Source organism: Chroicocephalus ridibundus, chromosome 1, assembly GCF_963924245.1.
Source record: "Chroicocephalus ridibundus chromosome 1, bChrRid1.1, whole genome shotgun sequence".
In the NCBI taxonomy this organism is placed as follows: domain Eukaryota; kingdom Metazoa; phylum Chordata; class Aves; order Charadriiformes; family Laridae; genus Chroicocephalus; species Chroicocephalus ridibundus.
Window position 1 is genome coordinate 172,848,180 of NC_086284.1, and position 72,089 is coordinate 172,920,268.

General features: G+C 41.3%; 1 long non-coding RNA gene across 1 annotated transcript; it reads right to left on the bottom strand.

The window, feature by feature from the left end:
• Window positions 1-36,972: 36,972 nt before the first annotated feature.
• Window positions 36,973-41,481, bottom strand: LOC134510675 (uncharacterized). Its single transcript, XR_010069685.1, has 3 exons — window positions 41,230-41,481; window positions 38,606-39,118; window positions 36,973-38,247 (listed from the first exon to the last, which is right to left on the bottom strand). It is a non-coding gene; the product is annotated as an uncharacterized LOC134510675 (long non-coding RNA).
• Window positions 41,482-72,089: the final 30,608 nt, after the last annotated feature.

Here is a 72,089-nt window from a genome sequence, read left to right on the forward strand (position 1 = left end):
ACAAAGAGGCTATACTGAGAAATAAAAGCCTCAACCCACTAATGGCCGCATCACTGACAATGACAGGACATAAATATATCAAATGAATGCTTTAGAGATCCAGCATTATCATCAACACTTGAGATCAAGTTGGTCTTTTTGGAAAAAAAAAAAAGTTGATTTAGGTACTCTGGACACTGGAATTTGCACACACTTCCCCCCCCCCCCCCCCCCCCCCCCCCCCAAATCAGCCAACTCTTCAGGTCTTCAAGTGCATGGGACCAATTGTTGTCACTCTGAATAAATTTGGACTTAAAGCAGGAGTGGATTCCTCCTGCCCATCTGTCCATCTGCAGTAGGCAGGATATTACACAGGTGATCACAACTGTCCCTTCTAGACTTAAAATCCACCAATCTATCTTCAAAACATCTTCAAAACTGTATATGCTTGCATCCCTGACTACCTAGTTGTTTGAATATATTTTTCGGTTCCCCACATTTTTAGAGTCTTGTAAAAGTATGTTTTAAGAAGAATATTTATAATGTATGTGTTTTCCGTTTAGTCTCCATTTTCAGTCTCCTAGGAGTCACTAAGGCCAGACTTTTCTTCTTGCTTTACATATGGTTGGCAGCAAATGAAGCAGTTTTCATTTTGATGAAAAATCTCTGTATAACCTGTCACCCTGAGGAAGAGGCACATCCTGTTTAATAAGAATTTCCTCCAAGCGATCCAAGAAAAGTCCATTCAGAATCTGCATGTGACCAAATGAAAAGAGTGGGGGAATGATTTGCTTATATTATGTTGTAATGATAATGTGAAAAGCAACAAATACGGTATGTATGTAAGCTTAGACGGCTCGTAGCCTTTGCTTCTCTGTACTGCCCTATGGAGAAAATGCAGATACAGAAGAATTCTTTATTTATTAAAGCAAAAATGGAATGTAACAAATTTTGCTGGTACTGAATTTTTGTCCTTGATATTACGGGTGACATAAGATGCCAATTAACAGTAAACTGAAAAAGTTTCACAACTTCTGAATTCAAGAAACTAATGAAGATTATCTAATTTGCTAAGTTTTACCCCCATATGCACTGTCAGACTTCCTTGCCACTTGTGAATTTTAGGGAGGTTCAAGAAGGGATTGGATACATTCAGTACATTAAATAAAAATCCAGTGCGACTGAGTTGTTAGTAAATATGGAGACCAGTGTTTCTGGTTAAAGAAGTCCCTGCATGGTACTTTTCTGCAGGCTGGGGAAGTGTTGTGGGGTAATACCTCTACACGCGCTTAGTCCGTTCTGGTATTCTCACCTACTTGGGAGAACCTACAAGACCTACTTGTCTTGTATCCTCATCCACTGTGGGCCACTGCTGGGAACACGTTACTGGGCTTTCATCCGGTCCTGCTTTCACCTGATTTAACACAGCACTCCCCATTCCTAGGAAAGCATTAGTCAGATCAAATGCCTTAGCTCTCAAAGCCCAGCCAAACAAACCAACCTACTAGATTTGCCATTGTCTGAAGATACAAGAAATCGATGTCACCAGTGCTGAAAAAAGGGTATCATTTTAAAAATGCCCAGATCATAACAGTTAGTTAACCATGCTACATAAAAAGCCAAATTAATTTACTCCCCTCTTAAACTCCCAAAGAAACTGAAGCAAGAAGTAACTCCTTTCTTGACTCCAAATTTGGGGAGCTGTATGTCCCTGGGCCTGTGAGCAATACATGCAGGTGGGGCATCAGAGAAAGTTCATTCTTTCCCCTCCCCTTTTTGTGTCCATTTTCAGATGCATGTTGGGAGGAGAGAATCCTTCCCCACCATTGGAGGGACTGTGTCTGAGGAAAGATGGAAATGTATTCAGAGCCACAGGACAAAATTCATCCTCTGCTCTCCCAGGATGAAAAATCAACCTCGAAGGAACATCTGGTTGATCCGTCTAAATCATCTTTTCAAAACACAGCAAAGGTTCACATAGCAACTGGAAACTAGATGGGAAAATATAGAAAAACAGAGCCGATGTCTACTATAAACATTCACACAACGGGAAAGTTAAGAAGGGTAAGGTTAGCCCAGGCACCATAAAATACTGAGTTTAGCAATTATTCTTTAAAATGCTTTTTTAACTTCTGTCTAGGAAGACAGCCATTAATAATTTCTCAAAGTTGAGTGGAGTTGGTTGTCTGCAGGGAGTAGGGAGATTTACGTTGCTTTTTTGCTTATGCTTTCTCATATCCAGAGCTATGATTTCCGAGTTTTATGCCAACTCTGCAAAGATGTGGTGAGTTGCTGATTCTGTTCCATTTTAGTTCTCATCTGTAACATGAGTATGAGTCATCAGATAGTGCCTCTACAGACAGACTTTGGAGGCCTATTGGACTGATTTTATAAACATTTAGATTTCAGGGGAAGAGTACAGTGACCAAACCCTTTTTCTGGAGGTAATCAGTGATTGGGAAGAGATTTTTCCGTTGCTGTAGAGATACAGCAGAGATACAGTTAGACAGGGAACTAGAACAAACCCTTCTGGTGTGCACCTGATGGAACTGGCAGGTTTGGAGCAGAGGAGAAAAGGTCTTTTTTAACTATACAGGGACATACCACCACGTAGCTCTTCTGTTCTGAGTTACCTTTCAGAAACAAGTGAACAGCTGCGAAAAAAGGTTGGGTACCAGGGATCTGATAAATCAAGGAAGAGAATCCTGATTTTTGTTCCAAAAGTTTATCAGAAAATACTCAAACCAGAGTTGAAATAAGGGTTGTACCTGATGAGAACATAAACTTTTGCATCCAGTAAGGTTACAGGATATACTACTTTTTCTAGTTAGCAGGTGAAATATTCTTGTCTATTCTGTGTTCTCTGAAAGATTCTCAGACATTTGAAACATTTCTTCAATTCCCCTTCTCTGCACTCAGAAACGAACCCTATACATATTGCTCAAAAACACTCAATGGGACAAGTACCACATTAATAGAAGACAAACACTTTGCAGGGAATGGCTTTCCAGTGCTCTTTGCTGTCTGTGCCCACTTTTCTAATTCAATGACCCACTTATCAAAAAACTTAGTCAGAAATGGAAGGATAAGAAACAGTACATTTAGATTCATCTATATGTAGCAAGATGGCCCTTGGGATTCTGATTCATGACTGAGTTCCTATGTGTAATGGTATTGCAAGTAATAAATAATCATTGGCCTGCTTGAGTCTGCCAAGGGGAGTCTTATTTTTATTTAGGCAGAGAATGTTTTGCAATTAAAAACAATTATTCTACAACAGGGAAAGTACTTCTCCCTGGAGAACAGTAAGGCTGCAGGCTAATGTATGCCTCTCTTGAGAGACTCCTTCTTGCTGACGGCTGCTGAGAGTACTTAGGTGAAGGTGAAGAGACAAAAAGAGGGACAGGAGACTAAACCCTAAATGCCTCCCAAGAAATTGATTTTTTGTGTCATTGCAACAACGGTTCTGCAGTTAATTTGGTTCTTCTTATAACATTTGAATAGAGTTGTTTGGAGAAAGGTAAAGCCATTCAACAAAAGATTTCAGCACTTCGACGTTTGGTTCTGATCTGCCTGGAATGGGAACCACAAGTGCCACAATTATCTCTGAAGGCAAGAGGAGCTCTGAACTCAGAGCAGACTGGTGGATCTTGGGAGCCTTTTGCTGTCAAGGAGCTGCAAGGCTGGGAGGAGTGGGAAGAGATGAGTTTGACAGCAATTCATATACATGTTTTTGACAGAAACCTATGGGTTTTGAAACTCATCCCTGGTCTGTTCCAAACTCTGGTGAAACTGGAGGGCTTCTCTAAAATGTTTCAATTTGACAGAGGCTGCTAATGCTGACAAAGTGGGACATCTTTTGGATCAGCAGAAGTTATGAGCTATTTGAAATACAAATAAAGGTTTTGAGTCTAATTTTTTACAGATATGTAATCAAATTACTTTGCTTTTAGGTCACTGTGCAAAAAAAATTGGTTTTTTCTTTGAATAATCTGGTAAGATACAAGGAACTGCTTGGCTAAATTTTTGGTCACTGATTTTTCACCAGATATGCGTCTAGTTTTATTTCTCTTCCCACCCCTCTCCCTGCACCCACGGGCTGTATCCCATTATGTCATGTCATGTTGGGTTATCTCCTACTTTAGCAACAACTGCCATGATGTGACACCCCCTAATTCACAGAGACAGGAACAAAGTTCTCTAAACAGTAGACTGATTGTGCTGCTGTAATATCTGGGGCATCTGCAGAGTGCTTGATGATGGCACAGGTTTTTAGCTTTCTGAATAAAAGTTGGCTAGCTCAGCAGATATGCAGTGCTTAATGGGCTAAAATGCAAGGGTAATCAGTACCATAAAGAACCCAGTGCCTGGAGTCTCAGCAGCCCATGAAGCAGAAAGTAATCAGCTCAGCCTTCTCCGGCGAGTGTCACTGCAGCTTCTACATGTGGCTTCAAGGTGCCTGAATGAATTGCAAGTGAAAGAGAAAAGTAGAGCAGAAATGCCATTCAACCCATAATATGCTGGTTCTTAGAGGAGTTGCTATTTGGAAATGCCTTGATGAACGGCGCGTTGATGACTGAGCTGTTTGTGCTTCTAGGGGGGTTGGCGTATGAAACGTGCTCATTCTGTAGACTCATACTGGTGATTATTCATTCTCTTTGTTGTGGTCAGGCTTCCAAAGAGCATATGATGCCCCCTGTGCTGTCCAGAGTAATAATCCTAAAACAACATCTGCTCCACAAGATTTGCAACCTGAGATTTCGATAGCATGCAGCAAATTAATAAAGGGACATGCATTGCAATACAAAGATAAACAAGTCAGAATGGTTTCAATAGTCAGTGGTCCTCATCAGCAAAATCCTGCTAAAGACTCCTATCTTGTACAAGAGTTTGGTGTTTCCAGGACTCACCTTCATGGAAAGCAGAGATTTTCTTTCAGATTTGAAGTTAGTGTAGACAGTCTAATTTGCCTTAGAAAGAAGAAGAGCAGGTCCTTTGTGAGGAAGGAAATACTGGTTGTTTATATGTTTCAGTCATGGCAGGCTCCTTCTCTCTTGTGTAAAAAAGCAGCAGATTTGCATTCAGCTAACTCGGCCGCAACTTCTCCTCAGCCATCCACACTACAAAGAGCACAAGGTCAGAACAGAAGGAGTGAGCCACTGCTGAGGTTTCAGAAAGGTGAACAAAGGCAATTAAAAATGAAGCAGAAAAAGAAAATGGTAATGGCAGGAGTTACTGCATTGGCCTACATAAGTGCCAAACAGCAATTTAGTGAAATCACAGGATCTGGGTTCAGTTCCTAGAGCTGATGCAGACTTTATGTTTATTTGCCTCATTTCCTCATCTGAAAAATCCAGATAATTATAAAATCTCCAAATCTTTGCCTTTTATAGCTCTGAGGTCTTTTAGGAGGACCTAAATCTTGTCCAGTTGTTTCTATGCCAGAGTGATCCAGCCTCACTTGAGGGCAGATTATGCTGCTTTATACTAACAATAGTAATTGTGATTAAGTGTTAAGTAACATCAGGAAAGACGCTAGGAGTTGATTGTGCTTCCACTGCTCTTTCCATGGTTCTGCCTCAAGCTTGGAGAGAACATTAGCCTCTCTCACCTGGTAGGTATGTAAAATCAGTACACCCAAACTCTGTCAGGTTAATATTTATTTTACAAATATTTTTTAATCAGGAAGAAGTTACATTCCATGCTGCAACTGTAGCTCTGTACCCAGCTGTGTACAGAAGTGGCTAGGCTGGGTGCAAAGTATTGGCCAGAAAAGGCGCTACTGCATTTACTGTAGCACTTATCACTTTATATAACATAATAGTATTACTGAATTAAACATACCACTGCTGTGCATCAAGGTTTTGCCCTGTGTCCTGGACAATCAGTTATGGTCAAGTATAGTGGATTTTAATGCTTGTCCATATAAGCAATCAGAATCCAGAGAAATTTGTAGAAAGTACGTGGGGTCATAGCTCTTGAGTCCAAATGAGCCCAGCAGAATCCCATGTTCATGGCTACACTAAAAGGCTCGTCTTTCCCTTACCCCATCCACAGCTTTCTGGTTTTGATCTGCTCTTTGATTTGTTTCATTGCGTATCAGTTTGTGATACGATCTTTCAGAGGGTTGGGTGCCATATATGCATAGCAATGGAGGGCTGCTGCTCTCGTTTCTTATGCGCACAAAGTCAGGCTGAAATCCTTTAAAGCAAAAATGAAACATTTACAGCTCTAGCATGCATATTTCATTTAATTACTTGAAATCTGACTCAAAACTACAAGTACTACAACCAAACAAAGCATTTCAGATTTTGGGGTGTTTGATTCTTTTGACAAACAATCAACATTTTCTGCATTAGCCAGCCACTCTATAGAATTTGTGGCTTAGTGGAAAATTCATTTTTCCTTTAAAAATTATTCTCAGCCAGACACTTCAGTAAATCCATAACACAGAAATGCCTGTATTCTCTGCAAATGCGTTTTTCTTTCTTATAAACTGTTACGATCAGCAATAGACTGCTAGCTGGAATAATGGCCATACAGTATCCCAAATACAGGAAATTCTTAATTTTTTTCAGAACTTAAAAGACAGCAGAAAAATGAGGATAAATATTACTGTTTTTCTGGTGCAATACGTTAGATACATCAAAAAGTAAAGAAACAAAAATTCAAAGAAAAATAATTAAATTTCCTTGAAAATCTGATTAAAAAGAAAGGTGAATAATCTAAACAGGCATTTTTAAAGCCGTGTTGTTACCAAGGATTTCAAAAGCCAGCAGAGTGTTTCAAAACATTATTCTTTAACATGAATATGTACCTTTTCATAAGGGTGTCCTTTGATGAGCTATAAAAGAGAACAATAATGGAAGATAAACTGAAGTTCCTTTTTTAAGAACCAAAATTAAAAAAGCAAAACAGAAAAATAAAATCATCTGCCAACTTCAAAAGAGTTTCAAAGCATGAAATTCCTTAAGCTTGAAACATAATTTAATGATTTATGTTTAAGGATACAGTGTAGAGCTTTGAAATCTTGAGAAAACAGGAAAAAATGAGTTGTCTTTTTTGTGACTAATGAAAATATGTCCACAAAGGGTTTCTAATTGTGATACCCCAGATGTTTGGGATGTATGAACATGTCACACCCAGAAATCTTTTTAACTTTCAGTTCCTTTTTTCCTTTGTATTCACACAAAATAAAACATTGTTTAAGGTCAGCTTTCCCAACTGGAACACGTTCAGCTCAGATGAAAATGAGGAAAAAAAAATGATAAAAAAAATCTCTTCCTCTCCCAAAACAGGGAGGAGGCACCCATACTGCCTAACCCTTTTGCTTCACTGGAAGTATGTCTGCACTCTGGATTTTGTTAGTTGTGATGGTTGCCATGAGCTCTGTATTTGTTGATATTTACTTGCATTGATCTTGTAATTTCACTATAAACAGAAATTAGCTGGTGCCAGAAGACTCGACGATCATATAGGCAGTGTCACATAGTGCTTTCATTCCATGTAAACTCACTCTCTTTCCAGCTCCTAAGTGGGGAGGGTACTAAAATAATTAGCTTAGACTAAGTGCCTCACTTTTGTTTGTGTAAAGCTGAATGAGGCAAACCCCTACTCTATGATTTTCAAAAAATCAAGCACATGCTATTGCCCAATCTGCAGCTCTGGCCAGATCTTCATTCTTCATGGCTCCTTGAAAATGCACAGGTCAAAAGCTCTTCCTTGGTCTGTGGTTTTCTGTATTTTTTTTTTTTATTTCCTGTTAGTTGCTGAAATTAGCAAGAAATTGCTGATAATGGAAAATCTAATCCTGGTGCTCCCGGTTTTATTCCATGAGGCTAGGGTGAGCTACCAGTCCTCTTCGAGGAGTCCTGGTGAATGTTAAAATGGGTCTGTTTCTATAGGCCTACTTGTGGCAAGGCATGAGTGTAAAAGCAGCTGAAATCTGGCTTATAAGTAAGCACAAGCCTCTTTTCTCAGGTGCCAAGTAAAGACAATATTTTGGGAGGGATACGATGGGCTGCAGCCATTTCTTACCAACATTTCTGCTCGGTTGTCTGTACAGCATCCTGTATGCGTGCATTTGGATAACACTGTGTCTTTAAAAATAAGGGTAAGGCTTGAAATAGGAACTCTCTAGCCCGGCGTGTTTGCTGAACAAACACTGAAAGGCAGCGGGGAGGTAAATCATTGTTGCATGCTGAAGGGAAGCGTGGCATTACTTATGAATGACTGCATGCATGGCTGCCTGACTCAATGAATGAATCACCCAGAAGAAGACTATGCAGCTCGAACGAGCACAGAAACTGCTCTGATTTTCATTTACAAAGCTTAATCATAAATATTGTATATTCTACGAGGCAAGGAAGGAAGCACAGTCAGACCTGGTTAACGTGTTTTATTTCCAGGGCTGGGAGCGTTGGATGGCTCTGGCGCTCGCCCCTCCGAGATCACCTGTGGGCATACAGTCCTTTCTGTTCCAGCAGCACAAACACTGCAAGCCAGGCTGGGGTTCATGGCCTGGCGGGTTGCATCACATACACATTCACTAAAAAGAACAGTGCCATCGGGGAAAAATTATACTATGAACTATGTCTTATACCACAGACTTTTAAAATCCAGGGATATTTTCTAATAACTTAAATATTTCCATGCTGGCTTCCACTATTAGATAAATCTAGGCAGAGCATAACAAACCAACAATTATAAGGTGTCTATAGTGTGGCAAATGCCTCGTGTCAGACTATCTAAAATGTCGCCGACATTGAGAGTTTCAGCTGATGTACCACATTTTGGAGCCTTGGAAGCTTTCATAGGAAACAGATTTCAAATGATGAAATATTGTCGGCACTGAGGGATAGTGTCTGTGCCACGACTAGTTTAACTCCTTATGTGGAAGTCACATATTGTAGAATCAAAATTTTTACAATTTTATTTTGATTTTGAAAAAGAATGAACAAAACGGTATCATATTTTGCACTCTTCAGCTTCTGCTTGAAAAATAGTTTTTCTACTTTTTGAAATTAGCAAGGTTTACTATACAATGATGATCAGAAGTCACTCTATTTCTCCAGTAAAAATAAACCTTCATTAATAACAAGTGATGCTGGAAATGCATTCAAATGCTTTGGATATTTTAAGTGCTCCAAAATCTTTTAGGACTTTGGGTCCGATTTCAAGCTTTGTGACGAGAAATTGATTTGTACTGATGAGCTATGATATATAGACAAATGATGACATTTCATTTCATGATACCACTTAAAAAAACAAACATAGAGAGCAAAATTTTAAAAAGACACTACAAAAATATCTCTGCTGGGTAAGCCAGATGATTTTTAACTAAAAGACACTGTGATTCTTTAGGCTTTGAGCCTCGGCAGACTTAGATATAATACAGCTGTGTTTTGTGAATGTGTCACAGAAAAAAATGTGTCCTGAAATTAAATGATAGGACAGAGTAGAGCATCTAACATTAATTGCAGAAAAGACAGCATGCAGACAATGGCAAACAAATTTAGAGTAAAATTTTAAGGTTAATATCAAAAGTTACATCTACAGAAACAATCCAGCTAACATGAAGGGGGTTTTCTCTTTGGTTTTTCAAAAAGTGTGTAAGATGGAAGTAGGCTGCTCCAAGTGAAATGAACAGAGGCTTAAGGTGAGAGGAAAAAAATGTATGGGTAGCAAGGAACGCAGGCAGTTAGACTGTGTGTCCTATGGTGCAAATACTTAACCTGCTCCGAACAAACTGCCATTGAAGAGCTTTGCAGCAGGATCAGCAGTAGCTCGCATGCAGCTGTATATATCAAGCCCAGGGACATTTAAACATACGTGGACAAGCTTGGCAGGAGATCACTGCTGAGACCATGAGCGGTGTTGTCATGCACCAGTGATGCTCCGATGGACACCAACTTGGTCACAGCCTCACAGATACTTGCAGAAAATCTCCAGTGCCGCTGGGAACATGCCCCAGGCAGGTCAGAGGGAGCATTCGTGGCAAAGGAGTCCCTCTCCTTTAGTGTCAACTCTGCCGTTAACTGACCCTGGCTACCAGCAGAGCTGCTTTCTGTAAACCAGCTAGGGCCTGTGCTCCAGAGGTAAGATACTCATATACTAGGATACTCTCTTCTGCATGATCCTGGTTACATGTGGGATAGAAAGGTCAGTCGCTAAACACACGGATGCTCACCACATGATTTTCTGTGAACGCAGCCATGGCCTTAGCTCCTCACTGCTCCTCTGGGAACACAGCTGTTAACATCTGGCATGGATTTGGAGTAACTTGTTGGTAATGCAGACTGGCATTTCCCAGGACATAACATGGAACATTTCCTTCTTGTAATCAGGCGGGACTGCTCTTGCAGAACATGGAGGCTGCAAGCCACATGCTGCTTATTTCAGAGACCCAAAGGACAGGAAAGTGCTCACAGATGGGAGGTGACCATGGCTTCCCAAAGTGCCTTTGTGCATGCATTGCATTGAGTATGCTGGGATCAGTAGCTCTTACTAATTATTTTCTCCTGCAAAGGGGGAATCATGGTGCCAACAGCACCAGTACAGTCACTGCCAGTCACCCCGTGCAGCCCCACCACAGGGACCACGCTACAACAATTCCAGAGTTGATGCAGCTTACAAGCTGTAGAGATCCCTGTTATTTCTGGGTCTTCTCTGCTTCTCTTAGATCTAGGTCTAGAAATCTCACTTTGTTACAACCCTTCCTACTGCATCTGATTGTCCTACAAGGTGCACACTCCACCTTCCTATAGGTGTGAGCCTGTCATCATAGGAGAGATGCTCCAGCCCTCTGATCATTTTTGTGGCCCTACTCTGGACTCGTTCCAACAGGTCCATGTCCTTCTTATGTTGGAGGCCCCAGAGCTGGATGCAGTACTCCAGGTGGGGTCTCACAAGAGCAGAGTAGAGGGTCAGAATCAGCTCCTTAGCCTGCTGTCCACGCTTCTTTTGATGCAGCCCAAGATGAGGTTGGCTTTCTGGGCTGTGAGCACACATTGCTGGCTCATGTTGAACTTCTCACTCACCAACACCCCCAAGTCCTTCTCAGCGCTGCTCTCAATCCATTCTCTGCCCAGCCTGTATTTGTGCTTGGTATTGTCCCGACTCACATGCAGGACCTTGCACTTGGCCTGGTTGAACTTCATGAGGTTTGCACAGGCCCACTTCTTAAGCCTGTCCAGGTCCCTCTGGATGGCGTCCCTTCCCTCCAACATGTTGACCGCACAACACAGCAGCTTGGTGTCATCGGCAAACTTGCTGAGGGTGCACTCACTGTTAAACAGCACCAATCCCAGTACTGACCCCTGATCTGTGGAAATGCTCGTATGAAAAGTAATGTCTCAGCCAGACACAATACCTACTGTATGCACATGAAAATACCTTTGTAAAGGGATACCCCAACGCATGAACCCCTCCTCCTTGATCACATGCACGCACAGCTACGACTTGATGGTTGACTGCCCTTGCAAACCTCCTCTTGGGGCAACATCTGACCTGCCAGCAGCTCCTGCTTCCCAGCGGTTCACTGCCTGGGCTTCCCCGCAGAGCAGCTGCTTCTGCTCACACACAGCTTTTAGGGCTTTGCTGAACCGTGTCTCCTCTGAAGGCAAGATGTGTTTCCTCCTCCGGTTTGGTTGGCAGCATGGCGTCTGCCAGTGGGGTGCAGAGTGGGGTGACAGTGCTGTCACCTCCATGCTGAGCTGGGGGGCTGGAGGAAGATAACTGAGGTAGAGAACTAAGGTTAAGTACCCTGAAATGCATCAGAAAGATTTGTTATGATTATTTAATTTGCAGTGTTACTCTCATCTAAAGCTACTCTCGCTCTCCTGTTCTTCCCTGGGGTTAGAAGCCTGTACAAAACGCAAATAAGAGGTCCAGATTTGGAGCCTGTACTCTTCCAGGTTTCTGCTTGCCTGGTCTGAGATTTAGGTTTGATCCAGTTCAAAGCTGGGGGAGCACTAGGAAACACGGGTTTGCACCAGGAGGCAGGACTCTCCCCCTTTCCCCTCCAAACCAGCGCAGTAAAGCGAACGGCAGCTTCTGCTCAGATGCTCCCCATCTTAAGTGGGGAGATGTTTCTGGCCTCAGCTATATTAGAAACCAAGTTTCCAGGTCAGGTGTTGAATGTTCATTCTTGCATTTACTGTGTTTCTCCTGGCTTTCTCTGACAGACCGTACCATGCAATACTGAATGCCTAAAAATAGCAGTACAGGAATCAGCTTTTATACTTTCCTTTTTGTTTCATCCCCCCAGTTCAATTTCTTGGATCGGTTTTACTGAGATTGTACCTAAGCAAAGAGTCCTTTCAGTGAGGAAGTCAGTCCTTTTAAAAAATATTCACTTCTAAACAACTGAATGGGGTGAGTCATGTAACAGGAAAAAGTTAAGACTCACAAACACTGACTCCGGTAATACATTGCTTCTATTAGTAGCAATTTCTTTATGACCTTAAGACTTCCGTGGCAGCATAAATATTTTACATGGTTGAAGCAATTCGAATAATCTTAGCTCAGGCATTAAAAATGCAGCAGTGAAGGAAGGGAAGCTTCCTAACAGCATTCAGGCTTAGAATTATAGTCACAGTCATGACTGTGTCACTGCATAGTCATAACTTTCCAGGTCGATTTACAACGCAGCAGTCTCCCGTTGGCCAAAACGCAGAGAACTGAAGCTGGAACCTCCAGAACTAAAAATCACGAGCTTCAGTTTGTGCTGAAGCGCTGTAAATACTCAAGAGGGAATCTTGCCTCCGTGGGTGAAGTGCTACATGCAGGGCGTTGCAGTAGCATGCAGATATTCCTCAAAGAATGAGTAGGCAATAATGTTATAAATCATGCAGATTTAGTCTTTATTACTGTGGTAGTCACCGTTTGGTAGGCACTCCACGTCAAAAGAGGGGGTAGAGAAATTTTGGCTACATCTGTAATGCTAAATAAAATAGGGCTGCTCTGGTGGAGATGCTGTGGGGGGCAAATAATTGCAAAATAATTTCAAAGAAAAATAATTGAAAAGCAAAATAATTGCTCTGTTTGGGGGCTTTTTTTCCGTTGAAAATAATGCCGGGACTGGCCTGCAGGCTATCAGAGTGTTGTTTTCATAATGTGAAACTGGAGCTATATGTTGCATGTGTGCGTAGGAGACAGAAAGAGTTGAGACTTTCATGTACCAAACTTTAAAATTCAAAAATAAACATTCCCCTACCGAAGACCATGCAAGCTTTCTTCCTGATTGCTTTGCTTTGCTTTCTGGTTTTATATATTTCTTCACTATCTTATTTGAATTTGATGCTTTGAGGGTAAGAGCACCTGGCAGCTGTGGTTATTATTGTGAATTCAGTAACAAACAGTGCTAAGGGTGATGAGTTTGTTTGCAGGTTGTGCATGGAAAAAACACTTCAGATCTCAGTCTAATGTGGATCTGCTACATGGCCTAGACCTTGCTGGTCTAGCTAGTCTCATGTCTTGGCCCAAGCACTGGTTTGGACGTGGCCTTTCAGAGAAAGGTGGAAACATGTTTCAGATATCATGTGTGCCACGTCTTTGTGACGTGTATGCCATGACTTCATGAGAAATGTCATTTCTTAACTGTTGTGGTGGTTGCCATGGCCCTTGGACCCATATCGTGTTCAATATTTGCTGAATGACACTCATTCGTTTAAGCTCTATGGGTACAGTTTTCCACAAAGATCTTCTTGCATGAGCACTAGTGGCAGATCAGGAAACACTTTCATGAAAGAAAAGTACATTTTACTATACATACGCTAGTGTATTTCTTTCTAATCTTTTCCTGTTCCACAGAGAAAAGGTGCTTGAGGAACGGAGAAGGTGCTGTAGTTCACTCTCATTGCAGAAGGACTCCAATGTTATTACTTTCTTATTTACTCTAGTTTTCTAAATACTTAGATTATTTTCATAATTTATCCATCCTTTGTTTCAAGCTATTGCTACGTAAACTTCTGCTAGGATCACCCTGAAACATTTTATTTTCCACAGGAAGAACCCCCGTTGACTCTTTCTCATATCCTAGTTTAATTAAATATAATTGTTTTTTTCTTTTGGCTAATGTTACATTATTTCCAATGTAAGGACATTGCTGCCTAGATTATTTCAGTTGTATTCCCAGCCAATGTCCTTGGTAGACTGAGGCCTGCCCAGAATAGAGGCTAAGACATAAGCTGTTCCTTTTTTTCTTTCACACGCAGTATGATCTGAACTTTATGTAGGACTGTTCTCAGGAATAAATAGCTGGCAAGGTGAATCAGGGTTGAAAAATCTGGCCCTGAAGCTTAACCAAGAGACATATCAGATCAGTTCTCTAAAGATAAATGAACAATGTTATCATTTTATTAAGACAAATACTACTTTGGTCTATAGAATAAACAAGCTTCCTCTCAGCCCTGTCATATGATATTCATGCTGGAATTCACTTGAACAAGAGTGCATTCATTTCATAATAAATAGCTGGTGGTTATACAACACCTTTGACCACAAAGCCTTCTAAAGGCTGCGTTGTGTTCCTTCCACAGTTACAAAAAAAGAAGTGAGGCATAAGTTTAATAGCGTGAGTAAACTGCAAACAGATGACAGATATTTCACAGGTAAAAGGCCAGCTTTATCAGCGAAGTTATTTTTTGCCCATTATTTGCTTGAAGGAAACAAACACTCTCAGTACATTGACAGGGAAACTGAGTCACAACACATAGTTGACCAACAGTCACGGAAACTCTTGTTGGAGCTGGCTTTACAACTCAGGAGCTCCTGTCCTCCAGCTCTTTCTTCACAAACTTCCATTCCTGTGTGGACTGCATAAAAACAAACAATAGTTTTAATTGAGTTTGGTGTGGGGTTTTTTTGTTTTGTTTTTGGGTTTTTTTGCCAGGGAGGGGAAAAAAAGCGGGGGGGATGCCCTTATCAGGGTTTGAAAATGCTGAAATTCACTTCAGTATTTGAAAAAGGCTTAGAGCTCAGGGAACTCTTGACCTGGATCTGTTTCTAGGAATCTGCAGAACAAGTTTGTTCTTCTGGTTATTAAATTTATTGTTTGGATGACCATAAGCACATTCATGGAAAATATAAGTAAATCATGAAAGTCTTATGGCAGTTACCATGAATAGTCATTCGTCTGAAACTTCATCTGGGAAGTATGTTCACCACTCATTACTTCAGCACTGCAGTTGCACAACCAAATAGTACAAACAAAACTGTATAGCCTAAATGACATGTTGCTTACCACTAACAGTACACAGTGAATAATGCTGAAGTGGTCTCCTGGCAGACTATCTGCAGAGCGGGATGTGTTCATATAAATCATGCGGTGAACCCCCAGAACTGCAGACAGACAGACAGGGAGTGCTCCCGAATGACAGGCAAACAGGAAAAAAACAACTTACAGTCATTGAGGGAATGATTCGTGATACGTTACGTGATAACACTTGCTCTTTCATCTGCATGTTTTTTTCTAGATATGACCAAACTCAGCCCACATTTCTCATAAAACAGTCACATTTTTTAAGCATGAAAGTCGTCAGGCTAATACAGGTGTAACAGCTCCGTAGCAGTCTACGGACAGGGTTGGATCAAACAGAATTTTAAAAGAGTTTGGATTTAGCATGTTTGAAGCCGAATCTTTCAAGGTACATTTAAAGTTATCTAGAAAGCCATAGACACCATTAAAATCTGTATATTTGTAGGCTGTGTTCTATATATGTGTACTTAAGAAGGTTAGAGCTTGGGTGGTAACACATTCAGCTCACTAACACTAAGCTCAGTATGAATTCCCTACACAGGTGGCTTTTTCGTACATCTGTTCAGCTTTATCTTACCTCAGCCATGCTTGCCACCGCTTTAGTCCTCTTACAGTCATTTACAGCACTGCAAAGTATGATTGAAATATCATCTCATCATACCCTAACAGTTCTGTACATTATCTCTGCTCCAAAAATGGGGGCTCATAGGCCTAATCTCAGAGATGTGTTCTGCATGTGAAGCGTCCATGGATCATTAGGAACTTGAAGCGCAGAGGCATTTACAATCCTAGCAGATTCAGTCTATGCCTTAACATATCTAATCCAAAATTCTACCTTCTAATTGAAGAGATTTCTAAAAATGTGTTTTCTTTTTTCTGCAGACAGTGTTTGACAAGTGTCTATTTTTTGCCTTTATCAACAGTATAATTCCCATATTGGTTTGCAAATCCATAGCAGCAATATTTCCGGAGAAAAAAAAATACACGGCTTTATTTCACACTATTTAAAACCGAAGGGAGCTGTGATGATGCTAGCGATGGTGGTTATTTCAGGCATATCTACAGAGAGAAACTGCCCAGCTGGACCTGTACATTCCCTTCTACAACAGAGATTTTTGCTGCCATGCTTCAAGACTGGTTCTTTCCTCTCTTTACCTCATCTACAGCTTTGGTACTTGCTTGTCCCTAAAACAATTAGTGGGAAAAGGTTTCTCCTTACCTGGATCTTTTTGTAGAGGTCCCTATCACTGATAGTTTCCTATGAGAAGGTCCTAGAAATTGACCTTTGTCAGGACACACTGCGATCACTGAGAATCAGGATATTTTGCAGTCAGTTTTAACATAGCAACCGCACAAGACCCAGCCACCTGAGTAAATTGTACTGGTCACTGGTGAGCTTTTCTCCTTAGCTGACCCTGCTCTGCTGGACTGTCGCTGCTCTATTGTCCTTCCCAGGAAAAAAATCAGACTGTTTGATTTCTCTTTTAGTTTTGGAAAATTTCTACATCTCGAGTCTTATTAAACCAGACTTACTTTTTTTTTTTTTTCCTAAAAATGGAGCTTGTTCTGTACTCTGAAGTCTTGATCGAGTGCTTTTTAGTCAATGGTCATTTCACAAAACTTGTCATTTACTGCAGTGGCCTTTGATTTATTCTCCATCTCCCTTCAACTCCAGTGCTATTGGAGCTGGTCAATTTTAGCCCTTTTTGGAGGAAAAGGTTTTTTTTTTAATGCCAATCACCTCACCCCTAACGTATCTCCATCCCTCCCATTGGAAAAAAGCCAGCCTAGATCCTTGACTAGCCATTCAAAATTAATACCAGATTCTATCTTACAACCTTTACATACAGCATGTGGGCTTTGGGACATTGAGTTTGGGGGAGGAGGTGTGACAAACAGTGCTTAAAAACAGGTGGGTTTGTGTTTTGCTGAGGCATATGCTGTTATTCACCCCGAGGAGAAAGGGAAGGCAGCAGAGAAGGAGGGGAAGTTTGGCCCATATGGGAGGTTAAGGGGAAGTGGGAGAACTGAAGTAAATGTAATCAGTAGCATTGTATGGCAGTTTATAACCTGAATCCAAGAAACACAGCAAGCATTCAGTCACTTGTTTTGGCTGAGAGTCAGTGAAAGGGATGTTACTTAGAGTTTTGAAGAATTTGGCAACAGAACAACTACATGTGAATGATGTTGCAAGGGAGGATGTAGTACTGAGACAAAGATTTCATACAGATAATACTTGGCTCCAGACTTGCAAGATTTGGATATCTCCAATACAAACACCAAAACACTAACAGGAAAGATCAAACACACCCAATGAATTTTTATTACCTTATAAACATCAAGAAAAGCCGTCTAGCCAGTTGTGCTGCTCATCTGCTCCTAGGTACAAGAGAAGTTGGAAACCAAATTCTGAATTTTGTCCTCTTGAGAAAATCCACCTTAAGGTACCTCTTTTCTGAAAAGCTAGTATTTACAGTATTTTTCTCCAGTTTCCAGTTTGCAGCTGCTGCAGATCATTTACCACATCCCTGCACGGTGCTGCACGCTCTTTGCCTGCTGACCCTGGTTTCCCGTTCAGCTGTGACTGAGCTGTCCCCCCAAGGCCTGGTTCCAGCAGCATGAGCGGACACGAACCCTTGCTGGGACCCCATAATTTTAGTGAAGTCAGTCTGCTGCAGTATTAACCTCCAGAAGTTGGGATTTTGGTGTCAGAGCCCCCAAGGCACGTTTATGCCTTCTACCTCCTCAATAATGCACATGGCATATGCCAAACTAATATAATCTATCTATGCAGATGTAATGAAACCGTTGCATTCATCTTACTGTTTAAGGAAAATATTGTCAGGCTTCAACTCCACTTTGGTCAAGTCAATTTTCTCACACCTCAATTCCCCAGCCGGAAAATGGAACCTACTTTCTTCCTCTTATACATTGACAGCTTCATCAGTTCATATTATAAATGCTTAATTTTTATATACTGCCAGGAGACAACATGGTGGTACCTTGCTCCACATGAGTGAGGGCAGTGGGAACCTCCTCAAAAAAAAAGAGTAAGGGTCAATAATCATGCAGATCACATTTTCAAAGCAAAATACCATAATAACCATGGCAAAGATGGAAACACATTTGCAGAGTCTACCAAACCCAAGTATTATATGTTTGGGTTTTTGCAAGCTGATGAAGGCATGGGATAAGAAAAAGCAATGTGCTATGGGTAAGAAATCTTGAAATTTAGGTATTGACAAAGTATTTTCAGCAGCTGTCTGTAGTGATCCTGACGTGTTTGGTTATGGTACTGTGGTGGAGGTGTCATATTTGTCAGACAGACAATGACATCATGGTGAGATATGATACAGTGGCTGCCGCTATTGCCTCAGGCTCTTCTTGTCTGAGCCTTACTTTGCCTCCAACAACTCCTACTCTTTTTCCTTCGTCCTCCCACAGTTGGAGAAAGAAGAGGGGAGTAACTTCTGAAACAAAGTGTTCTGTAAATGTTGATTGCCTCTTGTTGGAGATGGGAGACTTGGAAAAGATGATTAGGACACCATGTTGTTCATGTTTTGCAAGCTAAAGAAGAAAAAAAAAAGAATTAAAGTGTCAGAATAGTCTAAAGAATAGTTTGCAAAACAGAAAGATATGATCCAGAGAGATCCGTTACAAGAACCAGCACTCCATTCCTACATACTTGCATGTCAGGTACACTTTTTGCTGCTACATCAGCAGGAAGAAGCTGGCATCCCCTAGAAGTGCCATACTTTCTTGGGTAATTTATTAATGGTATTCAAAATTACATGCTAGCATTTTTCAAGTTGTTTTGTTCATGATTCCTTGTGTTCTGGGTGAGGTGCAAGCAGGTGTAGCTCAGAGAGATTGGCCACATGGGGTGGGTGCTCTGAAGTCTGCTTTCATTCAGGAGCAAAAGACAGGCTGAAGTTAGGAGGGAGGAAATCTATGTCACAGCTGTGCCAAATATCTAATGCATAACATTAACACTGGCAAAAGAGGAAAGGAAATTTAAATGTGGGGAGGGGAGGCATCTCTAGGGAAAAGGTGCATTAAAAAGAATAACAGGAACCCAAGACAAATCTGTTCTTGATTTGAAGGCCCATAGCGTAGCAGCCTGCTGAGAGGAACTGAAAAAGTCTCTTTTGTAACAACAGGGGCTTTGAGTGTTGCACAACCAGCTGAGATGCGTCCTGGGACATCCACGAGACTTCTGTGGATAAATATAGAGGAGGAGGAGGCGGCTGCTGAGCACTGTCTCGCGGCACTTCACAGACAGAACCCAAAGGTAGCTTTTGGTGCTCGGGTGCTCGGACTACTAACCTGGTGAAACCAGCAATATTTTCTGGAGTCTGGGAACTGATGCTATGAGAGCGCTGGGGATGGGAGACTAAATCCCTCTCTGCTCCTGGGTTTTACCTTGTCGACAGGGTAAAACTGTTCCTCCCGTTGCCTCACAAGCCTGGGAAACAGAAGGCACTTGGGGCTGGATCTGCAGGTATGATTCCTGTGTAGGGAACTTGCCTGCTCTGGGAACTGCTGTCTGCTGTGAAGACAGAAGTGAAATGTTCCTTCATTTCACTGTGCCCATTTATCTTAGTCCAAAAGTTATCCTGTTCCATGTGCTTTATGCTCTTGTTTTGTTCCTGTAAGTTGTTTGCATTAGGAAAAATAAAATAAAACAGGAAAGAAGAAAAGCCAGCAAATCTGAAATGAAAAATCCATGTCCATACGCACACAATTTCCTATGTCCTTTCCTTTATAACAGAATCGATGCCCAAGTTTTCAGAAGCCTGATACAGCACAAGTTTGACTGAAGACCTACTTTCAACATAAGCTGAGCAGCAAGGGCTTACACTGAGCAGAACAGGAGGTACAATCACCTAACACTTCTGAAAGTCAGGCCCAGAACCCACAAAGTATTGTAAAAAGATAAAACCAATGACTATCAGGCTTTGGACTTCTCCAGTTTTTCTGGAGAAGTCTCCACTTTCTCAAGAAGTGGGAAAAGTAAAAAACGCACCATTGCATAGTTCAGAATATTTGCTTTTGTGAGTTGTTATATGAAGGCATCTGTATTACCTTAGCAATGAATTGTAATTGCTTTGTCCCTTAGTGGCTGGATGTCTTGAATGAGGGTAGCAATATTAATAGTACTGGTCGTAATTGGAGCTTCTGCTTCAGCTTAGGGGATAGAATTACAAGGCCAAGTTCTGCCCTCATTTAATTTTATAAAGCCTGACTGAGATGTAGAGTGGTCTAACTGAGAAATTAGTGTCACTGATGCCTCGCAGTACTGATTCCACATATCATCATCTAAGGCAAGCTTATTCTGCGATAATTCATAGGCTACAGACATATTGCAAAGGTTCCTGCTGGGGGTTACCTCCTGCATTCCCAAGGAGTTTCCAAGGATCACAGCCCAGGAAGAATTTTGAGATTACTTTATCGAATGCTTTCCCTAATCGTTCCCGGGGAGATACGTGGGTTGCTGTCTATGTGGGGAGCTGGCATTATAGACCGTTACAATTAGGGCTGTCTTGGTAGGGAAGTACTGGTTTTCTATCCTGATGTTCGAGAAGGTGCATCTCTTATTCTCAGAAGATGAAAACTGTATACAAGCCAACACCAGTACACTCACTAGAATCTTGTAACTGGTGCAAATTTATATTTCACTGTGGATTTACTGGAATACTATAACGTGAGACTTGGGAGGGGTGGCAGCAAGTTATTTATGCCGGTTTGTGACAATGAGGAATTGTTAATGTCAGTGGGAGCAGAGCAAAATTCAGAAATAGTGAAAGTTGTTGGGCAGAGCACAGCCCTGGAGTGTTCAGCCCACAAAGCTCATTGATTAGATTTGGTTCATATAGAAACAGAACAAATTACTGCATGATGATATTTTCTATTTTGAGAAGAAAAGACGGCTCTATAACCTTTCAGGCTATGTCTAATTGGCCTCAGGGCTGATTCCTGGTCCTGAGACAAAGTCACATGGACTGGCTCATGTCCTGCCCCTTCTATAGCAGATTTGTCTCCAAGAAAACTAGCTGCAGGGACCGAACAATAAAACAGTGTGGACAATCAGAGCTCCAGTGTTCAAGCTTCCTCCTTGGCTCTCTGTTCCTTAGCACTGAAGACATATCCTCAAAATTCATAGCAGACCTCTTTTCTGTGATTTTATGAAAGTGATCGGTTGTTATAATGAGTTGCTAAAAGAAACCAGACAAGCTTATTAGAGTAAATCTCTTTCTATGAATGTGTGGTAAGGGGAGTCAAGCATTTTGTTATTAAGGGATCTCCACTGAGAGAAAAATAATTCCAAACTTTTGGTTAACAAGGTTTTAAGGGCTTCCAACTCCTCTATTCTACTGTCTCAGGCCAAGCCCATGTCACCAATGAATGAAAGTTTTAAAACAGTCCATGTGCAATAGTGCTGTTGTTTTTATTACAGACTGGTGCACATACACCAGAAGGTGCACATACACCAGAGTCCAGAAGCACAATCCCAGAAAATCATAACTAAAGCTTTGCTCACTTGGGAAGGTTCCAAACCCCAAATGGATCTGTACCCCAAGGACCCTGAAAGTGTTGATTGAAGAATGATAATTGAGCAACTTGTAATGCGGATGTCTACCTATCTCCCAAGTGCGTATCACAAGAGCTGTGTTCTGTATTTGACGACGAGTATGAAGCCAGGTAGTTAAGTTGAAAATCGTCACCCACTTTCTTCGAAGTATTGGCATAATGGCAGAGTGGAAAAGAAAAACAGACATATAAACACTATGCACATTTCCTTTGCACAGACAGACTTTTCTCTACGAATTACAAGCAGCGTGTAACGACTGAGCCATGGAGGGAAGAAACATGGTCTAGTTGCATAAACGCCAGAGGCTTCTCTAGATTAAGCATTGTGGAATGCTGGGATCATTTAAAAGAAATAAAGAACATGAAAGAGCTCCCCTGTACTTACTCTAAATCTATCCTGGTGAAAAGACAAGGAAAGAAAATTAAAAACTGCTCATTAAGAATATTTTTTTTTCTGTAGCATTTTTCTCCTGCTCCAGAGGAAAAAAAATAAACGAGGCTACTGTTTGACTTTTGGAAGGCTTGTTGTAGAGCATATTACTTGCCATAAGACTAGATATTTTTGATTTCTGTCCAAAGGTATTGTGCGCTTTTATGGAATGGAACGTTCAATCCTTCCTCATGCTAAAACCCCTTCAGTTTGATATAAATGATCTTCTTGCTTATATGATGTACTGAAATCTTAATATCAGGCAGTTTTCTGAAGTAATTAGGTAGTACTTTATCTTTCTGTCAATTCTCTTCTTACCCACAGAAAACCTTGCTTTTAAAACTCACTATCTAAAAGCGACATGCTGCTACTGAGATCCTTATACCTTTACTTACAGAGCAGTGTTACTTTGTTCTTCGAAATGGTTCCCCACCTAACCTGGAAAAAAATGCATTGATGATCAATTATTACTCATTGACTATTAACTCATGAGTAATTAATCATGACAGAACACATTTGACTTAATCATGTCTTATAATCTGATGAACTGAATACATACACTTGCGTTTTCCGAGAGAAGCAGCATAAGAACAGCCCAGCGTTTGCAACATGGTGTCAGGACAACACAGATTCTCACACAGAGCACCAAGTCAAGCCCCTAGTGCCAGACCGTGCTTGCTTTGGGATCGCAGTGACAGCAGATTATTTTGGCGAATATGGAGCCTAGCACAAAATCAGCCCTTGACTTCCTCACTGGGAAGTTTTTCTCCTCATTGCTGTGAGACGAAGACAAAAAGGGGTGAAAGATGTGGCAAAGCTTTTTCAGCTCCGCACAAGCATAAAGCTATAATTTGAAAAGTTAAATTTGCCAATTATTTTGAGGTTTAGTGGATCTTAGTCAGCAAATGGTTTGAGAGATCAGGACTGGAATTAATTTTGGAAGCCATATCAAAAGACAAAGTGAGGACTCTGTACAGGAAGATCTTTTAAAACATGTGGGTGTTACTCATTTCACCTCTGAATATTTTTTATCTCCTTTGAGACCAAAATGTTTTTTATGCATTTGGCAATTAAAGTGATGGGGTTGTGAAATAGCACTGATAATGTACTTTGAGAAAGTCAGTGAAGTAACTTTTCATGAGCAAAGGAGGAAAGAAAGAGACGGCAGATCTGATAAGATTGCAGCACATACCAGTGACAACCAGAGCTGCGCTGTATCAAGATGAGAGAGAAATAGCTGCACTGATAAAAAGGAAATATTTGGTCACCGTCAGCTTCCCCAGAGCATCTACTAGCACAACAGACCTAATGAGTAAATCCACATTGGCAGTATGAGTCATTCCTCTCAGCTGCATGAACAGAGCTTAAAGACTATGAGCTAGGCACCCCAGCCTCTCCTGTTTCAAAGCAGCAGAGAATATTTTAGAGGAGCTGAATGGAATAATTATCTGATTGGGAAATAATACTCAAGGGACTGGTGTCTAGTAGGGTAAATTATAAATCGACGCCAGATAATCCGCAGAGAGATGCTGTTTGAATCAGAGCAGTGCAGCCTTTGGAAAAGAAGCTTGGAGATCAGCTGGCCTCTGCTCAGGCTACGGCTCAGCTACTGAAATGTCTTGTGCAGTCGCAACCATCATTGTGGCTGTGACACTTTTGCTGGAACAGATATAAAAAAGAACCCTGAATTATAATGGCAAGGGGTGGTTGGCCTGCTCATGGAAAACATAGCAGGCCTCCAACTAAATACAGAATTTGCATAAGCAGATACTTAAATTTAAGCAGAGAAGTAGCCATACAGAATTAAGTTACCTTTTGGATGATTTACAAGGATGGCACCAGCAAGGTAGCAAGAACCACCTGTTTCTTTTTCCCACTCTCTCATTCGATTTGTTTCAGAGCTATTGTTTGACAGCTTGGTTGAATCCACCAGCAAAACCAACTACCCAGCACTGGGAGCAATCACAGAACCATATCTTAACATCTTTCAGGAAGGTAGAAATGCTGAAAAAGCACTAGAATAGGAATGGAAGCAGTCTGACTTCATGGTATCCTGGGCCTGGCCTGGCCTTGCTCAGAAATGACACTGAAGCTGCTATTTATTTTTTTGTTATGGGTTTGCTTGTTGAAGTAAATGTAATATTTGGAGTAGTTTGCAAGGAATCTGGAAAACTCTAGTATAAACCCATACAGGAGATGGCTCAGAAAAGCGCAAATTATTCTGAGAAGGCTGCATGCAAGTGAAAGCAGAGAACCTGAGATTGTTCATATTTTTTCAAGCATTTGCTTAACCATGTTACAGGGTACTTGTAGTAAATGGGTCTTGCACTTAATGTCTAAGTCATTGTTTTCATATCTTACACAGTACTAACTTTATAGAAACTGGTCCAGGTACCAGGTGCAACCTGCAGCAAACTGTTTTGCTCCAACGGAGGATGATCTTTTTGAGATTTGCAACCATCTTTATACTTTTACGTATTTTCAAAATACCCCAGTCAGTCCTGCTCCTCACCATAATTAAGAATAGAAGGGTCCTGGAGAGAGGATGCATGCTTAATTCTGCCTACCAGTAGGAAATCCTATGATATGAGATAAAGAAAGAGAGTTTTGGAGGTCAGAACAAAAAACTAAAACTATCTTTTGCAAGCTTAGTTCACAGTGTGAACATTTGGGTTTTTTTCTCACATGTGTACTTAGAATCACAGAATCTTCATGGTTGGAAAGGACCGTTGAGATCGTCGAGTTCAACGAAACAACCTACAGTCTCTGCCACTAGAGCATGCCCTGAAGTGCCACATCTAGACGTTTCTTAAACACCTCTAGGGATGGTGACTCAACCGCCTCCCTGGGCAGGCTGTTCCAGTGCCTGACCACTCTTTCAGGAAAGTAATTCTTCCTGATATCTAATCTAAACCTCCCCTGCCACAACTTCAGACCATACTTGGACCCATCCAGGCCAGACTCTTATGAATGCCTGGGCAGCTCCTTTAACTTCACCAAAGCACAAACCCAGCTTGGCATGAGCTTTCACAAAATATTGTTAAGGAGATTTGTATGGGAAGTGCTAGCTTTACTTTAATAACTCATAAGACCAGAACTATAGCCTTTTCTCTAACAGCTTCTTTACTACTGTATAAACTCATTCAGAAACTTAAATTACTTTGAGTGACAATGATTAAAGAACATTTTACAAAAGCCCCATGTGGCACACACTAGCCTTCTATAAAGTAATGCAAAAATAATTAGCAGGAAGCAACTGAATACTTAAGAGAATTGTAGGAAATAGATCGGTAAAGTTATGAGGCTAAATTCTTCCCCAGTGTAATCCCACTGACTTCATTCTGTACGTAGATTTGGCATAAGCACCTCAACGCGCTGTGCACACGCTGGGAAGTGTCACTTCTAAGCTGACCTGTTCTGCCGTGCCCCACTCCTGGGCTCTGTGCTGAGCTAGATCCTGCTGCCGTCCGCCAGCTTTATTCACATTAGCAGCGTTGCGGGTATGCGTGCCGTCCCCAGAAAAAAAGAAAAGATGTTGTTGTTCTGTTGTCAGAAAATGGAGGAAATTTTACCAGGCTGTTATGCAGCCTCTTTGGTTTTCTAGGAGGCTTTACTAAGCGATAGCAGTGTGTGTGTATGTCTGCATGTACATGATGGTATATAGAGACACCAGCTGTGAAAGTACTTCCTCCCATTGATTAATTTATTGACTCTAGAGGTCTACTCAACTTCAGGTACATGCTTCAGTTAGGCAAATGCACTGCCTGAAAAGAGAGCATTTTCCTGGCAAAAAAAAAAAAAGACTTGAAATTAAAACAAATGTGTAAATCTCTAATTTAATAATTTGTTTTAATCTGTCTTGAGGAAAGACTAGCAATTTAATTTTTGTATCATTCTGTTAGGACATGTTAAGACTGGGTGTTGCTCAGCACATCATGGAGCTTGTGATCAGGTTCTGAAATACTCCATTGCAAAACAGACATAGAAAACACATTTGTTGAGAGCCTGAGAGGGAGTGAGGGGAATGCTGCGCTATGGGAAAAGCGCAAATTTATAGAAAAGCAATAAATCATCATCTTTTTTTTATAACTACATTTCAGCCCAAACGTTTTTCTCATTCACTGAAATGAGCTTTTCTCTCAGTTACCATGCCAGGCAGTGAGCAGTAGGGAGCAGTGAGCCTGAGTCACGGGGGCTGATGCAGAAGAGATGAGCTGTGAGTCCTTCTGCCCCCTTTTCTACTTGACCTGCCACCATTCAATCCAAGCCAATTTTCCAGATTTCTGCTGGGGTTATTAATGTCATATCATAATTGCTGCTGATAATTGAACAGAGAGGGAAAAAAAAAAAAAAGAATTGGTTATGTTGATGCTTTAACCACCTACCTTGAGACTCCCATCCCTGGCTTCTGGCTTCCACCCCCCATTTCCATCCTCCACAGCGCGCGCTGCCGCGGTGCCCCTGCTCTTCCAGCCAACCTGCCACTGTCCACGCTGGTCTTAGATGCACCATGGTCCAGCCCCAACCTGGGACTGATTATAGGGAATCATAAAGATGCCTCACTTAAGTATGACTACACATATACAGTCAACATGTGTATTATGTCCTAAAATGCATCCTAACTAGCACATTCATTATGCATATCAACATCACCCAAAACATTTCCATGTTTGTTTATGGATTTACTTGCAAATCATTATGGTAATGCTTTACTTCTTTCCCCGTCCCCCCTCCCCCCGCCCCCCATATATTCGAACGTGGTATATACTGTGAACGTGAGGATACTTTTGTGCAGTGAGGTAGTTGTGCTCCAAGATTACAAGCACATTCCTATGACACACAGACCCTTCCTTTAATTTGCCCCTGTATGACTCTTCTCTCTTCCCTCCCCTACAGAAAACAAACCCCCAAATTTCCCTCCCACTCCCTTAGCTGAGAGAAGACTTGAGAATAAAAGGGCCTGTGTTGCACGTGAAGATCTGTGTATGTATGTTTGGGCAGGAAAAAAGATATCTTTCACAAGCAGCCATAACTGTGTCTCTGACATTTGATAAGGGAGAGATCTGTTTGTGTGCAGAATTCTAAAGCCATTTAATGATCAAAGAGCAATCCTGATTTTATCTTCCAGTACTTCCTCAGTAGTGATAAGATTAATTCTTTTAATGTTACGTTAGGCTGCTCTAACCATAAATAGATGTGTAAAAATACAAACATGCAAGACTTGGGAAGGAACAAGGAGAATGACTTTGTTGGCCAGAGACAGAAGACATTTAAAATACATATTTATACATACTTTTTTTTTCTTGTTTTGATTTTGAATCTTCCTTAATTTTTTTAATAAAAATGTATAAAACTACAAAATTATTGTTTACATACAAACCAAGAGCTGCTTGCTTTTTTTTCTTCTTCTTTTCATATCTTCCTTCTCTGTCATCAATAGAATGCCATGCTGATTTCAAGATTTTCTGACATCTATTCTCTATCCTACTGCTAATTCTGTCTGCCTTCTGCTTGATAGATGGGATGTTGGATGCGGGCCCTTCCCTGCAGGAACTCAGTTGGCACTTGCAAAAACGGCTGTCCCCAGCAGACATCAATTCTGGAATGTGGCAGGGGATCCCCTTCCAGAAGTCAAGTGTGATGCCGGAAATGCTAGTAGCTATTAATATTGCCTGTATTTTTACGATGAAAAATTGGCAAGTGTGATGCTTTAAGACCCATTCCTACCCAAAGTGTTGTTGTGGCTGCTGGCATGAGACCAAGTGGGTGACCTGAGTCTAGTAAAACTAACCTTGTTCTCTCTTTCCCTCCCCCCTCATAAGTATACTCATCAGAAAAATTGAAGCACTGCCATAACTCAAAGAACAAAAATTGTATTTTGGGAGCCCGATGACACAGTAAAACATGAAACTCAAGTCTGATATATTAAACCCTTGAGGAAAATGAACTTTCTTCACAGTGTATGGTGTAAAATAGCAAACTTTTATTCTGTCTTATACAGGCAAAAATTAAAATCCTTAACCTTTATGACCTTTGTGACCTTCCTATAGGTTGGATTATTTAAAAAGTAGTTTTAAGTTTGAAATAAATACAAATTTTGCATTCATAATAATGCAATTGCATAAGTGAGAAAGAATTTACAAATGCATTGGTATGCACAATGTAAGATCTGAAAATCTGAAAATTGGTATGCTAGTCTGCTTTTCAGCAGAGCTATTTCAGCAGCTGCATGAAGTGCCTGTTCTAGAAAGCATGACATTTAACTTACACTGTAATGATTCTTACATTCCTGCCATTTTTGTCCCCACAGTAGCACATCAAAGAAGCTGGTGGCATTTTAGATGTCAGGGTGAATGCAATATTTACTAACTAGAGCTATTCCTAGAGACATGTAGCCAGAGGATAAGGAATTATGGGTCTGTCCTATACTTGGATGTGAAACCAGGAGGAAATCTGGATATAGGACAAACATTTACCCACAGGAATTAGACAGAAACGTTGCACCTAATTCCATTGTCACTGCTGAGCCAAGAGAATAGGAAAGAGGTGAAAGTAATCCCTAGGGATTACAAGTGGGTTCAGGGTTCTTTATTAAAAGATGTGATGCCTCTAAGTCCTGGCTTTACACGCTTAGATAAAAGCCAGGGGAAGGATACTTGGGAAACTGAAATATATTATGATTAAGTTACTTTTGGAAGCAGAAGAACAGTCAGAGCTGGGATTATAGTCAAAATGTTCACATGCCTGAGTGAACAACAATTTCATTAGCCTGTGCTGCCACTTCATCAAGTACATCAAATACACTTCATCAGCTAACTCCCTGTTAGCAGCCGTAGCATGGGGGCTGATAATGGCAATACCACTCTGCAATCCTCCTCGCTCTTTATTTTGAAACCAGAGGAACAAGGAGGCAGAGCTGTATCAGAAACCATTCAGTTCAACCAGCTCTTAAAATTATAGTCAGCTCTGGAACAAACTATTTGCTTGTTTTTGCTGCATGACCTTCTGGACTCCAGCCCCAAAGTGCCCACCACTGCCAGACCTTTTTGTTCCTTTTCCTAAGAGCCACGTCGACCAGCCTCACATAGAAGAGGGCTTCTCTTTCCTTTCTCCTCTCTCCTGTCTTAGGCTCAGAAGTGCCCACTCCTAGGCAAGGGAACAGGTGCCAGAGAGGCAAAAAGAGCAACAAACTACTCCAGATGAGCTCCCTGTGCAACACTCCGGCTAATGTCTAATGTATAAATGATCTATCATGATTTAACCTTTTCATACACCCTTGGTGAGAACAGATGCAAGTCTGATGATTACAGTTCAAAAATGAGTTAAGAACATTGGAAGAGGGCTCAGAAGCCATTCAGAGGTAGGAAGGCTGAGTTGCAATAAGTATTGAGAAAGGACAAATCAGTTTACCAAAAAAGCAGACTAAGAGATATCTCAATTATGGCTATTAGAACAAGCATGGAAAAATTGGTTGCTAAAAGGTTACTGAATCTACTAGACAGAAACTTAACAAGAACTGATGTTTCAAAGCTCAAGCTGAACAAAATAAAACAAAAAAAGAGAGCACATATTTCTTAACAATAGTAGAGTATGATGTTAACCTTCGAAAGAGGCTTTCAGGAGAAGCTATAAGTTATCTGCTCTGGATTTCTTTCTGGAAGGATAAGTTCCAATCAAGCCCAAATTATTGGCCTTGGTACAGGTAAAATATAATGTGACACGTGCAGACCCTGATGTCATGCCTAACAGTAAAATACATGAATAAAGACATTGTATGAGTCTGTGATTATGTGACGGATTCATGGCATCAAAAAGTGAATAACTGAGACAGGAACTTGTCTGTGTAACCTGCTGGTTGGGACCTCTAGCCAGCTTTCGGAGATGGACCTGGGCCCGTGTCTTTTACTTTAGAAAGTCCTGGGGAAATAAAAATCCATGAGACAGATCCTACGCAGCCATGGTTGCAAGACCTCACAGGCAGGTTCCTTTTTACACATTTTCTTACTATTTCCCCCAGCTGCACGGGGCTCTTCAGCCTAAAGGGAGGGAGATGTCAGTCCTGCCCTTGGGGTAGTATATAGCATAGTAGTTTGGATACACTCTTAAGATACAGAGGCTATGAGTCTGTCTCCTGGGTTTAGATAAAGCTTTGCATCAAGTCTCCAATTCCCTGAATGACTGTACTGACCAATAATTAATTATGTACAAGTGGATATTGCCATCGGCACTTGGTTTTGTTAATGAAGTGGTGGGTTCGGTTTGAGATTTAAGTAGCTGCATCTACAGTCCCATTACAGTCAGGGTAGATCTAATCAGTCCAGTCTCACTGGAGCTGAGAGAGATATTCAGCTAACCAGCCATTAGCGCTGCAATTCAGTTGCCCACACAAAGCCACTTGGGATCCTCAGAGCATCGGAAGTGTCTGCAGAGGGCTGGCAGAAACAACCTATGATTTACAGGAGATCCTCATATCCTGGAGCGGCAGCTAAAGGCCGAGGAGGATATCCCACAGCAACCAAAATAGCACTGGACTTCTGCATCTGGGTAGCTCAGTCCATCCATGAGTGTCAAATTTTGGTTAGCTAAATCACTCTCCTGCACCTATTGCCTATATGACTGAATATCTGCTGAGTATGATGGGACACACAAGTAGGCACCCACATTCAGGGGTCTTAATCTGAAGCTGAATGCTACTCAGATTAACTGTAGCTCTGGGGTTCTGTGTCGTGGTCACCGGCTTAAGTCTACACAGAACGTACCTCCTCAGGAATCACGGTTTTTGCCTAAATGCTAGACTGAGTGCCAGGCTCATCACGTGTGGGTAATTGCACCCAAGTGGCTAAACCTTGTGTCCTCCCGAGAGCTCCAAGGCTCAGTCTGGAGTTCCCCTATGAGTTGTAAACATGACTGATGTAAAGCAGTGCCAGTGGGAAGGCTTTCCACATCTGCTGTTTAGGATCAATAGGCCTAAACGGTGATGCAATCCCAGCTTGGATGATCTGAATGTTGTCCTAAATGCCTTATTTATCAGTTTGACGTAACATAAAAATATGTGTATGCTTTTGTTTAACTAGGAATGTATATACAATAGGCAACAAAACAATGTTAAGACCATCATCTATGACGGGGAGAAATCCATTTCTAATTTTAATGTAGACGAGAGATTTTTAAAAGCCTGTAAAGTGAAGCAAAGTTTCTTAATCACTGTCCTATTCTTAAGAATGGTTAACAGTATCTTTAATGAGATCTACCTTTGAATGTCTGTAACAGCCATGGAGTCCTTTTCAGCACATGATACTAAGGTGAAGGAATAGAAATGAAAGTTTATAACAAAAGTTTTCACTTCAGTCAAGGAAAGATCACTGAGGCAGATAAACTGGGCAATGAACCATTACTGACACTAACTTCCTAACAACAATAAAAACAGGAGAATCTGGGTCTTCAACTGCAGACAATTTTATTTGATATAATACCTACTACACAGTGAGTGATGAGGTGAATAGAGAAAGCAATTATCACAGAGCCAGCTGGGAAGAGAGCTAGCAGTAAGCAAGGCAAAAAAAAACCCAATGGCCATCATTTGAAGCCAGAAAATTTGTATTTCTTTTGTCTTACTATCTTACTCCTTTCTTTTCTGTCTGCACTGGCACAGCTGATCCTCTCTGCTAAAACGCTTTGTACAACGCATATCCCAGCCCTATGTGTTCTACCAGTATTCTTCAGCCATCTCCAAAAGCCCCACTGAAGCCCAACATTGTTTAAAAAAATGTAACACAAGTAGAATTATTTGGATCATGTTACAACGAGGAAGATGAGCCCTTGGTTTGCTGCCCTAACCCTATTGCCATTACTGCCTCAGTTCATGCTGTCCCTGGGTAACCATGGGCCGGCCGAGCACAGGCAGATCCACTGTGCCTCCCACACCACCCTAGTCTTGTCCTTCGACTACAGAGCTGCAGGACTTGCACTGGAAACATGGATATCAGATGATGATCTATGCACACTACAGCTTCCACCACACTGTGCTCCTTCATTCAGGGCAGTTTTGTTGGGGCTTTGTCCCACCTGCATTAGGTAAGGGATGCAGAAGGAACTGAGTAAATGTGTGCGATGTGGTTAGCAGATGCAAACCCATGTCCTGTTTTACTTACCTGTGGTGACTTTACTTACCCTTACTTACCTGAGGTGATTTGTGCTGCCTCTTGTAAGCACAAACACCCTCCCAAGGAGGCAAGGACTTAGCCCCAGGAACGGGCACTGCCGCACTATGTTGTGCTCTCTCACACATCCTATATCTGAAGGGTCTCTTCCCTTTCTTCCCGGAGTGTTTCGAGGACAAATACCTCCCAGGCAGGATCCATTTTTACTTCCGTGATGTGGCTGTGAGAAAGGTACAACAGAGTACTGCAGTAGAGCGATGGACAACATGCTCTTTATTTCTAGAACAATGCAGCCTTTTTCTGAGTTGAACAAACACTTTACGCAGCAATACTATCCTTGGCAGTACTACAGTGTTCCCAGCTTCCATGGCCTAAGTAGGTGGATTAAGTTTCTCACCTGATTAATCACCCGAGTGGCCATTGCCCAACCCAGGTGTCTGCAGAATAAAACATCATTACTTACTGACTTTGCTGCTGCAAACTTTTTGAGAGTTTTGATAAAATCCCTTTTTTGCTGGGGGCTCCCTTCCCAGTCACTGCTAAACCATTCATTTGAATCTATTTGTTCTCCAGATCGGTCTCACTGCTTCAGATCTCATACTTTCCCAGCATCCAAGCCAAGCTTTTCATGCTGCAGAACCATCTCCTCTAGTTTTCTTTTGTTTCTTGTACCTCTCCCCCTGGCCTACCAACTAGTCTCAAATTACTATGCCCATTATCCTGTCTTGGTTTTGGACTGATAATTGCTGTCTCAAGTTAAGTTGCTACAAACAAAGCTGTTTTGCCCATCTGGGTTTCATGCTTTCCACCCTCAGTGAGGGGAGATGATTTGTTGAATATTTTCTTCAAACATGGCTCAGCCTGGTTGGAACTCTGCCTGTCTCAAGCCTGTGACACCAGGGCAGTGGGCTTTTCCTGAGCTGCATAAGGGGGATTTAGCTCTGCTTTTAAAGTGTAATTGGAAGAGAAAATATTAAGATTCATAAAGCAGTGAGGGAAGGTATAGCCATTAGAACCTGAGGCAGCAAATAGCCTGTTGAAAAAAGGGGCCTGAGCAGAGGAACACATTTTCACTAATATGCAGGGAGAGGCTGTGCAAAGCTTTCCACGTGTTTTAGCAAATCGTCCCTGGAGAGGCAGCACGTACCATAAGGGTAACCCTAAACCCTGCTTTCAAACTGAAAGTCATTTGCATTCAAAAAGTGTAGCCCCAGATTTGTACACCATGCTTCAGAACTGTAAAGTACAAGAGGCACCAGGTACAAACCATCCCTTTCTAAACATTCCTCCTTCCTACCAAGGTACAGGAAAGCTTTAAGGACTTCTGCTCCCTTGGGAAAGATCTTTGATCTTGAGGTGGAGCCCGTTTGTTCTCCCTCCTCCCAGCTATGGAGGCCACATCAGGCCTCCTTCCCCTCATGCACAGAGGCAGCTCTAGAGAACGTTTGGCCCAGGAAGGGCTGCAGAGAGAAGCTGCTTTTCTGTTTCCTGACTAGGGCTAACTGGCAGAGGTCAAAGCAGTACCATTAATCACCTTGTCATGTGATGGATGGTGATATCCACTCCTTTCGGTGATTACTGTTGCATCTCCCTCCTTATATCAAATCAAAAGCAGGCAAAACATAATGTCAGCCAGTAATTTATTGAGAGCTGCAAGCTAATTCACCCTATTAATAAAGCACACTGGTTGACACGATGAGGATGAGGCCATGGTAAACAACTGAAGTCTCCTGACAGATGAATGGATGGGACTGGTCTCACTGGATATCTATCAGCAGCTCTCTTCCTGAACCTCGCTTGCCCCTCGTCACAGGGCTGCTCCCCTCCTCCCGAGGGGTTTCCTTCCAGTGCAGCCTGTTTGTTGCTGGAACTGATCCTCCACTTCCAGCCTACTGCTCTGGCGTTTCTCACTGCCGTTGGCGGGGTGGGTGGTGGTACTTCTGTCAGTATGGAAGGGATGTCGGGAGCCTTCCCAGTCTCGTAGGAAACACAGAAATTGCAGGCGCCTGTGTGCTGCTTCAGCATCTCCTCTGTCTCCTGTGGGATGGGGGAAGAGGGCTGGTATGACGTACAGCTGCAGGATGAAAGAACAAGTGTGGGATCCCCCATTCGTTTCATGGCGTGTGACATTTATTTCATTACTCTCCTCTTTGGCTAAAGAAGTCCGTTGTAAAAACAAACATTAAGGCTTTGAGAACGCCTACCCCCAGCTGCATCGGGGTGCTTGGTGGCACCTTCTCAACACGCTGCACTGGATCGAGGAAGAAATGTCTGCTGTGGGAAGTCTTATCGGAGGCGTAGCGTTTCTTAGCGTGACTATAAAGAGGAACTTGTGCAAACCGGACGTCTCAGGCTCTCTCCCCACCATCCTGCGACTTGCTGAAGAGGCTCTGTGAAAGTGATCCTTATCTGCAGTCTGGCAACTGTACGTGCGTCTTTGTACAGCCCCACAACCCACTGGCGTGGAGATTCTGTAGGAGTCCTTTCCTCTGAGTGTGGTATTTGCCAGTCCTGAAAGAGTGTTTTCCCTAATGCTACATTGAATCAATATTGTTGCGTTACACCATTAAGGAGAAAATAACACGTTTGCTTAAAAATACAGGTTTTCAAGAATGGAGCAATACTTCAGAAAGACCTTCCATTAGCAGTACTCTTTTTTCCGGTTCACATTTTATCTTAAAACTGTCACTAAAACTGGCAAGAGAATATGAGGGAGGAGGTCACTGGTAGAAAGATAATATCAAAGTTGGCTAGCTTATCTACCTTGAAATGTATCTGGTAGCTATACTAAAATATTATACAATAAATTGTTTTTTAGTAACCAAAACAGACTCCTCCCCATCAAATTTCTCTGGCAGAAGAGCAGAAATAGTTGCAAGCTGCTCTGCCAAAATGCTAATTACTCCCTAGGGAATCATCCAGTTATGCACAAACATGTGCCTGTTTGTCTTCTGCATAATGCATATAACTTAACTAATGCACTTTTTTTCCTTGCACAGGAGATCTGTATATCTGAATTAATATTATGTCAGGTGCGCTTCCAGAAGAAAGAAGCAAATGAACGTTCATTACAGAAATGCAGAGAAGTCAGCCATGGATTTCAAATTACAAAAATTTTTCATGCCTTCTCTGTATAGCAGCCACATACATCTTTCTGTCTTTTAATAACTTTCAGGTTCCCGGGGGACTGCAATGTAAGTCCAACATGGGCTCACTACCAGCTCAGAAAACAGGCAGAATGGATGATGAAGTGAGGAGATGCTCCTCTCTCACTCCCCGCTAAAGGTAATTTGAGGCAATGGGAGTTTCTGTGTGGGAGAATATGTGATGCAAGAACAATCTAAAAATATTTCCTTTTGCTTCCATAGCAACTCCCATGCCAGCATCTCTCTGAATTCGTTAATTCATTCTTTCAGCCCTCTTTGTGGGCTTTGTCCAGTTCGCAGAGGTGCAAAGTGATGTTTACAACTTGTGTTTACAGATGCGTGTCTGCAGTCTGTTCTGGCAGCAGAGTACATCCTCTTCTCTGCTGGCAGCAGCACTTGCTAGGGGAAAGGGTGACAGCCCTAACCCCACGTGCAGAGCCAAAGGACAGCAATTACCCTCTGCAAACTGCATTCTCCTTTGTGCTCTGGCTCATGCTCCATCTGACCCCAAAACATCAGAAGGCCAGCCCAGGCAGCCCTCATCTCATGGGACAGTGTTGCAGAAGCAGTCTCGCTCATGTTTTATTTCTGTCTCTTCTGTGACGTAGATTTAGCTTAGATATTAGGAAGAAATTCTTTACTGTGAGGGTGGTGAGGCACTGGAACAGGTTGCCCAGGAAAGTTGTGGATGCCCCATCCCTGGAGGTGTTCAAGGCCAGGCTGGATGGGGCTTTGAGCAGCCTGGTCTAGTGGGAGGTGTCCCTGCCCATGGCAGGGGGTTGGAACTGGGTGACCTTTAAGGTCCCTTACAACTCTAACCATTCAATGATTCTATGAAATTTATACTTGCAAACTCTCATTTCAGTAAAATACCCTCACTTGCCTCTGTGAGGGAAGGAGACAGAAAGAGGGTGCAAGGCTGTTTGAATTGATTTTTTTTTTTTTTTTTTGGTGCTGACGGGAAATCTTTTGAGCTATTTACATGGCTCTGTTGAACACTTCCAGGTTGGCTGGATTTGAGGGAAAGATGGAAATGAAGTGCATTTTGCTGTAGAAGTCTGCCTTCTGCCTTGTGGCTCTAAAGAACACACTTTACACCCATTAGCTCCACTTTAGAGTGGGTTTGCAACGTGATGACCGAGCAGCACGGTCCAGTGGGTAGGGCAGGGATCTGGGAGTCTCTGCTCCTCATCGTGTCACTAGCTCCTTGCAGTCATGTCTTTCTGCCTTGTGTCTGACGGCAGCAAGGATACAGTACATCTCCTTCTTTATAAGTTATAAACAGAGCCTTGAGTGAAAAGTGCTGTAACAAGAACAGTTTTATTGCTTTCCAGATTTTTTTTTCCCCAAAAAATTATATTATTTTAGAGAATGTGTAAGTGTTCCTGGAAATTCAGTGAGGGTTAATACTGATCTCATCCCCTGTCATGAGATCTCCTGTAAAACTTCTGTGTTTACAGGTGAACAGTTTTAAGCAATGTTGGGTGAGCAGTCGGTCACGTTAGCAAACATCACGCTTCTGTGGGATATGGAGGGTGAAAACAGCTGCAGCATGCCCACCCTTCCACAGGTCATGGTGGACAAGTGCCTAGGCTTGATATAGATTTGTGCGAGGAGCAGTTATCCTGCAGGATGATAACTATGAGGTGAGAACCAGCCTGCTGGCAGTGGTGATGGTGGGAACGCAGAAATCCATGCGAGTAGCTCTGAGACGAGGGCCCCACTGCACTCAGGAGGCTCCTGTTGCTCAGGCACATGGCGTTGGCCAGGCCCTGGGAGCTGAAGGAAGCATCTCTGTGTCTTGAAGCCCAGACCTAGCACTCTTTATTTCTAATCCCAAATTTCTGACACCTTTCTGTAGCGCTCTGAACTTTTCTTTCAGAGTCTTGTCCAAAATCTTCCAGTTCCCCAAGTCAACGCCTTCTCTTAGACCCCAGTTTTTTATATCCTCCTTTGTCAAAGGAACAGAGATTCTGCTGATGTGGCCAAATGGCTGCTGGACAGTCCTTTAGTCCTTTCTGTTCCCTTTTTTTAGTCTTTTGTCACCCTTAGACTAGATTGAAAAATTCATTTTGATCATATTATACTTTTGACCTCAGCCTTCAGCCAAGAAATTCATTAAAATCAAAAGCCAGCATAGACATATGTCAACACCATTTCAGACTCTAATGTGATAAAATAAAATAACAGCAAACCACTTCGGAAGATGCCATTTTAACTAATTCAAAACAGCTGCTCTGCCATCTAGTGTCATTGAATAATGTATGCTAAAACCCAGCTTCCACTCTAACTGCTGAAACACCTCTACCATGTACTTTTCTTTCTAGTGGGTCTTTAAGGTCTGGCACGTGCCTGTATCAGTGGGTGACAGAGAGATGGGTATAAATCAGGAGAAGTCTCCATTCAGAAACTCTCCCACGGCAACAAGGTGAATATAAGTTATCCCTTACATAAAAGGACTGCTCCTTACCTGGAAATGTGAGCTGCAAAGTTAGGCACATCTGAAGAACTGCTGACCTTCTCCCAGTGATTTGTTAGCTCTATGGAGTTCAGTTTATTTTGGGCAGGAATGCACCAGCCCATCGGGAAAATTCAACCTTTTCAAGTCTGCCAGATGTGCATTTTTGCCCCAGGTATCTTCTGCTTCATAGCATGAGGTCAGCTCCAGAGGTGAAAGATTGCCTAAATTAAGACATAGAGGTCTGAATGCCAGTGGTCTTCACTGGATGAAGGGAACAGACTGGAATTTGTTTGCTTGTTTGTTTGTTTTTAATTCTCCCTTTGCATATTTGATATCCCCTCCAAATGAACTTACATTCATCAAGCTCAGGGAACTGTTTGTTTTTTCAACAAATTAATAATAAATAATAAGTGCTAAATACCTTTGTCTATTTTAATGCCACATGTAGATAGTTAGAAATAATTTAGAAATCCCTTTTTTTCAGGGCCAAACACCATTCTTGCCAGGGGAATCAAATACATGGAAATTAGGAGTTATTCATGTATTCTGCCTCTTTCTTACCAAACCAAATCTCCTTACCTAGAGGTTGTCCTGATAAATCTTTAGAAATTGACCTAATTCACCAGAATAACTCCAAATTTGGATCAGTGCTCACAACTTCAATTGATAACAGATGTTTGGCTCCAGTTAAAGGATTTAAATCTTCAGTATGACTTTACACATCTTCTTCTGAAATGTCACAGCTCTTTGTACTTATAACTAGAAGCCATGCCACAGCAAACCAATGCTGTCAATAGTGGAGCTGAAAGAAAACACAGAAAGCACAAGACCCTGCATTCCAGAAACAGTACAAATGTGGTTTGGAAAAGCTCAAATTTGAGGCTCCTAAAACCACGATATAAATCCTGCAGCATGGTAATTGTCTGCTTAATTTAGGAGCTGATGAGAAATACTGCCTTAAGTCTTCTTTCTCAAGCAAGCCCATGAGATTGCCACTTTATGGGGACATAAGCGCAATGAGGCAGATCTCAGCTACTGTTGCTTAAAGGTTTCCTTGAGTTTTTGAGTTCCAAGCCCAAATATATGTTCAACCTGAAATAAGAAGGAAAAAGGAGAAGTCTTTTAGAACTATAGACACTGATTTTATCGTACCATAATGTCTCTAAAAGAAACATTCTTACAGCCTGTCTTGCTGGCAGGATCTCTAAATTCCCGTTTGTTCCCAAAGCACCCTAGTCTGAAGTGCTGTAGAGGACTCTGGAGCCTCCCAAGGTGGCTCTGCTGAACATGAAAAAACTTACTGTTATTGTAGGTGACCGAAGAGATCCAGGTTTTCCCTTGCCCACCAAAGCTGATCAAAAGACAACTGGGTTTTCACGTGTTAAATGACAGCCAGAGACCAGCAACCTTAGTGCATGTGTGTTGTTTAATCTAATGCGCTCCAGTTCTCAAAATAAACAAATGTTCCCCCCTCTCACCAATATTGAGTCACGTTTTGTTTTTATCACAATAGACCCAGCTGTTACAAATAGCTGGCACTAATAATCTGTGGTTTAGACTGATTAGCATCCTATATCCCTTCATTTCTAAAATGGAATTTTAATCAGATGGTAATTCCTTGAAACCTCCACGTCAGTGAGTACTTCCCCAACCATTAATCAATTGAATTTTGCCCTCTATTAAGCTGCTTAAATCCACTTCACATTACTGATTGATAACTTCCATTGCCTCCAGGACGTTGCTGACATACTGTGGGGTTTTTTTTAACATCAGGGCCGTGACACTATTATAAGACTGAGAAAAAGAGCAGACGTTTGCATTGCTGCTGTTGTGGCTTTTCAGCTTTCCCATTTTAAATCCCTGTTTTCTTCAGGGATTTGAAAGTGGGTCATAAATTCATTCCAAAGTGAAATCACTTTCATTGGTCTAATCATGCAAGTACTCAATGTCTCTTCTGGGAGGTCAGTTCTTAGTGTGGAAGTAGCTTAGCTCCTTCTGCTCAAACCCCTTGCATTCATATTTTCTGGCCTCTATGCTTGTTTTTTGTCCTTTTGTGTGGCTGGTTGCTTTTGGTGCCTCTGTGCTGAAACACGGATTTATTTTTAATAAGGAAGTTGGTAAGTTTTGATTCTCCAGTGCAGAAGGATAATAACAGTTGTTTGGGCTAAGACGGAAAATGAAGTTATTTGACTTGAGATCAAATGCTTCCTATATTAATACATTGCAAACTGGTTTACTGGAAATGCGGAGAAGCTACATTAGCACCTCGGGTCATGAACAGCTTTAATGATTTGTCAGGACAACAACATGCAACCTGAGGGAATAATTCTGCAATCCTTGCCCAAGCCAAGGGGATTTAAGTCTCTGGGACTGGGTCATATATCAACTGGCAATAAAGAAAGAAACACAAAGCATGCTCCTCAGGGCAGAGGGTTTTTAAGAGTTCATGATGGAGGGCCCGATTCAGACACGTCCTTTCTTAGATGCCGTTTCTTAGATATTTGCTTTCCCTGAAGCAAATTGGGTTCTTTGGATGCTAGTTTACAGCAGTAAATATGTTGTGTTTCTGTTTTAACCTGGTAATATGTTCCAGCTATGATACACCCATGCATTTAAGTAATTATCCGAAAGGCAGAGCCATGGACAGTAACACCTACAGTCTGGAATTTGGCCACCGGAAGAGAGCAGAGGAAGATAAATCCTCAGAGCCCCAAGGTAGCACAGAAATCACCTTGAAAGAGTAAGCTGAGTTCTCCTCAGGTCTTGCTGCTGACATAGAAAATTAAAAAACAAACCCCATAAACCCAAGCATTTCCATTATGATTACTACTGCTAAACCTAATTAACTCTCAGTGTGTGCCAGGCATATCAGACCTGATTAAAGTCTCCTATTCTGTTGCTAAAAGATAATCCAAGTCCTTTAAGCTTTTATTCAGATGCCTATGATTTCGCTAGAGCACCTGCTGTACTGTATATGCTAATTAGAATTTTTGAATTAAAATGGTCTACAGCACCCATTTATGGGAGGAAAGAAGGAAGGAAGGAAGGACATTTTAGCACGAGCTGACTGCAATGGCAGCTCCTGAAGGAGTGGAGTCCGCTGCTGTCTGCGAGAGCTTAGGATATTTCTTTCTTAATCACCTCTGTTGGAGATTAACTTCACCTTTGTTTCACTTCTACCTTATTGGAATTATGTTCCTTACCTTGCTATGTGTTGTTCAGGCTGCTGGAAGACTGCTGTTTGTGGCTGAAAGTAGCTTTTGGTTCCAGCTGAGAGCAGTTTTTCTTGCTGCAGTGGAGTTCTTCCAAGTTCAGAGCAAAATTTTTTTAAGTAAGTTCCTCATTTTTTTCTGAGGCATTCCACTTCGCACCAGAGCAGACTCAGAACAACTGTGATGACCTTGGTGGTGTCATAGACTGTGGTTTTGACAGGAGAACTAGCAGCACAAGGCGTTGTGTAGTAGGAAGTGACTGTAACCTGAGTTAATCAAAGTCTGCGATATAACACACAAACCAGTTTTGATTATAGTTCATTATCTCAAAGGCTTTAAAGGCTTTAGTGTTGGGAAGGAGAAGGGCAGCTTGCTTGCTTTTATTTTGAAGCAGTTCTAGGTAGGTTCCTAGCTCAGTTATTAGAAAAAGACACATAGTACTTTTTGGTACTTTGTTGTTTGCTAGAACTCCCGAAGTCTCCCAATGTTTGTCTATAAAGATTTACCTAATGCAGTCCTTTAATAACCGGCACGTGTCCTCATTTGTTTCAGGGGAAGTCCTTTCCACTTCTATTGACATTGCAGCCTCCTGTGAACCACTGAGTGTGGAGGTGGAGAATCAGGGGTCCCATTTATAGCTTTCTAAGTCAATAGAAATAATCCCAGGGGAATTTTGAAAGAGATCTTTAATTACTTAACACTGACCCTGGAAAATAATCTCCTGTCAAAGCTAGCTGTTCAGCAGGACATCTAGTCACCTGATGCTTTGTTATGCTTTTTAAAGAAGCAACAAAACAACTTGATGTATTTGTTTTTGTCAAGAATATTTTTTAAGACATTAACTTGAGTTCTGACTTAGAAGTTTGCTAGGCCAATTCAGATGGCCAATTTTTTGCAACAGAAAATACCTACATATGTGTGGGGGAGTTCCTTCAGAAGTGCAACATGATTTTTCTTCAGGCACTGTTCATATTTCAGGTTGACACTGTGTTAGAAAAATACAGAAACTAATTTTTCTTTTCTTTTGGGTTATGCTGTCTGAAATTTATTCCAGTGGCTACAAGAAGTGTTGGTGCAAACTGCAAAATTTTGTAAAGGGAAATCATGCTGAACTAAACCTTGACCATAACCCAGTAATCCTGAGCAGAGAGAATACTTCAAAAGAATGAGTTTCCCCCTGCTCTCACATCAGTCAATCAGTAACGCATAAGTATTTGCATATGTGAAAAGCTGGTACAGTTGGTAGAGTGATAACAAAGCAAGGTTACAGTATTTTCACTGTTGTCACCATCCAACGTTCATAAAAAAAAACAAAAACAAAAAACCAAACAAAAACCCACCCCCCCCAAAAATGTATCTTTTTTGGTTTCTTTTTTGTTTGCTTCATAGATTTTGACCCTTCTCCATTTGCATCTTTAGAATTTTTTCTGCAACTGTGAAAGACAAACAATGTAAAGAAGAGAAGTCTATGATTTAGTGTTACGAATTTTGTACAGCTGTTAATTAAAGCAGGTTTTAATTTCCGTTCTGGCTTCATGTTGTAAAATCATTGTTACAACTGAATCCCTTCTTCAGAGGCTCAAGAAAAACTCCAGAAAGATTTATGGGATAACCTTTCTTTTAATCACTACTTTTTGCTTATGTGTTTACTTTTCTCTCTACCCCTTGCTCGTTCTGTGCACATTTGCCTTCATTTCTGTTGCTTCCTTCTCTGTGTTTGCCATTCTCTCTCATTCGTATTTTCTCAGTGTTTGCCTTTCTCATGCATGCTTTTAACGTACCTTTGCTTTTCTTAAAGCTTTCTGTGTGTTCATATCCTCTGAAGGTGCAGGGTTATGTTTGGCAATCAGTAACTCAGGGGCTGAGTCACCGATCACACTGAATTAATGCTGCATCTCTGGTATCCTCCCGTCACCTTTCTCAGCCTGCTTCTTTCTGACACTCCGAGGATTTGTTAAACTACTGTGTCAGGGCAGGAAAATAGCATAAGCTTGCTCTGAGATAGTTTCTTTCCCCGCTGTGGTCTAGTTTGCTCCTTCTTGGCCTTGCATCATTCATTGCCTTGCCAGAAGCTGTAATATCCTCCCTGCTTTGTCTGCAAATGAGCCCATACGTTTTTGGTGCAGCCCTGTCCTTTTACTCCACTATAGCGAGCCAAAGGGAATGTGCTGATCATGACTCTGCTTCAGGATGTTCGTATTGTGCTAATGCCACAGGACTGGCACAGGCTATTCCCTTAATAGGTGGTATGTGACCAAATATTTTTGCTGTGATCCCAGCATCTCAGCCTCGTTATTACGATTTCCCTTACCATTCCGTGTGGCTCAGTACCTCCTGCGGATATTATTTACAAAGCTAAGATTTTTACCCGTGCATTTATTGATTTTGTATGAGCTCTTCTCAGGATAAAATTTGGGCATTCAGCTGATATTAGCAGGAAAGACGTGATGTCGTGCCGTCGTGTCTGGGAGGCTGTGGCATATGGTAAAATGAGCTGAACAGCCTTGTCCAGTTCCCATTGATACGTCGTTCACCAGTACTGCCTTCTGTCACCTGCAGGAAGTGAAGGGACATGTAACTGAGCTACCATCTTGAATCAGAGCATGAAAATAGACGGGTTATAAGTGCACATCTTCACACCTTGAAAAAATAAGTAAGTGGTGCGATCTCCCCTTGAAAGGAGTGTTAATTTCTTTTTTCCCCATTTCTGAAGCAAAACCTCAAGTTTGAAAAGGAGCAACGCAAAATATTTATGACTCTTGAAATCCTTTCATAAAAGGAAGATTCCATTTAAAGGCCTTCCATATAAAAATCAGAATTATTTTAGGAAGGTAATGGATATGTGGTGATGGAATAAAAATTGAAGGTCATTGATTGAATGACCTGAAGTCGGTTAGTGTTCCTATTCACAGGAGTACAAGAACAGTAACATTAAAGGTAACAAGTTTATAACTGGTATAAAGATACAGCAGAAAAAAATTAACCTGTGAAGCTTCACTCCACTGGAAACTTCAGAAAAGGATAAGTTGAGAATGACCAGTAAAACCTTAGCTACCCTAGCTTAAAAAAAAGGCTTTCAGGGAACATGGTCAGTACAAATTTAGAGATAAATTAAAAACCTCCTCCTTGTGTTAGAATTATTAAAGACATACCTAAATGTTTGATGCAGTGTTTCTGTTGATTTTGCATGCATCTCTGAGACCTTTAGCACTGATTACTCTTGCATAGGCTATCGGACTTGATGTGCCACATCTGATGTAACCGGTTAGTTGCTGTGTTGGTGGGACAGCATGGAAAATCTCTGGGCTTACTTACCTGGGCCAGAGCAGATGCAGATGCAGCACCAATGGGGCTGGACCAGGGGAAATGCAGTGTGAGATGGTCACTGGGGACTTTGGGATGGAGAACACGTACAGCACTGAATGGCACATAGGGGTGGGAGAAGGGCGGGACGTAGCACCCCAACAGGTCCTTACTCCCAGTAGCTCTGCATCCATCTATGGGTGAATATGGAGTTCATGGGGAACTATCAGCTTGACTTCTTTCACAAATTCTAATTTCATCCCACATCATTAACTTTTTTTTCTTTTAAAATCCTGTTCTTTGCACTAACACTCATCAGTTGGTAGAACATAAAAGACTCCTTTTGAAAGTGGCTCATACAAAAATACTCTAATAAAGAAGAGCGTGTCTAGACTTAGTACTGTAGATAATTCTTGCTAGGATAAAAGTAATTTCTATGTTAAAGGGAAAAAGTATTTTTAATAGAACTTTTTAGAAACAGGAACGTTTTCTTCAGTAATATTTTGTGATGGCTGAACTTTGCACACTTCTTGCAGCCCCAGATAAAAAACCGCACCTCTCACTTGCATTCCTATTAATCTTCTCTCTTGACAAGTGTCCTTACTGTTGCCACCACATTTTCTTCTAAAAAAACACCAGTGGGAGAGCTGTGCATAAACTACAAGTCAGCACAAGCTCCAGTCTGTAAGAGCTGAGCTCTTTTACACACAAACAGACAATAAGAGGATTTGAAAGGTTGTCAAGTGTGAGACTTTGGCACGAGGATGTAATGCATCATCATTTCCAATCTCACAAACCTTAGTGGCTGTGAAAATTAAGAACTGCTCTTAACAGCTAATTGTTCCCACACAGGAAGTTCCTGCTTTGGCTTCAGGCCTGAAGAGGGTCCTATGAGCGTGAAAGGTTGCTCATTTTTTCCAGTTCTGACAGTTGCTCTATAAAAGACGTTACCTCTCCCTCCAGACCTTGCCTCTTTCTTAATGGCCAGGGACACCTCACTGCAGCGGCACTGCCAGCACAGCCTCCTGCCCAGTCACCCTGTAGGCACCACCCCAGTGTAGGAGTGTCCGTTATCCCAAACCTGGTGCCTGCCCCTTTTTAAATTGCCCTCCGTCGCTTCTAGAAAATATTTTGGGACACTGCCGGTTTCCAAAAGATGACAGGGATCCAGGATAACAGTGCAAAGGGGACGTCTCGGGATGCCTGTGGAATTCACAGAGCTGCTGGAGAGACTGTGTCTCACTTCTTTGCAGGACTGACAACATGAGCAGATCCGCAGCCTTGCTCATTTTGGCTAGCTAATCTTTAACAGAGTGGCTAAGTAATTTCAGGTTCCAGGTTTTCACCCCATATTTCAGGCATGAGTAAATGCTTCCAAAGGGGATTAATAAGGCCAATTTGACTGCCGAGTGCTGCAGCTAATTTACAGTACCAAGTATGGCTTCACTTCTCTCCCTCCCTTAGCCAGTCTTCCTGGCTGCTGGAAGCCCCAGACAAATGATCAGTGTTTGCATGGGAGATCCTGGTTTCTGCTGCTTGGCCAGGCAATTTGTGAAGTTCACATGCAATGGATCCTGGAAAACCTGGCTGCATCAGACACTGCGCAGTCCACACTCATGGTTTCCCAGTAGAACACAAAGAATGAATATACTGGAAAGGATTCTTAGGATAGAATTTAGGATTTGGTGTTCTACGTAATGGTCCAGTGAGCACTCCATTTTGTTAGAGAAGCCAAGGAGGATCAGCTGAGATCTACGTACCCAGGAGCTACCTGGGTTGGATAGGCAAGCAAGAGGATGGGAAATGCAGTATCCAGCACAGCAGAAAAGAAAGAAGACCAGGAGTGTGAGTGAGGTCTGTCTGCTGTGAAAGGCAGGAAACTAAAAAACAAAAAAAACCCCCCAAAAGTTCTGTAAAGGATAACCAAGTTTTTCTGTAGAGAAAGTTGGCTGGTGAAGAACTTCACTTAGCATAACAAAAATCTTAAGGCATATTAATTTGCAGAATCATTCTGATTCAGATATTCAGATATGATAAGCAATTAGAAAGGAAGTAGCTTCTGGGCATGAAGTCATTTTATTTGTATTTACAAATATCCGCGTGCACACACCCTTACCCACTTATTTCTGTACACACAAACCCACACGTATATATATTTATATCACTGTGCTCTCCAGGATGTAATTGGGGGTGCTTGGCCAAGTACCATCGCCCCGAGCTGCCGGGGCTGGACTGAGGATATTTAAAGCAGGCCCAGGGTTTGGAGATTTTCCATCTGCAGACTGGCTACACAGGGGAGGGCTGGGATGAGAGCAAAGAGGTGGGCAGTTGTAGGGCTGGGGTAATGATTTTTAAAACCATCCACCTTGTCAAATGCAATATGTTAAGGCTCTTCCTCCAAATGCCTTGTTACCTCCGAAATATTACCAAGGAAAAGTTTCCCTCTAATGAGGCAGACAGTTGCGGCAAGTCTCTCTGCTCGCAGAAGGGGCTGAGTGATTCAGACAGGCGGCGATGATCAATGAGCAAAGCAGTGTCTAGCATGTCACGAACGGAACATAAAGATTGGGGACATCTGAAGGAGGGAGCTCAGCCGTCACCACCAGCCTTGCCTCCGGGTCTCATTCTGAAAATCGCAGGGAGAAGCTGTGCTCTTCCTCCCTTGAGATTTGCATAGGACATTTGCTGCATCAAGGATTCCTTCTGACATTTCTAATGGAAACAGCTAGAAGAAAGAGGGAAATCAGATAGCAGAGTGTCTCTGCGCGCTGTGCTGTTGCCAAGCAGATTATGTGCTGTAATCTGCAAGCACTGAACTGTGTTTGAGTTACGAGGAACCTCTCCCTTGCTTTTGTTTTAGCCCCCTGGGAGAGGCGATGTTTCCGGACTGCTAATGTCACAGCGTGACCTGTTAATAACCTGCGAGAGCCTTCCTCCACTCCGCCGCCTCCCGCTCCCCCAGGACCCGGCAGCTGCCGTCACATGGATCGAATGCCTGCCTTGTATGCGGTTCATTGAGAAAAATTCAAGCATGTGGCCTGAGGTTCCCCTGATGACTGTCTGGGGATGATGATTTCTACCATCTGTTCTGGCTGCCTGCGGCTCCCGGAAACACCGAGGTGTACGTTGCTTCTGGCCATACGTGGGATTCCTAATGAAACCTCAGCTGCCGTCCAACTGTCTGCGAATATCAGACGGGTTTGAGTTATCTTTCCGCCAAGAGGGGAGGGAGATGCACTTTGTTTAACTCTTTAATCTGAACCACTACACAGCACGTGCATAATCACAGGGTACAAAGCCGCTGAATTATTAGCATCTGCATCATGGTGGCAGCTGTAGCGTTTGCACGTGTGCTGGGTCTCTCTGATTCGAGATGCCCAGGCTGGTTGTTTCCAGGCTAAATATACTGCCTCGAGTCAAATTCATCTTACTGTAGCTCACTTGGAAGCCCTGTAATTATGCCAGAGATTTATTTGATCCCTTCACTTCTCATTTGTGTTAAAGGCAAGTTTCAGCCGTATAAATTGTATGTCGGTATATGACAAAAGGCTGCTTATCAAATGGTTTAAATGCAGCCGAGGAATCACAGCAGTTTCAAACCTATTTATTGAGATGGAGGAAGTTGCAGCAAATTGATATTAATTTTGGTATATGAAAGAGATTTTAACGCAAAAAGACTTGATAACGAAATAAATAGAAATCACTTGTCTTTCAGGATTTGACATCCTGTCTGTTATTTTCCCTGTAATCTATCATTTAGAAACCTTTACTTGCCGCATGCTGAATATCAGATTTCAGTGGACATTGAGGGGCACTAAATTACTTAGAGGACCAGGATTGACATGAAAGGATCTGACATTTTTTCTTGTTAGAATTGCCTAGACTTCATCCATTGATATTCATGCTGTTTTCTCCATTGATAATCATACTATTTTCTTTGAATGAATAGATGCTCTCAGTAAGAAATCCACTGAGTTTTATGTGGTTGGAAAAATTGTTTACATAGTCAGTGCTGGAGCAGGGTATTACAGAGTTGCTGAATAGATCAGGAACAACTGCTTGCATTTCTTGCAGTTATTGTTCAGGCAGGGCAATACAGAATATAAAACTCGTAAGTGACCTCAAAAAAACAAAAAAAAACCAAAAAAAAAGAAAAGGAAAAGGAAGTAGCTACCCAGCAGTAGGCAGCAGGGATAGCCTTGGGCTGTTAAATGGTACGGGGAGACTATCAGGACATGATAGTGGATGTTTCTCATTTTCAGGTTCACCTTAAACACCTCTGTAGCCTGACCTCACCCACTTGTTTTTAGAGGCTGTTTTTCTACTAGTATCGTGGATGCTAATCAAAGAATGCAAAAACACTTCTTAGCAGTGGCTTGCTGAGGGGCATTCAATTGGTTTTTTGCTCTTAGAGCTTATTTTGTTATGCTACAAGACATAACAGCAATCTGCAAATGCACTCAGCAGGTCGTGCACAGGCGTGGGGGTGGGAGGCAGGGTTCCCACCGCTGCTGGCATTCCTTTCTCTTGTCAACTGACTCAGGCAGAGATGTGCACATACCTCTTACATATGCACACTGTCAGAAATCAATATCAGGGTAGAAGGCTTGAAAGCAGATATTACCAGAAAATCCAATAAAGCTTAGAAAAATATTTCTATTTCTAATTTTCTACTTTATTGATCTTTTTTTTTTTAAAAAAGAAAAAGACATTCAAAGACATGAGAGCTATATATAGAAACGTTTCATGCGTTTATCTTCTCCAACCTGGAATGACCCAATAACTACCTCTGCCTTCATCTTTAAAGCGGTTTTTCTTTTAGCAACAAAACCAAGACTGCTGGCTTTTAGGAAACATGAGCTAGTTAAGCATTGCACACAAATACAGAAGAGGTGGTTTGTCTATAATGTAAAGCCTCTCTAAGGACATTTCTCTTTTTGTGGTCTGGATATAGCAAAACTTCACTGTACTACCAGTTGATGGCCAAAAAAAGAGGAAATAAATAAAAAATAAAATAAAATAAAAACAGAAAAAAAACCCCTTTAATTTTTAAAATAGCTAGCTTTTGGCCTAGAGCTTTTTAAGGAAAATCTGGTATTTCTTTCTTCTCTCTGCGTAGATCCCTGCATCACTTAGGAAAGATTTGACAGATGGAGACAGCTTGTAACAATGTACTTGAAGTTCTGAAAGACTAAATGAGTAATCAAAACCATTCCAAAACTGACTTTTTCATGAATCTGTCTAAAAATACATGTCACAGAGAATTTCGTTCCCCTTCTTTCCACTCCTCTTTTTTTGTTTGAAGTAAGGTGGGTATTTATACTTAGCTGTATCTCATTATGCGTGATTTCCCTTCTCTGTTAGTCACATCACGTCTTGGCTTGCAGTCACAAGTGACGTAAGATGTTGCAAAATGTCACTAATAAATATGTTAAGTGACAGTGAACTAGAAATAAATCATGGAGATCCCAAAGTGAATCTCATCATCAAATTCTTCCATAGTCCACTTTTGATGAAATTTACATTATGATGAAATATCTGAAAGAGGTATTCCGAAATGGAAAATATACCCTGCAATTTCCAGGCCTCAAATGATGGCTGTAATCGTGCTCTGAGGGACAGAGCACAAATGCTTCCCTCCTGCTGTCACTCAAAATATTTCCTTTAGGCTTAGAGGGCTATTAGAGGGATTTGAGTATACATACCTGTGGGAACATTTGGCCTGAAGGGATTCTTTCTTGGTTGCTATTGAGAGTTAATTGTTGCACTGAATTCCCAGTCGTCTGTGCCACAAACTCTAACGGGATTAGATGGAATGCTGAGGAGAACACCACAGATGACGGAGGAAGAAATGGTTGCCAGAGCAATTTTGTTGCTAGCACAACAGAAGAAAGTCTCCATTTCCAAATACAACCATATGCCCCAGGTTATGAACACCCAGCCTGAGGTACCGCAAGGGTCTGGTTTACACAGGTGCTGAGAGGTGCTGAGGTCCTTTTCGGTTGGAGAGCTGATAGTTTGCAGTTCTGACAATGAAATCTATGATTTCTCAACACAGGCATCCATTTATGGCTGCATACATTAAAAGTAGCTGGATGACGAGGCTTTCGTATACCTGATCTGGACTTGTGTGCGATTATAAGGGGAGTGTTGGCTATCTATAAATGAAGGAAAATTCAGTGCCGAGGGTCTCCTTTGACAAAAGCCCTAGAAGTATCTGAGTTACCCATATAACTCAGACCACAAAGAGAATCCTAAACTTTCAGAGCCCTCCTAAACTGTCTTGTTATATAGAGAGAAGGATTAAATTTTACATGGTAAAAATGAACAAAGGTAACTTCTCTAATAAAGGAAACATATCAGATGGTGGAGTACTTTTCCTACAGAAAATATGCAGGTACCATCACTCAGTCACTCAAGATGTTCATAAAACTGACTAAAACACTGGAAATATCCAGGTAAGATTAATCCTATGCTGAAATAAGGTTCTAACGTGACCCTCCATCTCTAACAACTATAGTGACATTCCTTTGCAGTGGTGAACCCAGAGTGAGCAAAGAATTGTTAGCGCTAAGTAAGGGAGTCGTTTGCCAAATAAGCGTCCCATCTTCAATTAGAGCACAACCTTCTGACCGCTCTCGCTTGTCCTGCCTGTCTGCAGTTTCAAGGAATTGATACAGCAGCTGGCAGCCAGCAAGGTTTCTTGTGACAGCGAGTGCATACACGAATAGAAGTAGTCAGAAGCTACTGGGCTTCCTAGAAGGAAATTTTAAATAACCTCACAAGATCTTAGGTAGATCATTCAAGCTGGCCAGCAAACAGACAAAGCCCAGACATTTGCAAGTGCAAAAATTGTGAGCCTTAGAAAGATAAAATGACTACATAAAATGCTACTCTTTGACGAGGCCGTAGTTACCATGCTAATAAAGACTTATTTTTTTGTGTTTTCCTCTGGACGTGCCACTGAATTTCAGTTACTGAAGGTAACATTATCCAGGCGTAACACCAACTATGAATATAACTACTTAAAATTCTAGGTAAATTTAGGTCTAATTTTGAAATAGTTATAATGAACTGGGGAAAAAAAGCAACACTTTACAAATACAGTATGAAGTACTTGGTTTTGACTGAGTTTTTGCATAACACATTAAATGGAACATATCAGTAACCTCACCGGGTTTTGCTTTCTGAAGCAAGCAAGCAAGCGGGTGTCAAAAGGGCCAGTAGATAATTGCACAAACCAATTGTTTTGTCAATTCTTTCAGTTAGATCACATCCCAAATCCTTATGATACACAGCTGAGTACTAGTGAAAATTTCAGCAAAGGACAGCCAGAGTCTGGTTCTGGAGAACTGGTGTGACTGCTCAGTAGCCTTGACCCCTTTTAGGCAACTGATACAGAGCAGTCTTCCATCATCTTATTTTAATCCAGAGTTTAGGCCAAATTCTGATATGCTTGTAAGACTTAAGTTCTCAAACACCTATGAGGTCAATGGGACTACTGTAGGAATAAGAGACTTTTCATTAAGGCAATCAAGTGTGTGAGACTCGTTGCTAGTATGCTGTTTACCTTTTTGCTTTCATGTTTTTATTATCCTTATATTGTGTACTCTAAGGGACAGGGATTCTCATCCTATGTCTTCATGCATAGTGTTTTGCAGCGAAACTGCTGCACTAAAAATAATTACTGTCAATAGCAAGAAGGATAATAAATGATGTGGTATCAGGAATGACTGTAGGAGTACCCTTAGTATTAAAATTTTTGTAATAGAGATATATTTTGCTAGCAACTGAGAACAGAGAGTATTGTTTTGCATCTTATGTGCCTTTTTTGTTTCTAGGAACACAAAAAAAATATTTTAGAAAGTTTCGCAGCTGAGGAAAAAGGAATGACATCCCAAAAAGCTGGATCACTTTCTCCCATCAGGTTCTCCTTAGAGACACTTGCCCATTAAGGGAAAGCACACAGTTTCAATTTCAATGGATGCAGTTCTTATTTATTCTGGGTACAGTTGATAGGGTGACTCACAGCTCTGCTAATGAAAGCCTGGTGTTTTGGCTTTAAAAAAATACATTCTGAATTCATTCAAGCAAAACAGATTTTACTTACTGCCTTTGTTCTGCTATTTTAAGGGTAGGATTAGAGGACAATGCTAATAGGTAGAATTAAAGAGACATGTTTGTCCCTGCATAAGCATAAAATGAAAGCACACCATTAAAAACCCAGTGAACTGGAAAGGAAGGTGTACAGTGAGTAACAGCAGGTGTACAGGTCTGCGTGTCTCGAACAAGGTGTAATGTGATCGCAATCTCAGCCTTCCCGTGGACCGTGAACAAGAACACGAAACAAAGGAAGAAAATGAGGCCACATCCTCCCTTCGTGTAAAATGTCATAGCTCTGCTGAAGTAGATGGGACTCTGCTTAATCACCTTAGGCAAGGATTTCATCTTCTCAACGTTTCTCCCCAGCTGGACCCTTGCCAGGCTGCCACGTAGGTGTCACTCCACCTCCCCTGTGTGATCTTCAGCTTTCCCTCACTTAGGTAGACAGCGGCATTACTCCTTCCTGTAACCTGGATCTGGGGGTTATACCTGCATGGGAGGAAAGCTCTGCTGCTTTGCACTGCCGCGAGCAGTGACGTCTGCCCCGGAGCTCAGGCGAAGCTTCCCCTGAGCCACTGCTCAGTGGCGACTCAAGCGTCTGTGGTCTCGCTTCTCAAGGGTGTGCGCATATGTACAGGCACACACATTTTACACGAGATTAAAAAATATGTTAGTCTTTATTTTACTAACATGGAAAATACGCAGACCCCAGGAAAAAAAAAATAATGTGCTAAATCCCAGATGTATTTTTTCTTCCATTTTCTGTTCGCAGAATTTCATTTGGGTTTTGAGTCTCTGTGTCCAGGTGCCTCATCTTTACACCAAGTAATGGAGCATCTCTCCTTCTCTGCTGCCTACTGTCCTGTTTTTCCATTTCTGATGGCCAAATTGAAAACAATCCTCCAGCTGCTGCAAAAGTATGCTCCGCTCTCCCCACCCAGCTGCCTACTGAGTAATTCTGTGACATTTCTTGAACTGTACCACTTCTGTGCTCTCAAATAATGCAATTACCTAGGATTTTCTACTTTCACATTCAGCAGTAAAGAAAGCCCTATTTTTTCCCAGCTTTAGCAAACCGATTGCTCAGTGCATTTTCACCTGAAAAGATGGCCTTTTAGGTTTGACTACAGATTGCAGTTCTTTGTCTTTCAGAGCTGTTACTCAGCTTTTGTCAGTAAATGTGTCTATAAAAACGATATTCCACAATACTGGTACTTCCATATTAATGATTTAATAATATATATATTTTTCATGAGCTTTATCTAGTCGCCACCCCAGAATCACAGGTTGATTGTCTTGTTAAATTCTAAGGGTACTTTTATTGTTTAATGAGTTTAAAGACTTTTTTAAAGGTAGGTACAGATTATATTTTTCTGAAAGTTATAAAGCAAAGAACAACCTGAAATCAGACCTGGAACCTGAACATACCGACTTCTTTAGAGAACTTATTTCCTAAGTACTTTATATCTCAGGCTGCTGGAAAATGAAGGAGACAGTTCTTACTATAATATGTTCAAAGAAAGGGAATTAACGGACATCTTATTTCTAATTTCATTGTAATAAAATGGAGGAGATTAGAAAACTGCCAAAGCCAAACCTTTTAAAAAGAAATCCTGGCCCACTAGACAACACGATTTCCAGTGCTTTGAATGGTGCTCGTATTATTTCACTGTTTCAATGGGGTAAGTGATGCAAAATGGGCCCTTTTTTGTATACAGTGGTTTTCTGGGTCGAGTGGCAAAATATAAAAGATAAGGACAGGTGGCTTCAACACTTGATATAAAGCTTGGATGTCCATTATCATTTGAGGTAGGGAAAGCATATCATGTGTCTGTAAGAACAGGCAGAGGAAGGGTAAGCGATAATCTGAAGTGCAGACTTAAGCCCAGTGCAACTGGAATAGTGCTTGAGAGCAATGATCTACCATGCTGTTGGGACATTTTGCCGGTTGTGAAGTAAAATAAGGGCTGCATTGCAACAAAATGGGATTTTAATATTAACTCCAGAAGGGTTAACTTTTAATTTTCTTGAGTGTTCTAAGAGCACTTTCGTGTTCTACATTAGCTGAAGGAGGGGAAGAAAGTTTTAGCTTGTTCTAAGTGTCGAATGCACTCTGCTGTTGGAGTGCGCTGTAACGTTCCTGGGGGGATCTTTTCACTTTCACCTGAGTTCTACTCTTATATGTGAACATACACTAGCATTCTTCAGGTTCTGAGGGATGTGCTCTCGTTTGTGGCAGTACAAAATACAAAATAAAATCTACAGAAGAAAATCTGCTGTTAGCTTGTTAGTCCCCCTGGGCATATTTGCTTCTTGTATCCACAGTTAGTTCGCTTGAGATGGAGAAGCAGAGACCAGACTTGCCCTTGCTCCACTTAAAAGCTCCTGCACAGTTTGGCAACTGCGCTTTGCAGAGTCATTTCCTGTGAGTCAGTAAAAGCTCGCAAAGAGAAGGAATAGTTTTGCTAAACTGGATAAGTAATACCTGCTTTTATGATTTCCAGGGTTAAGGGAGTGATTTTTCTCTATCCAAATTTCCATGGTATTCTAATAAAAGACACTGGATGCTGTTTGCCCCTATCCCCCCTGGATTTCCAGAGCTTTTCTTATTCAACAGAGTTTTTCAGGAAAGTTTTGTATGTCTCTCTCCCAGCACATGCTGTTCCAGTGCCTGGTGGGTAAACTTCAGGCTGAGCTCCATGCCTTGTTCACACCGTCTCCTAGCGTGCAAGTGTAGCACAGAGAAGTAGGAGCTGGAGAAACAGCACAACAAATGCAATTATTTAGAAGAAACAATGAGTTCTCGGTTAAATTGCACTAAAATATTCAGTGTTAATTGTGTATTCCTTCAATGTTCCAGCTTAGAGCCCTGGAGTTTGAAGTCACCTATTAATGACACAGGAAGTACCAGGCAAGAAATGTCTGTTCCAGCTGCCCAACAGCACCAGCTAATGTGCTCAGATCATTTTCAGGGGTGAGGAAGCAGGTTGTTTGCTCTATTCATTCTGTGCCAGGGTTGCCAGGATGTTGAACAAGGTTGTATTTACACAAGGAGTTCTTTGCTGATAGGAGAATGCTGGTGTGCTCTCCTGGCAAAAGGCTTCTTATGCAATCACAGGCTACAATAGCAAAACTGTGGAAAGCCACCCCTCGCAAGTGAGACAATGGGGCGAGTAAAACAGCTCATTTTTTCTGGCTTAACCCTTTTTGAATTAGAGAGTTCTGATGGTGCAGCTATGGTGGGGCAGAGGTGTAGGAGCTGAAAGACGTAAAATACTCCTTCCATATTACTGTGCGCAGAGTGTATGTTTCTGAGTCAACGCATGTGTAAGGAAAAGAGGTGGAAGAGTGGAAGCAATGAGAAAGAGCTCTAAAAGTTGTCCTGTAGGAGTTCTTAGAGATCTTAGATTCACTTCAATAAACAACTGCCAATTCATATTTTGTATTGAGATGGAATTGCATCATCCCACGGAATAATCTAGGAGGGAAAGATCCGGAAGAAGTGAAACACTGATACCCCAAACATTAACAGCGCAAGAACAAATGGGTACAAATTGGACACGAACAAATTCAGTCTGGAAAACCAAAGAAAATCCCTAACCATTAGAGGAGTAACATCCTGTAATGGCTTCCCAGTAGAGAAATGGTAGGGGCAAGAAATGTTACATGTTGAGGGACTGCCAGCAGGAAACTGGTCACCAATGTACTTGATGACCCAGGAGGGCACTTCCAGCCTTATTTCCAGGAGTTACTTGCTTTAGGAGTTACAACAGAAGACAGTAAAAATTTAGAAAGACAAGAGTGCCATTTCCCGGGTGTCAAATGGAAAGGAGTCTTAGATCCAAAAAATGTCTAGGTGAAAAATGTTACTCTGCATTGTTACTCCCGGCTACAGCTGTTTGAGCCCCTGATGATGTATAAGACTGATGCAAGAAATTAGCTTGAAATTAAGTGGATAAAGTTATTTTTTAAGGGGAAGCCCGTGGCAGTTTGCAGAAGGCCATAGGGGGAGCAGTATCCAACCACTCACCTCTGTCCACATCAAGTCCCTGTGTGGGGTACTTCCACTGGTGGACTTCTCAGGGAGAAGAGATGAAAGAGACTGTAGATATATAGATACAGAGGTTCTTCCTTGTCCCCGCTGCTGAGGTGTTGTTCTTGTATCCCAAGCGACAATTCTTCCTGAGCTGGATGTAAACTCCAGTTACTAATGAAGAGGGAGACATCTGTGGGAGTAGGGATGTGACCCAGATATCATCAGGTAACCCAGGAGAAAAATGCTCCTCTCTGCCTCTCATTGCTAGTTCTCAGAGCCAGTTTTCTCTAATTCCCAATTGCTGCCTTCCTAGTATTGCTAGGGATTGTGGAAACTGTGGGTGAACAGTTTGAGCCTGTCCTGCAAAACAGTCGTCCTTTGTTTTATAGCCATAGGTCTTTTTAAAACACCGCTGCCTTTTGTAGCAAAAATTACACACATGCTACCAGCGGTGTGAGTCACGTTAATTACATGCCGATTCAAATGCCATAATAGTACCTTATGTAGTGGAAATGCCACCATCTGGTGGTTGCATCACTGCCGAAAGGCATCCTGGCGGGGGTGGTATTAGGGATTGAGCTGCCTCTGCTCAGCGAGGAAATCCTGGTTTAGATTTAGAGATTAAGGCTCGCTGGAAATCGTTTCTGCTGAACAGCATGCCACATTGCAGACGTGCCAGATATAGGCCCAGCAAAGGAGACACCGGAATATATGTCATCTTTTTATGATGTGATTTTATTACTCTGAAGCTTGTGATGTTCAAACGCTTCTAACGCAATCTTTGGTTTTGGCTGCTTTTTTGGGGGTGTGTGTGTGGGGGGGATTGGTAGGACAGAGTGACAAGGTGACTTCTTTAAGAAACACATACAAAGGCCGTCTGCACACTTCTTGAACATGCAGCCTCTCCCTTCTCCTGTTTAAATACTTCCTACAGGCTTGTGAAAGGGAAGGTCTGACACCGGCAGAAGCTTATTCTCTCCCCACAAGACACTCTCTAGAGGATCTTGCTTTCTCTCGCTGTCAATGTCACTTTGTTCCAGAGAGGCTTTTGTTAGAGTGCAATTGTATGTACATCCTTCTGAGGCAGCTCAGTGAATTGTGTTGTGATTGTCACCATGTTCTAGGCTGAGTAAAAATATGCTTGAAATAATAAAAATAAAAAAAAAAAGAAAAATGAATTATTCTGTTCCTGAATATCAGGAGGGCAGCAGAGAAAAGTAAAGTACAGTGTCAAAAAAGACACTTTGGATTTACCCTAGGACAGAAGGGAGCACAACGAGTCTTTATGCTTAGCTGAAGAAAGGAACGAGTGGTAAACTTTGAGTAAGCCAGACGCATTCGTGCCTTTTGACCAAAGAATTTTGAGTCCACCTCATTTTTGGAAACCAGATCTGTGATTAGGTTGCTGACATGTGTTGTGCTGTAGCTAAGGCCTGATGTTCACAGCAAAATGGATTTGTGCTGGAGACCAAAGCCCTGCTCTGTGTGGCATAACAGACCTGCAGAGTGGGATATTCTGCATAACTTGTGGAAAATTCAAAGCAAAGCTTTGATGCAATACGGCAATATATCATGAGGAGCAGCTTGTCTAAGTGGCCTGCAGAAAGTCAAGCTTTTTTTTTTTTTCACTGCTTCCAACCACTTTTTTGTTATTCTCAATTAAATTTTTAACTCATGAATACAGTGGCTGCTTCTCCTCACAGACTTGAATGGTGCCTTGTCCAAGGGATCTCCGTCTCTAATGGGATCCCTTGGCAGCGTTACCATATAAAACAGGTGCTTTTATCATGCACAAATTGCTTTGACAGCTACAGCAGCCGGTTCTTGCCTCTCCTCTTTCCTGAGTACTTCTCAGATGCAGATAGGGGAATGCGGGTAGGAAATACATCCATGTGCATTAAATCCTGTGAAGCAAAACGTACGTGGATGGTGGGCACTGGTGCTTCAAGGGAGCACTGGGGACACCACGGAGTGCACTCAGGACACCCTGCCCCATCCTATTACACATCCAGTCAACAAAGTTGGACATCCAGGTGTAAATAAGCACTGAAAAAAGTGCAAATAAAAAGAGAGAACAATTCATTCTTAATTTGTTGCTGAAGCCCTCCTGCTCTTACTCAGCCTATGTGAAACACAGTTGTTAAGGCACGTCAGGTTTTTTCAGCTGGCCACGCTCAGCTGCTTCCTGCACCTCAGATCCCTCAGTTCCCAAGTCAGCTGTGTGTGTTATAGCCAGTGAGAAAGGCTGGAGCTATGTGACTGAAATACAGCAAACAGCTTTGCAATTGATTTTTCCTCTCCATTGTTAGGAAACATCAGATTGCTTAAAAGATCACACTGGGAGTTGTAACCTTCTCCCCCACTGGCTCTTTGTGAGTTGTTGATTAAATGCAGTAAACTGTGCTTTTACAATGGCTTAAAACAAGGATTGACATGAAAATATTTTGTCAAAGGATAACCTTCTCATTCCAGGCATTTTTAACCTCACACTGGTATTGATTTCAGCTGCAACAGGTTCTTGGAGTCCCTGAGCTTCCTGTTGTCAGTATCCATTGCCCACCAATGCCCGTGTCCTGCCCCGTGGTGTCCAGTTCCTCCCAGCAAAGCCAGCATGCAGTGACACCCACTAGCAAACAAATGGAGAAAAAAAGGCCCAGAAAAAGGTATCTTAACTTTCTATGTGCGAGGCCACCTGTCAGCTACCTGGCAGCTAAATGTTTACTGGCTAGCAGGTGTGCCTTGTTGAAGACTTAATTGTCTATCACTATTATTAGTTACCAGTTATTGAGTGCCAACAATCTGTTCCCTGCCATACAGTAGGAGACACAGCTTTCTCATCTTCAAACAGCTCTCATGAAACTATAATGAGAGAAGATAAGTAATAAACAATCATAAACTTCTTGGTTCAGCTTAACTCTTACAGAAATAGATTTCCTCCGTGCTTTTCCTGGAGGTTTTTGTATTTCAGTAGATTCTCTTAAAAATGCCCCAAAACCAGGAAAAAATGGATTTATGCAGGTGTTTATAATGTGCCATCCCGATTAATTTGCTCCAAAGCAGTGACTGAGATTACTGCGTTGTCTAAATATGCATAAGGAGGGATTTCAAACCACAGGGATTTCAAGCTCTCTTGTTACCTAATCCTCCTCTCAGACAGATACATCATCCAATTAACGCTGGTTCTGTCAAGACTTTCAGACTCCTCTGAGAGCAAAATATTGCTCCGGGGCCATGGGGACATACTCTAGAGCAAGACAATCTATGTCCTCTAAACACAGGAGGTAAACTCCCCTGCTTCCTCCCCGCACCTGAAGCTTCTGGGAAAAAAACCAACCACAATAAAGAATTTCTGAAGTAATTTTTAAATGCATGACAGGCTTGATATTGCATTCCTTCTAAGTGTCAGATTAGTCTTAATAGAAGCATGTTATTAAATAATTCAATAATCACATGAATTTCAGATTCTGTTTGACTGAAGACTATATGAAAGAGAATATATAGCATAAACAGATAGAAAAACACTGTTATACAGGCTAAAAAACTCAGTCATTTCTTTTACAAAGTAAGTTTGGTGCCTAGACTACCTAAATGCAGCAGTAAGCAAACAGTGAATTAAAAAACCCCCACGTACTGGGAACCTTCACTCACCTGCTAGCTGAATCCCTGGGGCCTCTATGTTTGCATCAATTAACTTAATGCCTGAATGAGGTGATAAAAATAGGTAAGCTGCACGTGGCCCAAAGTCCTTTGGAAAAATGGGACTTATGCCCTTCATACAGTCTTGAAAATGACAATCCAGTTTGAATATTCTGAGATGTAATGGGATTGTTGGCCTGAAGTGGATCATTAAACCAAAACTGCTGTCAAGTCCCTCCAACAGCTAGGGTTTCACACTTTAATTTTCCACCAGGCTGAAGATGGGCACCTCCTGATGTCGAGTACAGTGTGTCACGTAGGGTACTCCCTACTTTGCTCAGATAGCGCCTGGTTACCCACCCAAGTATGCATCTGCCATGGACAAGAGTGCAAAGACCTATAAGAAGAGGCTACTGTGGAGCAATAGTAGGAATGTGTAGTTGTGGTATGTGGCAGCAAGTCCATAAAAGCGGTGGGGGTGGAAATGACAAGAAGTATATTCTGTTCTGTGTTAAAAAATAATTCTGAATAATCAAAATTCACACGAAACAGGTCAGGTAATTTTACTAGCAATTCATTTTCAGAGATGTTTATGTGTACTTGCCCATGCTATTTTTTCCTCAGAAGTTTAAAAATTTCTGATAAGTGACTGTCCGCACAAGAATTGCTTTGCATAAAAACAGATGGTAGAAATAAAAATTATTATAGTGGTTATTCTCCTAGACTTTGCTCTGATTTCTGTAAGTGCACTTCCCATGAATTTACTTCAATTGCATAGGTTTTACACAAGTGGTATATGTGTGTCACATCTTGGATTTTCATTAGACCATGCTCTTACTGAACAGTATGGTTCCTAATTTCTCATATTCCACTCACATACAAAGCACACATTGTCAAAGAGAACTGCATGATATATTTATATATATGATGTATATGGGTCACATTCCTCCAAGTCCTCCCAGAGATGGAAACTCACCTGAACCTGTGTGTCAGAGATCCACTTCATGTATAAATTTGAGAAATACAGTTGTGTTCCTACACCATCTTCTCAGGCTATTAATGGCAGTCTGGTAGAAGAGAGTTCAGATGGTGGACAGCCTAGGGTCGTATTTGTAGGTTACAGTGAGAACTAGAATAAAAAAAAATTGTCCTTGGGGCTGGACAATGTCCTTCTTCCAGGTATTCAGTGTGAACAGTAGCAGGCAAGACCTCTACGTCCTTTCCCCATGACTGTGCATGGCCCTGGACCAGATTACACACTCAGCAGAGAGTTTGCTGTGCAGACTGTAGGTGCAAAGTGGGGGATTACTGAAGTTTGGCAACTGCTGTTTTCTTTGAATGTGGACTTCAGGGCAACAGGCTTCTCTGTCCCAAACAGCTAGTCAGCTTGGTATGAATTTGAAGATTAGGTTTCAGTTTGAAAAATAATTTTCACGGAGAGATCCACAAACAGCTAGGGAAGAGAAGCCTTCAAGAGACCCCAACAGCAGCCATCCAAAATGCACGAGGAGATTGCTGAGCCAGGGTCTTCTCAGTGCCTCATTGCGGTGAATAAAAATGTTCTTAATATTAGGCTGTTAAGGTTACAACCTGTAGCTGTAAGGCTACAACCCAGCCAGATTTAGAGGTGACCTGGGTGGACACAATCCATTAGATGGAGACATGTAATATTTTTTCTTGGTTCTCTGGATCCAGGGACTGAGTTAAACTGTTCAACTGGGCAGGTGAAGGTTGACCCAAGAAAATGCCTACCTCCTTTAAGTGTCCTGAGCATCTGACCATAACATGTATTTCATTTCACATCCTCTCTGAGTCAATTTAAGCAATGTAGGCAAAGTGGAACACCAACGATGAGAAATATTTAAAATTATCAGCCCTCAAACGTAGCCAAGTGATTATGGCTGTTCCTGGAGATGTTATGAGGGAGCTGAATTCCCCTCTGGCAGAAGAAGGAAATGAATTTGGATTTACTGCTTTCTGGCAGGCTACTCATCAGTTCAACCAGTAAGGAGGAAGGCCACCGGCTCTCTGTAGCTTCTCTAAAACTTACTCCATTTCTCTCGCTAGCCCAAGTCTAGGTGTCTTGCTGATCTTTGTACACTTTGCAGAAGTAAAATTGCCTTTTCATTTCAGGTGTTGCCATGCAGACCTAGTTTTCAGCGTGTTGCTTTCCTCTGTGTTGGTTTTCCCCTCTCATACCTCCGGTGGGAACTGCACGCTTACAAGAAGACTGATTGGCACATACGCCTATGAATAAACCTGGGAGCATGGAGTTGCTGTTCTATTGTCTAAAAGAGATAACAATCTGGGCTTGTTTTGTCATGTTTTTCTTTCATCCCAAGATTTAGCATTATTTCTCACTGCTTCTCTCCCATCCACAGGAGACTATAAAACTGTCATTCTGAACAAATGACTAAATCTGTCAATGAATCAACACTAATATACCTGATCAGCAGATGATTCCTGCCTTGGTTATGCATTTCTGGCATGCTTATGGCTTACATTACCTACTGCTTAGGCAGCATGTATTGTCATGTCAGCCAAACCACTGCCCTGTCAACTTTAAAAGATTCCCTGAGGCTCAGCAAACTTATGGATCCACCTGGTGGCAATGTTAGATGCTCTTATTCTTGCTTTTTCCAGATGGTTCATGAATCCTGAGTCTCAGTCGTTTTGAAGATTTTGCAAAAAAATACCAACAGGGCACACAAACTGTCCTGCTTCAGAGTTGAGATGATAGAATATATTAAATTATGAAAAATATCAACGTTGTTTCCACTTACCAGAGTTGAAACCAGACCTACTTGCTTTTTATAATTTCTTGCTGATCTTCTAAAATTCTGGACATAGATTTTTAAAAATTCGTTAAACACTCTTATTAATTTTGAACATTAAGCATTCTTATTGAAAATATTCGTTACAATGTTATAGGAAAACAAACATTATTCCCCTGAAGAGTTATTTTCAGTACATACTTACATTATTGTATTTATTTATTAGTATTTGAAGATAATTTTAATTCCCAATTTCAGTTTTCAAAACAACACCAAACCATGAGTGTCAGGTAAGCCCTTTTAGAAAGATTGTGCTGTGGATAGTTTGAGTCGGTGAATATGCCTATCCATTTAGTCTTCAAATTGGAAACTGAAAGAACCTGCAACATGATGACTACTTTTTAAAAAAAAAAAACAAATTTTTTTTCTGTTAGTTTACCCTTATTTATTTGCATTCTTTGCAAATATGAATAGACATTTCATTAGGTAATTAATTGAAAAAACAACTTGGCTAAGTGAAATGAAAATAACATTACAAAACTGAGCAAAAGTGCTTGGGTAAAGCATGCTACTGCCTTATTTTGATATTTGCCCACTTTTCAGTTTTGTTCATAGGCTTATCTAGACTGTCCCTGTCACTTTGGACATCAAGCTCACTGGAAGCCTTATCGCTGCATGAATGCAGTGCTTAGTATAGTTAACTTGTCTTGTGAACTAGTGCTACTACGAACACAGTGCTGTATAGATATTGCTGCTTTGCCCAGACTAATTTGCTAAGGAGCAAGGTTGCCAGTGTAATGGTAGACAAGTGACCCTGTTTGTTATTACTTCTTTTGTATTATCTCCAACGCGAAAAGATAAAGGTTATTGGGATTACATCACAGGGGAACCCATCTGTATTTCTGCTCCTATAGGGTTCTTTCTGGAAGTATTCAGGGGCAGGTTGTACGAGCATGCTCCTCAAAATACCTTAGAGTTAAGTGGTTACCCTTACTGCTGCTCATAATGCTTGGATTTAGGGCTCTCAGGTCCTGGGCCCTGGTGTGACATCCAGCTGCTATAACTCGACAGGCAGCTGCCGGGGCACAGAGCTTCTGGGCAAGCGCAGCAAACCCAGCCTATCAAACGTGTTGTGCGTGCACATGGAGCACAAACTGCAGATATGTCCCTGTTGTGCTCATGGTCTGGGAAAACTGGTGCTTCCAGCAGCATAACTGCAGTCTTTGTTGGTGCTATATTTGCGCAAATAAGAAGCATTTGGGGAATATCAGTTGGCTGCTACCTAGGGAAACCTCTGCGCTTCTCCTTGTGCACTGCACTATGTATGTCTTCAAGAGAACATGTATTTCTGCTTGTTAGGTTTCTATTTCCCCATGGTTTTCTTTGGGGAAAGGAAGGTAAGAGAAGGATGGGTTATTTCTTTTCATTACTCAGAGACAGGAGGAATGGCAGAGATCATTAATTCTTTTCCCATGGCTGAGATCATTCTATTCACAGTTCTTTTACCAGGAAATACTCGTCTGTCTTAAGACTCTGATAGATGCTCTGGTGGGTTAAAGTTAAGTGATGGATTGAGTATGATCTCCATCTTTCTGACGGAGGTTGTTTCCCTTAAAGAGGGGAAAACTTAACTTCTTCTTAAGCGGCTCCTGAACTGCTGGAATGTTTCACAAAATGATAAACCAATGCCAATTCCTGCTGACTGTATGAAACCAGGCCCAAAACTACTGTAGTTTAGAAGCTGTTAAGAGGCAATCACCTTCAAAGGAATGCTGGGGAGAAGACTAAATAACAATACATGCTACAGGTGGTCATTTTTCATTTATTGCTGTATATAAATCAGAGCACATAGATGCTGAAGTTTATCTATGGAAATCTACAATCCTATTATTTCTCTCCCTTTCCTCATGAGTCTATTTTTTATTTATGTCATACGTCCTTTAGTTTTCTTTTCCTGTTACCTTTAAAAAGACTTTTTTCTTTTTTTTCCCCTCTTTCAGTTTTCTACCTTAAGTGTAACTTTGTATGATAACCTGAGGGAAATACTACAACCAGGAGAAACAGGTGATTAGGTGATGTGGCTTGATCATTATCAGATTTTCTTTGACTTTTCTCAGGAATGCTATTGCTGTGCTGCAAGATGTTAATGGCTGCCATATAAAGTTTGTCTTTGATCTGCAGAAAATTCCAGGCCTCATTAATCCCCTGGTTATGGTGGGCACCCTCCATTCAGTTTAAACAAGAAGCAGCAGCTAAGCTCCCGTATGAAGTAAAATTGCTGAAAACAGTAGAAACCACCACCCAGGCAGTTATCCTACAAAGAAAAGCTGAAGCATGAACTAATTTGTGGAGAACAAAGAACTTTCCTGGGAAATTATTTTATATTCACTGGCTGAGACATCAACTGATAGGAGCTATGTGTTTAAAAGCTGGGAAAAAACAAATAGGCAATGTGGGTGGCCCAGGGAGAAAGCCAAGAGAAAAAGCTTCTGTTGAGCAGAGTACCTACTGAAAAAGGAGAGTTGGATTCCTGAGCAAGGAAATAACCTTCTGCTGTTTGTTCCTACCACATTCAGGGAAACAGGACTTTGTGTACATTCTTTGCAAATACACAGTATTTCACCAGAGAAACATAATCTGGCCCAAATCAGCAGTTTCTCCTACAGAAAGAAATGTGTCAAGATCGTTAACTGGTGGCTAAATGTTTGGGCAGAGCAACAGTTGATTGAAAAGGGAGGTATTTTATAAAGTTTGCTTGTTTGCTGAGAAGGCAGAGATTTTCAACCTTGAGAAGTCCAGTTCATGCATGCGACCATCTCAGTGAGGCTCAGGGAACGGAGGCATCATGCAGCTCAGATTGTCTTTCCTTTTTTTCACTGTAATAAACTGCAGCATAGATCTGGCAGCTGAGTGATCCTCATGATTGTGCAGGTGAATAATCAGATTCTGCTAGGTTTGGTGAATTTCTCCTTGGCTCTCATCATGCTTGGAAAAATAGCTTCCACTTTTATTGCCTTATACGGTTAAGTAAGATTAGAAGACCATAAATCTGCACTGAGTTGAGCCTAAGGCTAGATAGAGGTGTTTCAGGCTGTTGAGCTGGTTTGGTCACTGTCAGAGTCCTTTTGAATGCATATAATTGTTCTAAAGAAGCTTTTTGTTTCAATGGGATGTGGGTCATGGATGTTGTTTTATTAGGCCATAGTTAAATGACAGAGCTTTAAAAAGCTTATTTCTAGTCTGATGCCTCTACCGACGCGAGGCTTTTTCCTAAATAGAGTGATAATTTTGTGACCTACAGGATTTTTCAAGTTTAGAACTGTAATGAAACTTTCCTGGAATTTCTTTCAAAGGCAATCAAAATTTGTGACTCAAATTTAATAAACAATTGGTTTTATTTTATTATATCACAAGTGGCTTTGTGACTATTTTTTTTTTCTATAGATACCTTTATTTTCTGTAGATTCATGCATTTATTTTCCATTTATCCATTTGGCCTTAGACTGATTAATTTACGAAATTTTAATATCGTCGGTGCTTCCTTTCCTTTGCGGCTACTTACATGTATTTAGCCTCCTAAACATGAGGGAAAAAAAACGGTCAGTGTAAGGACTCACTGTTGTCCCATTCATACTGGACTTTGACCCATTTCCGTCAGAAAGAGAAATTGATAATATAGGCACCTGGATCCAGCAATGCAGTCAGACTTGAGTCTTTTTGAATTTAAAATAAAAATCTTGAAACATATTTGTATTTATCAGTTAGTTATGAGACATCCTTTGGAAAATTTTGCTGCTGTGAGATCAGAATGAGAATTATGTCTTTTGGTTGTAGTATATGAAACACACATTCAGAAAAAAAACATGTTAGTTATCACTTGTTACAGCTATTTGATTTTGAAGTACCGTAGCTGATCTCTTTCGAATTCCTAAGAAAGCATATTGAAAACCAGAACTACAAGGGCCATCTTTGATTTTTCCACCTTTTATAGACTTGGCAGGGGACTTAAGGACCAAAAGGAAAAGGTGTCTGTACTACATGTCTCCCCTCCCTTCCACCCCACTGTGTGCCAGTGAGCACGCATGCTGTATAGTTTGGGGAGTTTGCTCCACTGTAGCCTTCTCAATACCTATTCGGTAGAGGAAAAACCTACCTGTTTGTCACTATCTTAATCTTTCAGAAGTGCAAACTTTGCTTTGGAAATTCTTAACAGACTGCATTTTATTTTGGCTGATTTTATTGCCACAGTTTGCTTGAAAAATGGAAAACAGAAAAACCGACATATAGAGTATACCAATGCCTTAAGCAGAAATAGCCCAGCTATCTAAGCTGACCTGCTGTTGGAAAATCTCCTAAGTAACTCCGATCCCTCCCTTCATCATTCTCTTATCCCCAAAGTAATAAAAGTGGAGTTAGAACAGCAAACACCTGGCATGTTGGTCACGCAGCATGACTTTACATTGTAATCATCTCGTCAAGGAGCTGAAAATAGCATTGTGCTGCAGTGTTCAAGCGGTACTGCTTCAGGAAGGAAGACAATAACCAGCATTTGGCAGCAGCCTACACACTAACTGTGAGTGATACAGAAGTATTCCACAAATTGTTTCCCTCGTCTCATCTTGAAAACATTCACCCTGCATCCCCTGGCGACGTATCACTGGGGCCCACACACTTCTTGTCTCCAAGGAAAAGGTGGTGGGCATTCACTGTGCTGCACACAACCATAAAGCAGTCTTCCATATAGCAATGCTCGCTCCGGCTTTCAACAAAATAGTGCATAAAATTAAATTAATACTAACACGTTCGGTGTGCCACATGAATTGCAGGAAAGAATGGCACAAAAAAGGCTTTGTTTGAATGAGCTGAGGTGAATCATGAGCAGATAAGAATCGTGATACATAACTATTAGACTGTGCAGTAATCCAGGAATATAAGATTTAAAGTAGAAATTTGGACAAGAGATCTTGCCCAAAGAGAATTTTTGAAGGAGACCAAGAGGGTTGAGAGTGTCTCAGCTAATCTGGCACCCAGGCAATGCCACACAGGATTATGGGGATCACAGCAATTAAAAAGAGGTTAGGAAATAGGTGCAGTTTTCCAAAAATGGATGCCATAGTCACAGGAAAACTTCTTATAAATTTCTTGGAAAAAAAGCACAAACTTTGGAAATTTTAAATCTGAGTATTTTCATGTTCAGTCACTCATTCATATGCACAGCCAACAAATTAATCAGTGGACTAACAGTGCTTGTACATTTTTGAGTTTGGGGTACTCCATTTTTCATTATGAATACTTTTTTATACTCTACTTCAACACAGTTTACTGGGCTACCTTCCGTGGAAATACATTGATAGTTACAAGATTAGCAAAGGGAAGAGGAGTAGGGCACAGCAACTTGACGCATTAGCAATGTTTGTTCAAATTTGATGTTAGGTTGGCAATTCAAGTAAATAAGGCCAGTCAACTTTCATTCATTAGCCTGAAGAAACTGGTGGAGGTAATCCCCAATCTAAGTATGATTACTAAATTGTGGCATACTAGTGACATTAAAGAATTCTGAATGCTGCTATTGTAATAGTTTTCCAAAAGTCAGGTAGGATGACCTAGATATCAGTGGAGAATTATGCATGTCCTCATTCCTAGGGAATATGATAAGAAAGCTGGCATTCCGCTGATTAAGAAATATACGTATAATCAGTACAACTCCACATTGTTTTATAGAAAATGGTCAAACAAATATGTTTTCATTTTCTGAGAAGATTAGTTCCATGCAAATTCCTTTATTTACCAAACTTGTATTCTGCTTGGACATATTCTGCACACTTGTGTTAGTACTATGTGGCTTTCTGATTAAAAAAATAACGCTATACAGAGGATACTCAAGCATACTGCATTTCATGCATTAAGAACTGCCTAAATGGCAGGCCCACAAAACCAATCACCAGAGGGACTTGGTCTCAAATGGAGATGCTTCTACTGGAGCTTTTCAGGAACTGGTGGTAAGCCATAGCATCGCGCAGTGTTTTCTTCTGCTGAAAAAATTGTGGATGAGAAAAGATGGGCAGAATGGTGATTAAAGAAGAGGGCAGGACAGTCATACAAAACAGCCTGGACTCTGTAGTAAAATAGGTCCCTGTTAAACAAAAAATATATTAGTACAGTCAAAGCAAAACTGCCTGTGCAGAAGTAGGAAATACAAATGAAATAAAAGTTGTTTTTTTTTTTTCCTCAGACGTTTGGATGCTACTCAGAAACGGGCTTCTGTTCTCTAAGAGAATGTTGGAATCACAGAAAATAATCAGTGAATTTTAGCTGTGAGGATATGGCAGCTAACTCTGGAAGAAGAAATAGGGAAGCGTATAGTGGAAGGCAGGTGACTTTTCCTCCTTTGTAGTGTACGGGTGATGCTGCACAGGGCTCTTTTCTGATAAGAGACTCAGAAATAATTCAAGGATTGAATAAAATGGAAAGTCTTTAAAGATTCAGAGTTTAGCTTATTAAACCAAGATGACAGAGTATTTAATTAGAGAGTGTAAGTACCACAAGTAGGAATTAAATAGTGGTTACCGGAGAGTTTTTTATTCTAGCAGAAAATGGCATAATGAGAAACCAGGAATGCAAGCTAAACCTATATAATGTTAAATTGGAAATAGAGGGTTTTTTCCAACACTGAAGGTGATCACCTGCTGCAAAATGCTTCAAAGGGAAACACCAATTTATTATTTTTAGTATCTTTGGATTAATTTGGCTTGATGTTGAAACAATCGGAAAAATGTTAAGATTTGTGCAATGAGCGACTTTATTTATGGTCCTCAGAACTTTTGCATTCATTCATTGCAGGTGATGCCTTAACAACTTGTTTCTATGCAAGCATTTATTGTATGTGTATTTTTAATGCACTTTGCTTGTCTGAGTCCCCCTTTTTGAACAGTCTGGTAGGTGGTAATCATAAGGGTAGGGACTGGTCTGTACTTTTAATTCAACAGGTAAAATTTAGTCTGATCTCCTGTGTTTTCTTTCACTTTGGCAAGCTTTATTTTCATTTTTTTTTGTTGTGACAGGGAACTAGAAGAAGGTAAAAGATGGTGGGTATTTTTGTAAAATGTAATTTTAAGCAATGGGTTTGCTACTGTATGATTTTTTCCCCAGGGTCTTCTCAGGTTAAAAATGAAAACCTGATTGCTATTTTGCTGCGAGATATGCTGGTGTGATGATAAGCTATCATTTTTTGGTGCTTGGCAAAGAGGCAACTTTAGCTAGAGGAAGACATGGAAAATATATAAAATTAAGACATTTAGAAAGGGATGAGGGAGAGAGCAACCTATAATGAAGGGGAATGCAGTTTGCCATGTTTGAATTCTATGTGATGCTCAGCCTCATTATTTTTCCCCAGTGGAAGTCAGAAAGTTTTCAAGTAATTATCTCTTAGCATATTGTGTATGCTGGAACAAGAGAAAAAGAGAGAGACTGCCCGCAAGTCATGTGCACATGACTGTTCATAATTTTTTGCAGATTCTAACCTCTTTAATTGCCTCTCTAACCAATCCGTCACTTCTGCTGATTATATTTGCTAAAATAATATAAATTGGAGAAAATCAGCTCTGGCACAGTACGTTCTAGAACACAAAGATATAAACACACTGGAGAGTAGCTACTTGAATTGGAGTAGTTGAGCAGTCATGGCTAAAACTCGTCATTTAAGATTGATGGTTGCTGCTTGTGCAACTGTAATATGAGCTGAATATACATTTACAGCTACTTGCATTGACTCCTTCTGGGGGCTGGAACCATAAATGCATCAGTTTCTGATTGCCTGATACAGCAGAAATGAGTGTTGTGCCTTGTGGCCCTTCCAGGTTTTGGTTTATTGATCCTAGATTGCATAGCGCGTGGCTGCAGAACGGCAGACGTATGAGACTTGACGCTTCTCTAGGTGGGATATTGTTTCACAATTCAGTTAATGGTGGAGGAAACGTCCGCCTAATTATTTTTAGCTTATTGTGAATTCTTTTTGGACTAGCATCACAAAGACACACCAGTATGACTTGTGCCATCAGTAATTCCGTGAGAGAGAAAGACTGAAAAGTGAGGAAGAGTAATTTACCACGTCATTCCTGAGAGCGGGTTTGCTTAGAGATGGAGTCAGCTGGCAGCAAAAAAGCTCATGTTGCCACTCAGCACTGACAACCTCAGTCTCTCAAGAATAATTCTTAGCATTTATATAATGCCATACTGGCATTAGCTAATTAATTCTTAGAAGACCACTGGGAGATGAGTCACCAAACACCTTTAGAAAGACCTTCATTTTAATACCTCTGGCAATGTTATATGCTGAAATGCACAGATTACTAGTGTTCATCTCAAACAGAAGCTAGAAGGTGATGTTAGTATTTTATGTTTGTTTTTTTTTTAAATAGTGTAAGAAATAATGTAAAAAAAAGCAGAAACTCAGTAATGAGAGAGAGATATTTATGCTTTTAAATCTTGATTCAAATCCACCTTGCGTCAGTAGCAAATAAAAGGGAATTCCACTGGATAACTGGTTAATTTCAAATGAAACCTCAAGGGATAGTAGCTGGTGTCAAATGAAAACCCACCAATGCACTTACAGTAAACCAGCACCTCCTTTAGATTGTTAATACAGAGGAAAAAGCATTTAAAATTTAAAAAATTTGGGTTTCTCACCTTGACAGTTGGGCCTCCCAGACAGCATTGAAAGATGCCATTACTATGCCAGAGCAGAGCAACACTACTTGCCAGAGCAAACCCTACTGCAGCAGTGGGAATTTATTTTTTCCCCACTTAGAAAGCACTGTTTTCGGGGTGTGGACCAGTTTATGTAGGTGAGGACTCCTGCTGTTCTTCATCTGTGGTGGGCATAGCCACAGTACTGTCCTTGGCAGGTTAAAGTTTATTCTTGCACTTTTCCCTTCTGGCAGGTGACAGCTGGTGGCAAGCTTGTGGAGGAGCATTTTCTCTGCTGCCATCCCAGTCCCTGC